The sequence below is a fragment of the Hermetia illucens genome, chromosome 1 (assembly GCF_905115235.1).
Source record: "Hermetia illucens chromosome 1, iHerIll2.2.curated.20191125, whole genome shotgun sequence".
In the NCBI taxonomy this organism is placed as follows: Eukaryota; Metazoa; Arthropoda; class Insecta; order Diptera; family Stratiomyidae; genus Hermetia; species Hermetia illucens.
Genome location: NC_051849.1, coordinates 201,272,709 through 201,341,968, shown reverse-complemented (window position 1 = coordinate 201,341,968; position 69,260 = coordinate 201,272,709). Strand labels below are relative to the sequence as shown.

General features: G+C 43.8%; 4 protein-coding genes across 4 annotated transcripts; 3 read left to right on the top strand and 1 right to left on the bottom strand.

The window, feature by feature from the left end:
* The first annotated feature begins 25,142 nt into the window (after window positions 1-25,142).
* Window positions 25,143-26,396, top strand: LOC119661774 (general transcription factor IIH subunit 5). The gene is made up of 2 exons (XM_038071248.1): window positions 25,143-25,301; window positions 26,182-26,396. Exons 1-2 carry the CDS (start codon window positions 25,267-25,269, stop codon window positions 26,366-26,368), a joined length of 222 nt encoding a protein of 73 aa, XP_037927176.1. The 5' UTR covers window positions 25,143-25,266; the 3' UTR covers window positions 26,369-26,396.
* LOC119661772 (meiotic nuclear division protein 1 homolog) lies at window positions 25,196-27,004 on the bottom strand. Its single transcript, XM_038071246.1, has 4 exons — window positions 26,867-27,004; window positions 25,835-26,077; window positions 25,531-25,783; window positions 25,196-25,472 (listed from the first exon to the last, which is right to left on the bottom strand). The coding sequence occupies exons 2-4, from the start codon at window positions 26,059-26,061 to the stop codon at window positions 25,329-25,331; spliced, it is 624 nt and encodes a 207-aa protein (XP_037927174.1). The 5' UTR covers window positions 26,062-26,077; window positions 26,867-27,004; the 3' UTR covers window positions 25,196-25,328.
* Window positions 26,404-27,079, top strand: LOC119661773 (zinc finger HIT domain-containing protein 1). Its single transcript, XM_038071247.1, has one exon. The coding sequence runs from the start codon at window positions 26,435-26,437 to the stop codon at window positions 26,897-26,899; it is 465 nt and encodes a 154-aa protein (XP_037927175.1). The 5' UTR covers window positions 26,404-26,434; the 3' UTR covers window positions 26,900-27,079.
* Window positions 27,080-34,668: 7,589 nt separating this feature from the next.
* Window positions 34,669-52,555, top strand: LOC119648529 (probable aconitate hydratase, mitochondrial). Its single transcript, XM_038050299.1, has 5 exons — window positions 34,669-34,902; window positions 43,290-44,749; window positions 51,169-51,340; window positions 51,401-51,904; window positions 51,972-52,555. Exons 1-5 carry the CDS (start codon window positions 34,870-34,872, stop codon window positions 52,164-52,166), a joined length of 2,364 nt encoding a protein of 787 aa, XP_037906227.1. The 5' UTR covers window positions 34,669-34,869; the 3' UTR covers window positions 52,167-52,555.
* The last annotated feature ends 16,705 nt before the right edge of the window (window positions 52,556-69,260 follow it).

Here is a 69,260-nt window from a genome sequence, read left to right as displayed (position 1 = left end):
ACTTTACCCCCCTTAGAATCGCAAGAAACTTTCGCATATTGTCCCGAAGGAAAATCTTTCTTCTCGTTTTTATTCGAGAGGTAGACTCCGGCTCCAGAACCCTCTTCTGTTTTCGAGTCATCGGTGTAGAAGACTTCTGTATATCCCGCCACGTATTTCTCTGGGACTTTCCAATTCTCTCTACGCTTCAGGGTGACTTCATATCTTCTAACAAACCGATGTATGGGGGCACGAGAACCGGAAAGCATTATAAGAACTGGATTCAGTACTCGCAATAACTCTTCCAATGTTCTGTGCCCCCTGCATCCGTTGTTTCCCCCATAGATCGAATCGAATTAGTCTATGAGACGCTCTAATTGCAGTGCTTTGAATAAATATATCCAGGGGCTGCTTGAGCAATACACTTAGAGCTGGGCCGGATGTCGTCGGTATACAGAGCAGACCCATAGGACTTTCCACGCTGGCAAGCATGTTAGTTTTCATTAAGTGGGTGCGACCTAAGTGCGTTCCCACGAATGTGACGCCCAACCAGTCTCCTCAAACCTTTCAGCAAGAATGAAGTCAACCTGATCTGTCTGGATTTTTTGGATTAGAATAGTCGTCTTTCCTAGACCCGTATGAAGACTACCTTTACCATCTACCAAGAGAAAAGCATATAGCTTTAAAAAAACAATCGCTCTAAGTGCTCCATACCCTCCTTAAGCATTGCTGGATAGATGTCATCCATGTCAGGTGCTTTGCAATGTTCAAAGGACAGCTCTCATCTTTTCATAGGTAACAATCGCTTTCGCAATGTTCCAGTTCCCCTTGCAGCACTTGTGCATTGAACGGCTTGCAAAAACCGTCAACTCTCCCCCTACCATTTATCTCACCCGTTCTCCAGATTCCAGTCTGGAGCTCGTGAAATTCCCATCGGGTTTTCTAAGAAAGTCCAACTTGGCTAAATCATCCCTCTTCACAGCACTCCAGTGTGCAGTTCAAATATTCCAATTCAACTTCCACCGCCAAAGGAGTCCTTAGTCGTCTAGGGAACTGTACTCAGAATTGAAGGCATTTCCAACATCAAGCGTTATGAGGAGCACTATCCATCGAGATCAGCGGCTGTGTGCCTCGGAACGATGAACCGCATCTACGACCTCCATAATAGCATCTACTGTATATCCCCCTGTTCTGAACCCGAACTGCCTTGGAGATAAGTCCCCGGCAACGCAGATCGCTTCAGCGAGTCTACTCCTGATGAGCTTCTCGAGCACTTTCCCGGCCGTGTCAAGCATACACAGCAGTCATTATGCAGACAGGAGCTCCGGGTCTCCTTTACCCTTGCTGATCAGCCCGAGTCTGGCCACTTTCCAGCGACAAGGAAAAATACCCTCCATCAAGCAAGCGTTGAACGCCTCAAGCAGCATTTCTGGCCGTAGGCGGAACACGAGTTTGTAAACTTCCGTCGAGATGCCATCAGGACCTGGTGCCTTTTTGTTTTTCATAGTAAGAACCGCTTTTCCGAGTTTTCTCATTGTGAAAAGGGGGCAATCCTCAAAGCTTTCCGCACTATTGACATCAACCCGTACAGGATGTCTGGGGAACAATGCCTTTACAATGCGGTCCATCTGTGGTACTTAGTATGCTGGGCCTCCGCAGAGCCCCGATTTTCCTGGTGATAAGCTTATAGCCAAGTCCCCACGGGTCCTCATTCATCTCGTTGACAAAGCTCTGCCAGCCGCGAGCTTTGCTTTTATTTATAAGGCTACGGAGTCTCCTTTTTGCTGATCTATACTGTGCCTTTATGGCACATACCTCCTCGTTGACGTGCAAACGTTGTGCCAAATGGTGGAGCTTATGACAGTACAGTATGCCCCTCCGGCGCATGGAAACCTCACACGCCGTTGTTATCAGGATCATCACTGAGTTTACGAGGGTGTCAGCTGTGACACTACCACCCGCCGGAGCGCTCTCCAAGGCGGCCCTGCCTGCTCCAAAAACTTCGACGAACTTCCCGATGTTCAGCCTCGCGACATTCCACAGATAGAGGGAGCGTCGCGTTGGATGCTCGCCGGAAAGTAGCGTCGACCCCTTCGAACGCGATATACTGGTGATCACTTGCCGAGAAGTCTTCTAGGACTCGCCACCCGTCTACCGATGATCCCAGAGATTCCGACACAAAAGCGATATAAGGAATGCTTCCTTCACAGCCTGGGCGCCGAAACCTTGGCGTGGATCCGATGTTTAAAAGCACGAGCCCGGTTCTCGCTGCCATTTCTAGAATCCGTTTTCCTCTGGAGTCTGACTGAGGCATGCCCCATTTAAGGGTACTGGCATTAAAATCACCGCCTACCAGGATTCGTCCCTCCGTGCTCGAAACGGCATCCTCCAGGACATCAAGCCGGCGGCGAAAGTGCGGCATTGTCTCGTTCGGCGTCAGGTAAACGCTAAAAAAAGGTTATCCCTAAACACCGGATCCTGACAAACCCATTCCCTCGGTTTTGGGCAAGAACACAAAATCGAACGCCGTCCCAAACCCATATGGCAGCGGTGCCCGATAAGTCGAGATGCCATGAGGACGGATGCTCGTGTCGGTATTATTTTTGTGAGGCAGTCAAGATCTCGGATTTCTAGAGAACACATAGGCTCTAGGCTGGAATCAAGAGCCTTATCCCCCAATAACCCCTTGACCGCTTCGCAGAACGTACTCTTGTTAGTCGTCTTTGGGTCAAGTTCAACGAGAACTCCGCCACTCTTCTTTTTCCGTATGGAAGACACCTCTGCTCCGTTATCTTCGGGTTTCACCCTGTAGCAGATTTCCGTGGGCTTAATGAGCAGAGCCGACGGTCTAGTTCTTCTTCGTTTCCTCGTCTTTTCTGCTCCTGACTTTTGGTTGGCAGCCTCCTTGTCTTTGGACAAACGTGTCTCAGGCACCTCGTTCTCTTCTCATCTTTGCCCCAGGTCACTTTGCAGTGGGCTATCTGTGATCCGTTTGACGCAAGCAGCATTTTTAGGGGAAGTACGGCTGTTTCTGCTCTCCAATCGCCTTCCGCTACTCTCAACGTTCGCCTATAGAAGGAGATGCGATCCAATAGCTCCTCAAGTTCCATAAGCCCATTTTTGACGCCTTTCCTGACGTTCCCATGGAGGAACGGTGCCGACCGCATACGCTTCGCCAATGCTGCGCACTTCCTGATGAGCCTTTCCTCTTCGGATCTAGCTAGGACGGTCGACTGCACTGGCACTCGGTTTGTGTCCGACTCCATCTGCTCAAGACTTGCGATTATGACTGAGCTTTCTTTCGGAACAGGGGCACTGCAAGGTATTTGAATTGCCATCTCCGCACGGTCAGTCGCGCCACTTGATAAGGCTTCCTCTTTATTTGGGTGCCCCGGTGTCACATCGGGTATGTCAGCCCCTGCCTCTTTCGCTGATCACTGCGGTGAACGACGAATTTTGATGCTGCGCTGAAATGCACTCAGCTTTTCCCCGATTTTCTTTTCATTAATTTATGTATATTCAACATGGAAAACTAACCAGCGCATCGTGTGCAAGGGAGCGAGCCGAAATAGTCAGGAGCAGGTGTACCCTCGGGGACACAGGTCCTACCGCTTGTCCCTGAGGCCTGACCTTCCAACCGAAGGGGCTAGAATCACCATCCGTTAATAATTATTCGATCTTTTACCTTACCTGAAAACTTCACCAAATTTAATTCGAAAAGGAAAAAATATTAAGGCTAATTCCATGTCCAACAAGTCACAAAGAGCGTAAAGTGAAGGCTATTATGTTTCGCAATAATCCTACGCTATCCAATTGATTTAAGGAAATTACTTGATTCCGTTAAATTGGCAAAATGCACCTTTTAATTGTATCAATGTGCAGAGCATAATTCATTGGAAATGTAATGAATAAATCAATTTCGAGTATAATACGTAAACCTTTATGGCTTACGACCATGTTCAATTCATTTCAGTGAATATATAAATTATCCTTTTTCACGGGTCCCATTCCCTGCAAGAATTTATTTTGTAATAAATCCAATTTATATCGTAAACAAAATGGCATGCATATCATATTTGAATTGGCTGAGCCTGTTTTACTGCAGCTTATCAGAGCTTTTTTGGGGGTGGTTGAACAATGGAATAGTCTGCAACGATTTGGTTGGGATGATTGATATATGAAACCCTATCAAAAATATTTAATCAATTAATGGCGAGGTATTGAGTCCACTTTATCAATATCATCCATTTGAAGGGAATAAAATGATGTTTTTATTGTATATTGTATCCTTTGAAAACATTGCTTTATTGGGTAGCACTTTCTCTTCCTTTTCATGCGAAAAATATACAAAGCTAATGGAGACTAACTGCAACCGAAAGGAGTTTATTCTTGGGAGGCATTCAAGGAGGGAAAATAAAAATTTCTGAGAAATGAGTTATGATTTAACTGGACCCCAAACTCAATCACGAGATAGATAAGAAGTTCCACGAATTCTGTCTATCGCCTTAAAAGATGCTTCACATTTTTTCTCAAGATAGGGATGAATGCTTTTCTGTTCTTAACTGCGAAATTAGGCTTGAAAATTCAATGTAGATATGATGCCTGAAATAAAGCGAAATTAAGTCTTCTTCCCTTTTTCAGTAATGTTTTATAAATGTGCACATTATCCAGGTAAACCGCAAAAATTCTCTGCCATATTTTATCATCAGCACGGAGTATAGTCAATTTTTATTTAGCCATTTTCGGCCCAAACTGGAGCTTTTTTCAGGTTAATTTGAATCAAATAAATAAATAACATTAATTAAATTATCAGAATTCTTATAAGTGACCTTAGTTACATCCTTATAAGTGACCTTAGTTACATCAAGGATATGTGTGAATTCTGCTCGAGGAGAGTACCTTCCCTCTGACGTGTATATCCTAATCCAGGTTTGTTAACTAACTCCTGCTGTCATTTTAGTCCTCAACTCCTTACAATCATTGTTAGACCTGCGAACTTGTCTTCATATTCAGGCAGTTTCCATTACTTTCATGTTAGTTATCTCTTCCAAAAGCTCGTCTTCTACGATACTCCACATTAGCGGTGATAGTACTCCACCCTGTGGGCAACTTTGAATTGAGACCATGAGTATAAAATTGGGCTCTGCTGCCACACTGTTTTTAACTCCCTTGTGATATGTTCGAAAGTTCTTAGCACATACAGAACTGTTCTTTTGGTACCTATTGAATCGCGTAGCATAGTTGTCAACTGAAAAGGGACAATTTCTGGTGATTTTCCTACGATGTATGCCTGCTAGCTTGGATGTAAGGAATTCTCTACTGTCAAGAAAATTGGTTTGGAAGATTTGGGACGAAAAGGATTCTTTTTGTAATTCCTGTATCCACTGTGTCCGGTTAAGAACTGAGTCAGGTCGTAACTCTTCTCACCGTGGTTCCGCATATTCCACATACTTATGTCTGAGATAAGCCTGTGTGTCCACCGGCCAATCTCCGCCTAGTCTCATGCAGCCAATGACCACATATGCTCACTTTGCTTGTTTAGGCTCGTCTCCTGATTTTCATAAAGACGACTTGCCTCATCGGTTAGAATATCTACCGGGATTATCCCTGCAATCACCAATGCCGCCTCTTAACATGTTGTCCGGTAGGCGCAACATGTTCGGAGAGCGCTTAATCGATATGCAGCTTGAAGCTGCCTGCGATTTTCTCTGATGACTCGCGATAAAAGTAATCTTCTACATTTGGAACCATCCTTTCTGCACAATAAGCTTCAAGTGGGGTTTAAAACTCAGCTTGGAGTCGAATGTTACTCCCAGGTATTTCAGCGATGACTGAGAGCTAACCATATGCCCCCCGATGCAAATTTCAAGAGTTTTCTGTTTCCGCCGGTTTCTAAAGAGCACCAACTCCGTCTTGTGTTTGACAAGCTCTAGCCCATGGTCTTGAAGCCAAACCTTGATCGTCCGTGTAATCTCGTTCGTATATATCTTTACTTCGTCGGGGTGATTGGATGTTATGACCATTCTAATATCATCTATCAAGTCGACTACAACGGCTTGCGTAGCTAAGTTCCATAGCATACGACCCAAGACAGACCCATGCGGAACTCCGACCGTTCTTACAGACATCTTCAACCGTCCGAATCATAAAGTACCCCCCACTGTCGGAAGTAGTCGAAGATTATATTTAATATATATTTTAGCGTTTGTGCCGCGATGACCGCTTCGATGATATCGTTTCATCCGGAAAAATTGAACACGCTCTTGATGTCACGATTCACCAGTGCACAGTATTTCCCTCCATCGTAGGATTTTCTGGATAGCTCAAAAACCAGTTTGATAGCATCAACCACTGACCGAGCCTTCCGGAAGCCAAACTGCCTATTTGATAAATAACCGCCACTACCAATTAATGGATATAGCTGGTTATAAATTACCCGCTCGAGAACCTTGCCTATTGTATTCAGAGGACATATAGGTCTATAGGATGTTAGTTCACCTATCGGCTTACCGGTCTTCAGGATCAATAAAACCTATTGTATTTTCCACTCTGCGGGGAAGGACCCTTCTTCTTGGCAGTCTGTCAATATCCGTGCGAACATACTTGGTGTCATTCTCATTTTGGGGGGATTGGATCAATGCCGAGGGCTGCAGTATTGCGGACCCTTTTCAGATACTTTCTTTTCAAAAGATTGTTTCCGGATGTTGGGGGAACAATATCGAAACTGTCTCCCACATTGATCGAGAGCACATAATAGGAGGGGACCTTTTTCCCTTTATTGCCGACATAACCGACTTGTAGGCTCCCCCCTATGGATCGGAGTCTACCTCATCATAGAGTCGTTTGAAGCCTGCTGCAACTTTTTGCGGGCCTGTTTATATTCGAGGTACCTTTGTTCATACTCTGGCGTATTTCTTCGGCGTTGACACCGCCTTCTGACCTTCAAACGTTTCGTACGACACTTCGCTATTTTAGCGTTCCACCAGTAGTTAGGGCTGCGCTTACGAAAGTGTGCATGTCTTTGGCATGGAAGCGTCACATGCTCGGTATATCTTTTGAAACAGTTGCGTTGCTTTTTCTATGGTCGTTCCGGTAAACTGCAGTACCTCCAGAAATGTATCCTTATCAAGTGCTCTTTATAGGTTGGTAATTCTGGTTTGTTCAGATGGGGATTTATTGTTCTGGGTCCCTTATCAATAGTAGCCTGGTGGTCGCTATGCGTGTATTCTTCGCTAACATGCTAGTGTAGACGCTTGACCAGCGAATAACTTACGAAAGTAAGATCTTCAACGGAGTCGAGCTCTTCTAAAAGTGTTTACGCTTCCGATGTTAGCCAGGGTGGCGTTTAGGTAGGAAAAAACCTCAAGTAGGATTCTCTCGCTTTTATTTGTTTCCATTCATTGGTTTGGGTGTAAATTTTTTTCATCAAATTTAGTCATGTGGAGTATCAAATGAAAGATCTCGGTTAGAATTAGCCGTTCTTAGTTTTGACATTTGTTGGAAAAGTGGGGAGTGCGAGAGTTCAAAAGTGATCATTCCTTTAACGGACCCATCCTCAGAAACTACCCAAATGAAAAAAATCTAATCAAGAGACAGCCACCAGAATATCGTATGGGTGTCTAGGCCCCGAAATACCCTGCATACCGATATGTGTTCAAATAAAGTTAATAATACTATAATTTTTAGTAATTGGCTGCAAACCCGCCTTAAGTTCACACTACCACCATTTTGTAGCAATTTAGGCTATGACATAAAGCGTGATCCTACGAAGTTTGGTGAAAATCTCACTATTACTAACTACGTTATAATGGGTGAAAATTGCCGCTTCGTTACAAATTCAAGACTTTGAATGTTAATATCACCATAGAGTGGATATTTTCAAATAATATATGCATATATTACGGACTACGTACTGATGGGACAAAGTCACACAAATGTCTTCATAAAAGAAATCCACAAAACCTTTCATACATGAAGCCTCCAGCTTCAGGTTTCCCGACTTGTTCTGCCTTTGAAGTCGCTTCTAAACTCCACGGAGATCGTAATAGACCTCTTTGAGCGTGCAGCGTTGCCCGGTATACAACATTCTTCCGGTCTATTGCTAGCTTACATTCATCGTGGGAACTTCTTTTGCGGCTGCGGCCAAATATGTTTGTGGCAGTACCAATGCTTCATCTCCCGCACCCGTACTAGCTGCGATTATTGCGACATCCACTTCCCCTTTATAAGTTTTACGGAGGACTTTGTTGTGGATGACTTCAGTATTCACTCTCCCTTGATTGTCTGATGGGATTCTAGACGGTGTTATAATTTGAGCCCCTACCACTGCGCCAACGCGATAGTGATCCGGGTCCACGTTGCCCCCTCCTCTCTGTATCATCTGACATTCGTCAACGGTGAGAAGTTGCGGCGTTCAATCAACATGTTGTTAATTTGGTTAAAAGTGGTCCAGTCTGGAGAGGCACATATTTGTTTATATAGCGCTTTCCGCGGAAACCAAATATTTCCAACAACCGCGAGATGGTTGAGGAGGTACAGCGCCAGCCTCTTAATCTCACTGCTCTGGGTTCGAATCCCAGTCGTCATGCATGTTTGTTTATCAGTTTATCACTTGCATAGTGCCAAGTACGATTATAGTGAAACTGAAGCACAATCTGACTGTATGGATGCCATATACTCCACTAAGGAGTGAACAGGAAATACTGATTTCGTGCGATACTGCTAACTGAACAATCCGCAGCGTTATCATTGGTATTTTTATGTTAGCTATGGGAGCCGAGCCTGATTACGGGCCCCGTCCCTACCTAATTGTTTAAATCTACAAGTATGATTTTGATATCATACCTGGGTCCGAAGGTTCATGCTACTGCCTGGTAGGAGGTATGCTTCTCCGTTAATGAGGCTTACATTTCGAAATTTCCCTCGGAAGCATGCACAGCTTACCACTTATATTTTCAAACCCGATAACCGCAGGTTTCATTTTTGGTTGACTAGGGAATATATAGGGTTGTCAGTCCTATCCAACTGCCAACTTAAAGAAGCAACTGGTACGAATTGTCCGGTTTTTAAGCGTGGAAGACTCACCTATCTCCATGTGCAGTTTTCCATTAAAAAAGAACTCCCGGCGATAACCACGTGCAGGTGAAAATAGGGTTTGGTAGTAGGGCTGTTGGTGTTGGTTCAGCATACGTTTCCCAGGTTTTATGCTTCATCGTGGGAACCAACCTGTTCTATTCGTTCGCCAAAAAATGATCCAAATGCTTAAAAAAGTGGTAGTCGGTTGGCGAAAGATCTGATGAGTGGTAGATGAGGCAGAGTCCCTTACTTCAATTCGTTCAACTTTGGAACCGTTGTTCTGGATACATGAGGTTGTGTATTGTCGTGAAGGAGTATCACACTATCTCTGTTGACTAATCTCGTCCGTTGAATACTCAATTTTTTTCAATTGAGCACAGTATTTCTGTGCATTTATCGTTTCTCCAGGTGCAAAAAAAGAATAGTGGATAACTCCAGTTGTAGACCACCAAACAGTCACCATTACCGTCTTCAGATGGAGCCTCGGTTTCGGCATATGCTTCGGTGGCTCATCAGCATCTAGCCATTGTGCTGATCAGCGACGATTGTCGTATAATATCCAATTTTCATCACATGTCACTATTCTGTGCAAAAAGGGATCGCTTTTGTTGCGGGAGAGTAAAGAACTGCAAAATTTTCATTCGAAGTGCCATGTTTTGCTCCGTAAGGACATGCCGAACCCATTTGTCGAGCTTTTTCGGGAAACTGTCGAATAGTGTATGCCCAGTTTCTCTGCAATGTCTCTCACAGATTGACGTGTTTCGGATTCGACTAGTAAACGCAGCTCGTCGTTGTCAATCGATGGTCCTGGATGTCCACGTGGCTCCGTTTGAAGGTTTACGTCACCTGACCGGAATTTTTCGAACCACCGCGGTGAGATTCGTTCGCTTATCGTATCAGCTCCAAATGCGCTGTTAATGTTCCTGGTCGCCTCCGTTGCTTTATGACCGAGTTTGAACTCATACAGAAAAGGTATACGTTTTTGGCTCTTTTTCATCGTTTTTTAAGGTTTTGTGTAAAACAAAACCTTATTAAAATCGATTCAATGTCTGTCTGTCTGTCGGTCTGTCTGTCACACGCACTTTTTTCCAAAACGGCTAAACCGTTCCGAACGAAATTTGGTGAACAGATCGGAACTATGAAATCCCACATATACAACGAGTGGCATAAATTTAGGTGGAGTTTAAAGGGGACTCCCCATACATGCAAAGGGGGTAGGATAGCAAATGAAAGGTCTCGATTAGTACTTTCCGAAACTGGCATAAGTTTTGGCGTGAATTGCAAATTTCGTAAGTAAGGAGTCAAAATGTACGCACTTAAAGTGAGACAGGACTCATTTTTGGAAACTACCCATCCCAAAAATCCGAAAAAAATCAGGGTGGTGCGCTTAGATGAAATCTAGACCTCAAAATATGTTCCAGTTCGATATCTGCTTAAATAAACTTACTGATAGTATATTACTAACTTTTAGAAATTTACTCGAAAACCCCCCTTAAATTCATGCTAGGACTTCCGAATTTTGTACCAGCGTAGAGGACAATATTCCTTATATACGTGCTAAATTTCATAGAAATCTGACTATTAACGCCAAAGCTATAGCAGTTCAAAGTTAGCAATTTTGCGGGAATTAACTGGTTCGAAAGCCATCCAAATAAGATGCTGACGCCATAGCTAACGGGATTAATTGACATTCGCGTGCATTTATGAAGAATCTACTTATCTGCAGCCCTTTTTAAGGTTTTGTATAAAACACTTATGTGAAATCAAATCTTCGAGAGATGTCCCATTCCGATATCTGCCCAAATAAATTTACTAATAATATATTATCAACTTTTAGAAATTGACTAAAAAACTGCCCTTAAGTTATTTTATCAAATGCCTGATTAGGATGCAATCGCGAGGCCTTTAAATCCCCATCCAGCGTATCAAGCCACCGTTGTTTTGGCCGGCTTTTTGGTTGCTTACCATTAACTTCGATGTTCAGACCACTATAGGTAAGTGAATTCTCGTTGGCGTGAATTACGTGACCACAGCATCGAAAACGCCTCTCTCGCAGTTTTTCCACGATCGGTGCAAACCCATATAGATGGCGGATATTCTCATTTCAGACATGATCAAAACGTGTCACGCACCAGTGAAATGCAACATCTTCGTCGCCATTACCGCAAGACGCCGTTCATTGTCTTTTATAGTCGGTCAACACTCAAAACTATAGAGAGCGGCAGACGGACGACATTGGGGTAAATTTTAGATTTGGGACGTGCGCTGATACGTCGATCACAAAGAACACCAGTTGTGGAATGCAACTTCATCCAGGTTGCGTTAATACGTAAAGCAATTTCATTACGCAGTTCTCCATTGGCTGATAGCATTGACTCGAGATATTTAAATCCCTGAGTTCTGGTAATGGGAGTAACCTGCCCAGAACTGAGCGTTTTAAATATCTTGGATCAATGCTATCAGCCAATGGAGAACTCCGTTATGCTCCACACATAGGGAAACACAAAACCTTTTATACTTGAAGCGTCAAGCTTCCGGTTTCCCGACTTGTTCCTTTTTAAAATCGGTTTACTGTCTGTCTGTCACACGCATTTGTCTCGGAGACGGTTACAGCGATTGACACCAAATTTGGTAGAAACGTGGGAACTGTGAACGCTCACGCATACAGTGAATTACATCCTTTTACGTCGAATTTAAGGGGGGGGGGGTCCCCATACATGCAAAAGAGGAGTGTAAATTTTTTTTCATCAAATATAGTCATGTGGGGTATCAAATGAAAGGTCTCGGTTAGTACTAGCCAGTCTTAATTTTGACAGTTGTTGAAAAGGTGGGGAGTGCGGGAAGTCGAAAGTGATCATTCCTTTAACGGACCCATTCTCAGAAACTACCCAATCGAAAAATCTTATAAAAATCAAGAGGCTGCCACTATATGGTGCCTAGGCTCTGAAATACCCTACATAATGATATGTGTTCAAATAAAGTTGAAAATAGTATGTTACTATAATTTTTAATAATTGACTGCAAAACCCCCCTTAAGTTAACCCTAGCACGAAATTTTACAGCAATATGGGCTATGACATAAAGCATGATCCTATCAAGTTTGGAGAAAATCCCACCATTACTAACAGTCATAATAGGTGAAAATTCGCTTGTCAATATCACCAGAGAGTGGATACTCTCACATAATATATGCGTATGTTACGGTCTACGTACTAATGGGATAAATGCATACTCAAATGTCTTTGAAAAAGAAATATACAAAACCTTTCATACTTGAAGCGTCCAGCAGCATTCTTGCGGTCCATTTCTATCTTACATTTATTGCGACTTCTTTTGCGGCTGGGACCTAATATGTTTGCGGCCGTATAAATGATAAAGCTCTTCAGGTGGTTATGAAAATCATTTGTTGATGCTTCATCTCCAGGACAACTGTTAGCTGCGATTATTGCGGCATGCATTTCGCCCTTATAGGTGTTACGGAGGGCTTTATTGTGGATGGCTTCAGTATTCACTCTCACCTGATTGTCTGAGGGGATTCTAGGCAGTGTTATAGTTCGAGCCCAGAGCGCGAGGCCAACAAAATAGTGGTCCGAATCTATATTGCCCCCCCCCCCCTATATGTATGTTCTGACATTCATCAAGGCTGAGAGGTGACAACGTTCAATCAACACATGGTCAATTTGGTTGAAAGTGGTTCCGTTTGGAGCGGCCAGAGTATGTTTGTGGAGTGATTTCCGGGTAAACCAAGAATTTCTAACAACCGTGCGATAGTTGAGGAGATTGAGCGTTAGCCTCTTAATCTCGCTGCTCTGGGTTCGAATCCCAGCTGTCATGAGTATCTGTGTTCGTCCTGTGTTTGCACAGTAAGGAGTGAACGGGAAATACTGACTTCGTGCGATACTGCTAACTGAATAAACACCACCGTTATCATTTGTGTTTTTATTGTAGGCTATGGGAGGCGAATGCAGGCCTCGTCCCTACTTAGTTTTTAAAATCTCGAAGTAAGATATTGAAATCATACCTGGCTTCGAGGGTTCATGCTACTGCCTCGTATGGGGTATGCTCTCTGTGAGGGCGCAAACATTAATGAGGCTTACATTTCGAAATTTCCCTGGCCAACACAGAATGCATAGCTGACCACTTACATTTTCAAACCCGATAACAGCAAGTTTCATTTTTGGCTGACTAGGGAATCTACTCCGAGCGCATGTGACCACTATAATATATATATGGTGTAATGGCTTTTCTCCAAGAAACCGGTCCCTGTCCAACGCATCTTTTGTAATGCCATTACATAAGCCCTATATTGGGGCTGAGTATCGGCTAGCTATTAGGACGCATTTGGTCTGTACAGAGAGGGCACGCTTCAGGAGAAATCGTTCATTCATTTTCCTTGCCCGGACTGTCGTTGTAAAACTCATCAGCTCCAAGCTCCTTTGGCTTCGTAACTTTGGTTTTACGTATAGGCTTGTCAGCCCTACCCAACCCCCGAGTTGAAGGACCAGTTGGTACAATTTATCCCATTTTTAGGCGCGGGAGACTCGCCTTCATCCTTCCTTGCCGTTTTTCATTAAGAAGAACTTCCAGCGATTATTACATGGGGATGGAGATAGGGTTTGGTAGCAAAGATGTTGGTGGTTTCGTCAGCAGGTGTTTCACAGGTTTTATGCTTCATTGTGGAAACCAATCCACGTTTCGCCTTAGGACCTATTCTATTCTTTCGCCGCCTCGATACCGATACTGATGACGTGAAGTGGAGTGGATAATTTGGCTCAATGAACGTTGTCATTCTATTATTAAATATCTAGATCTGTCTAGCTACTCTTGAGTATTGCTCCACAAGGAATTTTCGAACAGTTCACCACTGTTGTTAAGCGAGCATACATTTCTCGAAAAGGGTTCCATTTATCCTGTAAGCATAGGTTTTTCATAAAAGATATTATAACTTCTTATTGAATTGTAGATTGATTAAGGCATGACCTTCTGTGAAAATTCAAAGAGTCACTCAAAAAGTTTGTTGATTTTACGCCAGATCGTCTGTGAATATGAATTTTCAATATTTGATTTTAGTACCAGTAATTAATTGGGTTGTTTGTGCTCCTTGGAACAAAGTTTGGGTCACTCCTCAGTTACGACTAAGAAGGGAAATTTTTTAATCTTCCAAGAAAGGTTGCTGCATATTTCATATTTTCGAGACCAATTATTTGCATTTCTACTAAAATTCACCCTAAATATGGACACACCTCTCCTACTGCTTGATGTTCCATTGAGAATGCACTTTTTATCGAATAAATTGACTCCAAAAAAATCTTATTTCATGCTTCAAGAGGTAAATTGAAAATCTACATAAATTCGTCTGAATTCATTGTTTGATATAAAATGTCTATCATTTGGATGGATTGAATCGCTTGAAAAATAAAACTGCCAAGATAAATTTGGATTCAGTGCCGCTGGCTCATAAAAACCCCAACTCGACTACAGAAACTGAATCTTTCATGAATAATAAAATATTTAAATTATTAGGAAAAATAAAAAAAATAAATTATTGTAAATGTTAAATTAAATTAGGTAAATTTTATTTACAATAGTAAATTCACTTTTTAAAGTTATGAATAAGAATAAAATTATTTAGAGAATAACGAACCTAATAAGGCTAAGCTACGAGTCTACACATATATTCAGTAAAATATACACAAAAATATAAATCGTTTACAAAGGAGGAGATCGCTATGTGTAATCCAAGGACATTACGCATAAGAGGTAAAACGGCACATATTGTGTCACCATTATTAACATGAACTAGTTTCCCTGGTTTTTTACCTGGCGCACGTCTTTTGTGTTCTACGCAACGTAAGATTGTTAAGTATTCGCACAAAGTAAAACAGTAACTTTCTCAGATAAAATGCTTACAAGCAGTCGTACTTTACCGGAGGACAATTTCTAACCTTGGAGCGATTCCGCAGCATCAGCCACGGAGCTGCGGGACCCTAAGGGATGAATCATGACCCAACCTCCCAGGACCAACACAAAGATCTTTTTAGTTCGGAATAGATAAACTCGAAATGCGTTTTATAAAGCCACGTGACGTTCTCAAAGAAAGTGACGAAATAGCACATATCATTAAGTAAGATGAATATTTTACACATATGTGGGCGGGAGTGGGCGCTGCATCACCAACAATAATTCCTCGTTTCGAGAATGTTACGTTGAATTAATTTGGAATTTATTCTTAATCAAATTGTGGAACGAATTAAATAGAAAATATTAAATCTCTCTAATCACGAGTAAATTATTGTGCAAAAAAATGCGAAAAAAAGGGGAAAAGCAATACGAAATATTTACAATAGATTTATGTTTCCAAAATTACTTCGAATGGGAAATTCTCTGAGCTGAAACACGTACGTGGAAATGCCGAGGAGAATCGACACAAACGTGGAATATTTATGGGGATTTCTAATGTTAAATTTAAATAAACTAAGACATAATGTGGAAAAATGTAAGATTTAAGAGAACATTTTCGAAAAGACTATTTACATATGTTGTTGTTGTTTTTTTTCTGTTCGGCTCTTTGTTTTCATTGCAAAACATCTTCAAAAGATTTTTGTGTAAGATAAGTCAAATTTAAGTGAGAATAAACCCTTTAAAATCAACGGGAAATACAAATAAAATAAATGAAGGGAATAAATATTATAAATAGAAACTAAATGTTTCGATATTTTGTTTTTCTACGGCAATAATGTGAACGAATATTGTTTAAGAATAAAGACTTTAAAGTGATAACTCTGAATTGCATCTTTTATTTACTTTCTTTTCCTTACATGTATCATGGGGACCGGGGCTAAGTAGAATGAGCCCTTAGTGAAACTCCGCAATTAACTCACGACATCCCACACTACCAGGTGAACTGAAAAGTTCGTAGGCTATAACACACAGATGGCGCTACTAGTATTAAATTTATAGGGATCCACTACCAACTGCATGACATTATAGATATGCGTGGCCAACTTCCCTTCATTGTTGCGATACACCAGTGACTTGATCATCAACGCTTGGCGCGAGCGGACGTGTTGTACAACGAATCATCATCATCAACGGCGCAACAACCGGTATCCGGTCTAGGCCTGCCTTAATAAGGAACTCCAGACATCCCGGTTTTGCGCCGAGGTCCACCAATTCGATATCCCTAAAAGCTGTCTGGCGTCCTGACCCACGCCATCGCTCCATCTGAGGCAGGGTCTGCCTCGTCTTCTTTTCCTACCATAGATATTGCCCTTATAGACTTTCCGGGTGGGATCATCTTCATCCATACGGATTAAGTGACCCGCCCACCGTAACCTATTGAGCCGGATTTTATCCACAACCGGACGGTCATGGTATCGCTCATAGATTTCGTCATTGTGTAGGCTACGGAATCGTCCATCCTCATGTAGGGGGCCAAAAATTCTTCGGAGGATTCTTCTCTCGAACGCGGCCAAGAGTTCGCAATTTTTCTTGCTAAGAACCCAAGTTTCCGAGGAATACATGAGGACTGGCAAGATCATAGTCTTGTACAGTAAGAGCTTTGACCCTATGGTGAGACGTTTCGAGCGGAACAGTCTTTGTAAGCTGAAGTAGGCTCTGTTGGCTGACAACAACCGTGTGCGGATTTCATCATCGTAGTTGTTATCGGTTGTGATTTTCGACCCTAGATAGGAGAAATTGTCAACGGTCTCAAAGTTGTATTCCCCTATCCTTATTCTTGTTCGTGTTTGTGTTTGACCAGTGCGGTTTGATGTTGTTGGTTGATTCGTCTTCGGTGCTGACGTTGCCACCATGTATTTTGTCTTGCCTTCATTGATGTGCAGCCCAAGATATCGCCCCGATCGCCGCCTGCTCGATCTGGATGAAGGCAGTTTGAACGTCTCGGGTGGTTCTTCCCATGATGTCGATATCGTCAGCATAGGCCAGTAGTTGGGTGGACTTGAAGAGGATCGTACCTCTTGCATTCACCTCAGCATCACGGATCACCTTCTCGAGGGCCAGGTTAAAGAGGACGCATGATAGCGCATCCCCTTGTCGTAGACCGTTGTTGATGTCGAATGGTCTTGAGAGTGATCCTGCTGCTTTTATCTGGCCTCGCACATTGGTCAGGGTCAGCCTAGTCAGTCTTATTAATTTCGTCGGGATACCGAATTCCCTCATGGCCGTGTACAGTTTTACCCTGGCTATGCTATCATAGGCGGCTTTAAAGTCGATGAACAGATGGTGCAACTGTTGTCCATATTCCAACAGTTTTTCCATCGCCTGCCGCAGAGAGAAAATCTGATCTGTTGCTGATTTGCCTGGAGTGAAGCCTCTTTGGTATGGGCCAATGATGTTCTGGGCGTATGGGGCTATCCGGCCTAGCAAGATAGTGGAGAATATCTTATAGATGGTACTCAGCAACGTGATACCTCTATAATTCCTGCACTGTGTGATATCTCCCTTTTTATGTATGAGACAGATTATGCCTCGCTGCCAATCGTCAGGCATTGATTCGCTGTCCCATACCTTGAGCACAAGTTGATGAACCATTTTTTGTAACTGGTCGCCTCCATATTTAACCAATTCGGCTGTAATTCCATCGGCTCCTGGCGACTTATGATTTTTTAGCCGATGAATTGCACGGACTGTTTCTCCTAAACTTGGTGGTGGCAGTATTTGTCCGTCGTCTTCAGTTGGCGGGACCTCCAACTCGCCGATGTTCTGGTTGTTCAGTAGCTCATCAAAGTACTCAACCCATCGCTCTAATATGCCCATTCTGTCGGAAATCAGATTTCCCTCTTTGTCTCGGCAGGATGAGCATCGAGGTGTATAAGGCTTCATCCTGCTGACTTGTTGGTAAAACTTCCGCGCCTGGTGCGGTTGCTCCCTGTACTTTTCTAGTTCACAGACTTGTTGGTTCTCCCAGGCTTCCTTTTTCCGTCTGTGAAGTCGCTTCTCCGCTCGACGGAGTTCGTGATAAGTCTCTGCGCGTGCCCGTGTTCTTTGAGAATGCAACATTACTCGGTATGCGGCATTCTTCCGTTCCGTTGCTAGCTTACATTCATCGTCAAACCAGCCGTTCCGACTCCTTTTGCGGCTGGGGCCAAGTATATTTGTGGCCGTATCCATGATAACGTTCTTCAGGTGGTTGTGAAGATCATTAGTTGTTGCTTCATCTCCAGGTCCTCTATTGACTGCGGTTATTGCGGCATCCATTTCCCTCTTATAGGTGTCGCGGAGGGTTGTGTTGTGGATGGCTTCAGTGTTCACTCTCACCTGATTGTCAGAGGGGATTCTAGGTGGTATTGTTATTCGAGCTCGGAGCACCATGCCAACGAGATAGTGATCCGAGTCTATATTGGCCCCCCTATATGTTCCGACATTCATCAAGGCTGAGAGGTGGCGGCGTTCGATCAACACGTGGTCAATTTGGTTGAAAGTGGTCCCGTCTGGAGAGGCCCACGTATGTTTGTGGACCGCTTTCCGCGCAAACCAGGTACTTCCAACAACCATTTCGTGTGACCCTGCTAATTGAATAGTCCGCAGTCCGTTATCATTTGTTTTTTCGTGTAAGCTATGGGAGCCAACGTATCGCCTGAATACGGGCTCCTTCCCTACTTGGCTGTTAAAATCCCCAAGTATGATTTTGATATCATATCTGGGACAGGCTTCGAGGGTTCTTTCTACTGCCTCGTAGAAGGTATCCTTCTCCGACTCTGCAGTCTCCTCTGTAGGGGCGTGAACGTTTATGAGGCTTATATTTCTAAACTTGCCTCGCAAGCGCAGAGTGCATAGCCGTTCGCTTATACTTTCAAAGCCGATAACAGCAGGTTTCATTTTTTGGCTGACTAAGAAACCTACTCCGAGCACATGGTTTACTGGATGGCCGCTATAATATATGGTGTAGTGGCTCTTCTCCAGGAAACCGGTCCCTGTCATCGCATCTCTTGCAACGCAGTTACATCAGCCCTATATTGGGACAGGGTATCGGCTAGCTGCTTATCAGCTTCATCTCTGTACAGGGAGCGCACGTTCCATGAGAAAATGCGCAAATCGTTGTTCCTTTGTCGTTGCCGGGTCCGTCGTTTTAACATCTGTCCTATCCGAGGCTCCTGTTGTGGCTTCGTAACGGTTGTTTTCCGTGTAGGGTTGTCAGCCCTACCCAACCCCCAACCTGGAGGACCAGTTGGTACAATTTGTCCCGTTTTTAGGCGCGGGAGACTCGCCTTCATCCTTCTCCGTCTGCAGCTTTTCGTCAAGAAAGAGCTCCCAGCGGTCACCACGTGGAGGTGGAGATAGGGTTTGGTAGTAGAGCTGTTGGTGTTGGTTCAGCAGGCATTTCCCAGGTTTTATGCTCCATCGTGGGTACCAATCCACGTTTCGCCCCGGGACCTATACTGCCCTTTGACACCACAACTACAACGAATAATAATAATAATAATCGTTGGCGCAACAATACATATTGGATCAGGGCCTTGAAGTGTGTTAGAGCACTTCATTCAAGACCGTAACGATACACTGTAAAATTAGAGTACCCTGTAAGAGGCAATGTGGTCAGCATTGTGCTAGCCAGAGTTTATCACCCTGATTTGACTCAGGTACTCACTCACAACTGAGTCGACTTGTATCCGACGTCAAATCACGATACAAATCCCACTGCCATCAGTGAAATTTGAACCGCGACCTTCCGTACCATCTATCGATCAAGTCAACCTCCACCACACATCCTACATATTGCCAAGGCATCCTTTTTTTGTTTTTTTTTTTTTGAGGAGATGGTAATCTTCAAAAGACAGTGGTCTGGACACACCAGTGTGTGGGATTTTTACCCACTAAAATCACTCCGGCTCCCTCCCTGCCCGGCGGAACCACCCTAAGGACCGGTTCAGCGCGTGACCACATTTTTCTCCTCTCCTCTGCCTTTCGCAATTTATTTTAGCTAGATGCGACAATGCAGTCGACCGCATCCACATTCTCTTTTGTGCTATCATTTTCGCCATCAGATTTCCTGGTACCAGCATCTCTCCCAGAGTCTCCTCTAGATTCCTCCTTTCTGCCACAAATCTCAGACAGTGCAAGAATACATGCTCTGGGACTCCATCACAATTCGGACAATCGGGTGAGGTCTCTTGTGCAGGTATTGGCAACATCCTCCGTGCCCTGTGAGAAACTGGGTAAGATTGTAATTAATCTCACCGTGTCGTCTCTCCAACCATTCCTTGATGGCAGGAATAAGCCTGTGTGTCCACCGACCCTTCCTCAAGCGTTCCCACCGCCCTTGCCATCTATTTATAGATCTCTCCCTCTCAGCGTTCTTCGTCTTCGATAAGGGAGAGATTGGCTTCGCATTGTATATATTCGCCATCTCATCTGCCAAGATGTCAATCGGCATCATTCCAGAGATGATGAATGCCGCATCATCTGAAACGAGTCCTGAAGGCAAAGCATACCCTTAGGACTGTCCTCCTGTAGACTGCACTCAGTTTGCTAGTGTTAACTGACATCCGCAACGCCTCCCTCCAAACTGGGGCCGCAAAGAGCATGGTTGAGGTGACCACTCTGGTGTCCGGATAGCTGAGTGGTTAGAGCACAAGGCTGTCGTACGGAAGGTCGCGGTTCAAATCTCACTGGTGACAGTGGAATTTGTATCGTGATTTGACGTCGGATACCAGTCGACTCAGCTGTGAATGAGTACCTGAGTCAAATCAGGGTAATAATCTCGGGCGAGCGCAATGCTGACCACATTGCCTCCTACAGTGTACTGTAGTGTACCGATACGGTCTTGAATGAAGTGCTCTAACACACTTCAAGGCCCTGATCCAATATGGATTGTTGCGCCAACGATTATTAGTATTATAATGCACGTGTTGCCTATAGCTGAGCTTCCTGTCTATCACCACCCCCAAGTATTTGATGATCGGCTTGGAAGTGATGATATGATTCCCGATTCTAATACAGGCGTAATTTCTCTTCCGGTGCTTAGCGATGAAGACCGCTTCTGTTAGAACAGAGCTCTCTAGCCAACTTTAAACAGCACTAATTGCCTCGGTTGAGTATAACTCAGCATCTTCGATATGCTTTGCGACAACGACCAGCGTTATGTCGTCAGCGTAACCCACCACTGTGGCCTCCCCCGGAAGGGAAGATTAATTACATCGTTGTACATGATGTTTCACAGTAGTAGGCTCAATATGGAGCTCTGCCGGACACACGCGAAAACAACATTCTCCTGGGGTCCGTCATCAGTGTCATACCAGGGCCTCCTTTCAGTTAAATAACGATCGACGATAGCAACGAGATAATCCAATACCAATCTTCGCTAGGGAATTGCATTAGATTCCAATTGGCCGAATTGAATGCATTTTTCACATCCAGGGCAACTACCACGCAATATTTGCTGGTACTACCCTTTCCGTGGATTACATCTTCGGCCAAACCAGTAACCAATTTGATGGCATCAATGATTGATCTGGCTTTACGGAACCCATACTGTCGATCTGAAAGGCCGCCTTGACTCCCAACAACCGGGAGTAATCTATTATAGATTACCCTCTCTAACGTTTTCTCCACAATGTCCAAAAGACATATGGGTCGGTGTGAGGGTCGTTCACCTGCAGGTTCACCAGGCTTAGGCAGAAGTATCAACTTCTGCTGCTTCCATGCCGCTGGAAATATTTTCTCGGACATGTACGCTTCAAACAACTCAGCAAACATGTCCTGTCTGGATTTCACAGCAAGCTTAAGGACCTTTTTCGGTACTCCGTCCAGGCCCGGCACTTTATTGTCTACTATTCTACCGCAGATCTCCAACAGCTCGTCTCTGCCGTCACATTCAGAGGTGGTTGGAATGTGTCGGTGCTCTCCTCTTGCTGGGTGAATAACCGCTGGATGAATTTCAGCAAGAGGGTGGGACACGTGATCTGCGGGGATGAACGGCCTCTGAATCGTCCCATCACGATTCTATAAGCACTCCCACACGAGTTTACCTCCGCTTTTGAGTAGAGCTCCTTAAACATTTCCTCTTGGTTCGCTGGATGGCAAGCTTGAGGGTATTGCGGGCTGCTTTATAGACGCGCTCTTTCTGCCCAGGATCAACTCTACCTACCGCCCTCTGAGCCGCTCTTCTGACTCGGTGGCAGGCTGATCGAAGGCCGGTCAGTTCATCATCCCACCAGTAGTTTGGTCTTTTACTGAGGAATGAACACCTCCTAGGCATGGACGCGTCAAAAACTTTGGCGATGCATTGAGCCACATGAACGGTTCTTTCCGTAGAGGCGCATGCTTTATCAGGTTGCCTGAAATCTTTTCCAATCTCGGGCATGATAGCTCTTTAGCCTGTGGCTCGACACATGTCTCAAAGAAGATTGCCTGGTGATCGCTGTGGGTGTAGCGTTCGCTGACGCACCAAGTCATACCAGACGCCGGCGCAGGGCTGACAAAGGTCAGGTCTATAACCGAGCCTAACCCCCCTTTCTGAAAGGTGTTTCAGCACCTTCGTTAACCAAAAATGTGTCATCTGCGCAAAAGTTTCTAATAAACTGCCCCCCCCCCCTGGCATTTGATTCTCTGCTACCCCACTCTAGGGCCCAAGCATTGAAATCACCAGTAATAACCTTTGGACTTCGTCCCCTTCCGTCGAGAACAAGATTATCAAGCATTTCCAGCAGTACATTGTATGGCCTGTTGACCGCAAGCCCATATCGCCGCTTCACCAGTCGAATCTGTGACCCATATGCCACCGTGACGGTTTCTATACGGTTCACTTATAATATCAATTTCCATCTCAGATTCGAACGTGGTCTGCTCAAATAAATCCTGAGTGACCCTGCAATGATTCAGCTTCATTTGAATAAACCTCATTTTCTCATTGCAGTGAGCGCCTTCCTAAATTCCGGACATTTCCCACTTCCGGCAATATGCCGGTTATCCTGTCCCTCCTTTACTACGCACAATAGGCATTTGAGGATAGGATCGATCAATGCTGCTGATGCATGCCTTCGCGAAGTACCCAAACATGACGCATTTAAAGCACCTCTTTATTGAAGTTTGTTCTCTTAAACGAATGATAACGCAGTGCTTCGGAGCCTCAAGAGCAACTTCAAATATAAACTTGGAGAGTTTCCCTTTTTCGGTCCAACCTCCGAAATAGTCTGCGAGACCTCTGAAGGGGGACCTAGGCTATGTATTTCGGCCACTTTTCGCATCCAGGCATTCGGACAACGAATGTTAACTCCTGGGCCAGACAGTGCATCACGTGCAGGAAGTGTAAAGTCACCAAGCACGTACAGAAAGAGGTAGGCTCATTTCCTTCGTCTACAAAGCGTTTTGACACTATCCATATCGACATTATTGGCCCATTGCGGGATTTGCATGGCTTCAAGTATTGCCTACAACGATCGATAGGTTCACACGGTGGTCTGAAGCAATACCTCTGGCCGACATTTCTGCACAATCGTGCGCCGAGGCCCTTTGCCGTGAATGGATTCCACGCTTCGGAGTTCCCACCGAAGTCATTACTGACTAGGGAATGCAGTTCGAGTCTACCCTGTTCTCGGAGTTGAGCAAACTCCTCGGCTTCAAACACCACCGGACCACTGCGTACTACCCGCAATCCAAAGAGATGTTGGAACGCTGGCATAGGACACTGAAGGCCACTATAATGCACACCATGATTCCTCGTGGTCCCAAGTTGTCTTTTGTTTTACTTGGCCTACATGCCGCCAGTTCTGCCAAGTTGGTATGCGGGGAGAACTTGAGACTCCCCAGCAATTCTGTGTTCTATACCCGGTCGGTCCTTTCCACCGCTGGATTTTTGCGTTTGCTCCGGAACACCGTGGCAAGATTTAAATCACCCCCGCCATCCAGTCATTCTTCGACTAGGGCTGACACCCCCGGAGACCTGGATATCTGCACACACGTCGGCGGCAGGCTCAAGAACGTCTCCGTGTCGAGGTGAAAGCCTTTTGCCTTCGGAGCTGAGGTTTCCGGGAGAAGGGGTGCACGGCCCGTGAGATTTGATCTGCGCCCCTGTATCCTCCGGAAGCCATAGCAAGGTATCCATAACTAGGAGCCATAACAGAGGAGAGAGAAGCGCTTCCTGTAAGCTACCCCTAAGACACCCTGCCTCATGACTCAGACTTTTGTGCGAACAATATGTGAATCTTTCTCCACTCTAGCATGTGAAAGACCCAATCTTATCTATATAAACAGCAAATCGATTCCATGCTGTCTTGCCGTGTTACAAATCGCTACAAATGAGGCATAATTGAAGGTTGAAGGCGCCTCCGATATCCATAAATGTGCTTATGGCGAACTTTTTATCGGACATCGTCCTTTCAATTTTTGCCGTTAGCTCATGGTGTGCTGTCTCCGTGGATTTACAGCTGTCAACAATTAGTTCACGTACTTGCGTTGAGAAAACTGAAACATTTTTCGTTTGCCCAGATTGTAATTCCGCTAATGAGAACGACTAATAAAGTTTCCATTATTTTCCCAACTATTCTTCGTTTTCAACTAAATCAAATTATCATAATATCAAAAGCCTCTAGCTAGCCTTTAAATTCAATAAATTTACATAAGTTCCGAAAATGTGTTTTCCATTGAGAATTTGCACTATTTCGGTGTTTCGTTGTGATGCGGCAACTTACAAGCCAAATTTTGAAAATGACCAGCTTTTTCCTCGTGAGACCAATCGACTTGGTACCTACTGCAAAATTGTAGCAGAGTCTTCCCTCTTTTCAACGGTAATCTTAACTCTGCTGCTTTTCTATTTTTCTCTAAGTTAGGCCTTAGAAGAGAAGTGCGGTGATTTACAAACCTTTCCTCTACATTATGCTAATTCCAAATTATTTAAAAAAATTAAATTTCCTGGCAACATTGCGTATATTTAAGGTTTGAGTTTTGGATAAATTAATGTGGATTCTAACTTTAGAACTAAAATTTTGCCATCTATGAGCAAGTCCTTAATCCATTTGGGCAGGACAAACGTAGAGCCCATGTAGCGGGAACCACAACCATATTCCACAGAGTCCAAGACGACAGAGAAAGAGGGAAATTTGACTTCCAACTTCAAGCCATGGCAGCACCGCAAGTAGAAACGTCAAAACCAACTGTCAAGGATAGAGGAACATCCTGGTTGTTTCCATAAAACATATTTTATTATAAAACGTGAAAAAATAGTTTCTTCATAATAAACGGAAGGATGCCAACATGGTAAATGTTATGAAAGGAGTTCTTGTTGAATGGTACGTACTCAAGACCTTTTGTTTGCGCTAGCTGTCGTCTACATAGTCGAAATCCTCTGGAATCTGGAAATTCTTATTCAAATCCTTTTCTTCCACGCAGAACTTCTTTTTGCACCAAGTTTTTATCGAAAATATGTTATCAGTCCATCGGTTTGCAGCTTCCAGGACTTCCTACAAACACATGGAGGATAAATCTGACTCAAATTGTCTTTGGTACAATTTAGATTACCTTAGTTTCGTCAATTTTCCGTTTAATTGATTGCGGATCGTGCTCCTTGTACTTGGATAGCTCCTTCTCCAGTTGTTCCTCCCGCTTTTTCAATTCTGCAATATTCCTTGCAAGTTCCATGCACGCTTCACTGTCGGTGTCCTTGCTGCGTTCATTTTCGAGCCATTCTTCCAAGGCTTTCAGTTTCTTGTCGGCATCGCAATTTTTCTTCTCTAAATCCTCAATTTTACATTTCAACTCCTTCCGGGCTTTGCTGAAAGTGAAATTCTCATGTCAAAAGTTCGGATAACTTGTGGCTTCTTACCCAGGAAATGACCAGAAGTACACCATTGTGCCGACTTTTTCTGACTCCACCAGACCATCGTCCACAAGCTCCTGGACGATTCCCTTCACTGATTGCATCGTGATACCTTTCGCCTGTGGACCTAATTTCTCGAGGTCTTTTAGTTGGAAAACATCTTTCGATTCGTGGAAGATTTCGAGCATTTTTATTCGTTTCTCATCTAGAGAAAGCCCTTTACGTTTCGACATGTCAGTAGATTGTTAGCTGTTGAGAAAGAGACAACCACAAAACGTATTAATTTAAAAAAATATCCAATCCAAAATGTTACTGATCACAGAATGCCTTTAATCTAATCGAGATCTTTCCAGCGACCCTGCAATGAAACAATTTCTCCTCCATCTCGACGAGACCTTAGCCCTGGGACGCAAGTTTATCATTCAAGACCTAGACGAATCGCATTTATTCATATCAACTGACATTGTGGACACACTACAAGCGAAAGTGGACGATTTGATGGACAAAATCAACTTCTCATTCCAAGAGAAAGAAGGCTAAACATTTTTCGACTCCGCTATCAACTATTCCAGCTTCAACCCCCTCAACTCCCTGCAACAATACAACATGACTTCCCGCGAATCACACCGAATAAAGGATGCCGAAAAGAAGCGTGTCCTGGACGAGGCGGCCCGTCAACGACGCGCACGGAAAGCACTCGAGGCTCTGGAGCAAGACAACTTCCACGATGACCCCCACGCCGACTTAGTTATGTCGAAAAAAGTTCCTAAATTTCATGACAACCTCGAATCAGGAAGGACACGTAAAACAAAGAGAAAAGGCGCCGAGTATTATAGAGCTAAGTACAGGAAGAATTTCATACAATTACTGGAGGAGGACAAGGCGCACCGACCCGATCCACCGAACTACTGCAGTGCTCAGGCGCCTCCATCTAGACTTCCCCAGCGGCATTTCTGCGCAGTTTGCGGGAGCTGTTCCAACTACACTTGCACGGCATGCGGAACTCGGTACTGTTCTGTGAAATGTCTTGGGACTCACCAGGATACCAGATGTCTGAAGTGGACGGCGTAGATCCTTCAATATCGTAGCCGGCGTAGATCCTTCAATATCGTAGCCGGCAATTAATAACAAAAGCATTGAAATGTCAGTGCGGGACGTCAACATATTTTGTACAGATAAATTCCCACTATTTTGGGTTGAATGTTTGTTAGGTTAGGTTTGCTATAATAAATTGAATTTAAACCAATTGGACATCTGAGTGTTGTTATTTAATGAATAAGCCTTATCAATACATTATAATCATCAACTTCGCAACAACCGGTATCCGGTCTAGGCCTGCCTTAATAAGGAACTGCAGGCATCCCGGTTTTGCGCCGAGGTCCACCAATTCGATACGCCATCGTTCCATCTCAAACAAGATCTTCCTCGTCTTCTTTTTCTACCATAGATATTGCCCTGATAGTCTTCCCGAATTGGATCATCCTAATCCATACGGATTAAGTGACTCGTCCACCGTAACCTATTGAGCCGGATTTATCCGCAACCTAACTGTCATGATATCGTTCACAGATTTCGTCCATCCTCATGTAGGGAGTCAAAAATTCTCCAAAAGATTCTTCTCTCGAATGCGGCCAGAAGTTCGCAATTTCTTTTGCTAAAAACCTAAGTCTCCGAAGAATACATGAGAACTGGTAGACCTTTCCAGCGTTTTCGTTTGACGTTCGTTGTTGTGTGATCCGATGTTGTTCGTTTCTGGTGCTGACGTTGCCGCCATGTACTTCGTCTTGCCTTTATTAATATCCAGCTCAAAATCTCACGCCACCTGCTCAATTTGGATAAAGGTATATATCTCGGGTTGTTCTTCTCATAATGTCAATATCATCAGCATAGGCCTCCCGCATTTACATTTGGATCGCGAATCACTTCCTCCAGGGGCCAGGTTAAAGAGGACGCATGGTAGGGTATCTCCTTGTCTTAGACCGGTATTGATTGCGAATGGTCTCGAGAGAGATCCTGCTGCTTTTATCTGGCCTCGCACATTGGTCAGGGTCAGCCTAATCAGTCTTATCAATTTCGTCGCGATACCAACTTCTCTCATGGCCGTGTATAGTTTTACCCTGGCTATGCTGTCATAGGCGACTTTAAAGTCGATGAAAAAATGATGCAACTGATGTCCATATTCCAACAGTTTTCCATCGCTTGCCGCACAGAGAAAATCTGATCTGTTGCTGATTTGCCTGGAGTGAAGCCTCTTTGGTATAGGCCAATGATGTTCTGGGCGTATGGAACTAACTGACTTAGCAAGATAGCGAAGAATATCTTATAGATGGTACTCAGCAACGTGATACCTCTATAATTGCTGCACTGTGTGATATCTCCCTTTTTAAGTGTGAGACAAATAATGCCCTTTTGCAAGTCGTCAGGCATTGTTTCGCTGTCCCACACCTTTTTTTTTTTGGGGGGGGGGGGGGGGGGATCTAGGTGAATGCATTTACGCACACAGTGTTGGTTGGACTCCCAATTCGGTACGTCGTCGGACTACCAACTAAACACCTCCCCATCGTCAGAGAGCTAGCCTGGAACCGTTTGTCACATTACTTGGGGCCAGTCCCCGAACTCCCCCGCCTTGCGGAGCCTTCAAATCAGGGAATTCCTTTCACCAACGGGAGGGGAGAGGAGGAAGGGAACTGTCGGTCGAGTTCTATCTTCTTAGCAACGAGAAGGGCCCGAACGTAATGGGCAACACGGTTCCAGCTGTCAGCAGTCCTCAGCATCTCTTCCACAATGTTGTCTGGAGAGAGATCCCCTGTGTTTAAATAGAGCTGCTGACGAACCCCATCCCAGCTTCCTCAAGAAAAAAAAGTGTGTTGGGCATCGTCCACAACTCCATTGCAAAACACACAATCCGGAAAACGCGCCTTTCCAATCTTGTGCAGGTAAGACTGAAAATTTCCATGCCCACTTAAAAATTGGGTAAGGAAATAGTCAGTCTCACCATGCTTCCGATTCAGCCACGCACCTAAGTTGCCGATGAGCCGCGCAGTCCATCTGCCTCTAGTTTCATTTTGCCAAGAGAGCTGCCACTCGTCTAGAGTGTGTTGCCGTTCTTCGCGAGCAATCACCTCCCTTGGTTCATCTCCCTTGCACTTGTATATGGCCTGACGCTCCCTAGCAAGAAGGGCAACGGGGATAACTCCCGCGATCACCATCACGGCCGGTTCAGAGACTGTGCGGTACACAGACGCCACCCGTAAAGCCCCCCGTCTCTGTACTTGCGCGAGGCGTCTACGATATACTTCCTTGTTAAGAGCGCCAACCCATACCTGTGCGCCATAGAGCAGGGCAGACTGCGTTGAGCTCATCAGGAGACGTCGCCTACTAGACGTTGGGCCCCCAATGTTTGCCATTAGCCTACTTAACGCCGAAAGTCCAGCCGCAGCCTTCTTCGCTGCTGCTTGGATTTGCTCAGAAAAGCTCATCTTTGAGTCAAGAGTCAACCCGAGGTACTTTACCGCTGATTTTGACTCGATTATCGACTCGCCGAACGATATGGAACGCAGGGTCGGAATTCTCTTCTTAGTCAGGATGACTACTTCGGTTTTTTCCAGTGCAAGGTTGAAACCATGAGTAGTCATCCATCCGCTTACCCGTCGCATCAATATGCCGAGTCTGCTTTGCGCCTGTTCGACAGTGCGTCCAGCAATAAGCGCTGCAACATCATCTGCGTAGCCGACCAGGCGCGACTCTTCTGGCATGTCGAGTTTAAGCAGACTGTCATAGGTAGCGTTCCAGAGGTCCGGCCCTAGGATGGATCCCTGTGCTACCCCCGACGTGACCTCCATCCACCTTTGACCCTCTAGTGTTTCATAGAGCAGGGAGCGGTTCCTCAGATAGTCCCTCAAAATCCGTAAGAGATAGTTCGGCACGTTGAAGGTATTGTCTAGTGTGCCTAGAATGTCTTTCCATCTTACGGAATTGAAGGCGTTTCTGACGTCAAGCGTTACGAGGAGCACCACCCGTCGAGTTCGGCGGCTATGTATCTCTGCTCGTCGAACGGCGTCCACGACCTGCATGACAGCATCAATTGTCGATCTCCCTGCCCTAAAACCAAACTGCCGGGGAGTTAAATCTCCGGCAGCGCGTATCGCTTCAGCGAGTCTACTTCTGATGAGCTTTTCGAGCACTTTCCCAGCAGTATCAAGCATACATAGTGGGCGGTATGAAGACGGTAGTTCGGGATCGCCTTTCCCTTTAGGGATCAGAGCAAGCCTTGCAATTTTCCAACGAGCAGGGAAAATGCCCTCTTTCAGGCAAGCGTTGAATGCGTCGAGCAGTAGGTCTGGCCGGTGTTGGAATACCAGTTTGTACACCTCTACTGGAATACCATCGGGTCCTGGCGCCTTCTTGTTTTTCATAGAGAGGACTGCCTGTTCCAACTCTTTTACAGAGAAAAGTGGACAATCCTCTGCGCTCCCCGCGCCGACGTCACCATCCCATACGGGGTGTGCAGGGAAGAGTGCCCTCACAATGCGGTCCATCTGCTCGGCCTTAAGTGAACAGGGTTTCCGCAGAGCCCCGATTTTTCGGGTTACAAGTTTGTAACCGAGTCCCCACGGATCCCCATTCACCTCGTCTATCAGATCTTGCCAGCAGCGAGCTTTACTCTTGTTTATTGCGCTGCGGAGTCTCCTTTTGGCTGATTTGTACTCCATCATTATGGTGCATGCCTCCTCCCGGTCGCCTAGACGTTGTGTTAAGCGGCGGAGCCTGTGACACTCCTTCCGGAGCTCTGCGATTTCCACTGTCCACCAATACATAGAAGGTTTGCCGCGCCTCGATGTCTTCCTGGGCATGGAGGCTCCGCAGACCGTCGTTATCAGGTTCATAACTGAATTTACGACAGTGTCAGCAGCGGCGCCACCGCCCCCAAGAGTACCCTTCAGCGTGGCCCCACCTGTTCTCAGACTTTCGACAAACTTCCCGGTGTTCACTTTCGCGACGTTCCATACACAGAAAGATCGCTGGGGTGGCGCACACCGAGAGTTTGTGTCCACCACTTCGAAAGCAATGTATTGGTGGTCACTTGCCGAAAAGTCTTCCAGAACTCGCCACCCGTCCACCAGCGACACCAGTGATTCCGATGCGAAGGTTACGTCTGGAATGCTTCCTTCGCAGCCCGGGCGCCGGAACGTTGGGGTGGATCCGGTGTTGCCCCACACCTTAAGCATCAATTGATGAACCACTTGGTGTAATTGGTCGCCTCCATTCCACCAATTCGGCTATAATTCCGTCGGTTCCTGGCGACTTATGGTTTTTAAGCGGATGAATTGCACGGACTGTTTCTTCAATAGTGGGTGGTGACAGCATTTGTCCGTCGTCTTCAGTTGGCGGGACCTCCAACTCGCCGATGTTCTGGTTGTTCAGTAGCTCATCAAAGTACTCAACCCATCGCTCCAATATGCCCATTTTGTCGGAAATCAGATTTCCCTCTTTGTCTCGACAGGATGAGCATTGAGGTGCGTAAGGCTTCATCCTGCTGACTTGTTGGCAAAACTTCCACGCCTAGTGCAATTGCTCCCTGTACTTTTCGAGTTCACAGACCTGTTGGTTCCCCCAGGCTTCGTTTTTCTGTCTGTGAAGTCGCTTCTCCGCTCGCCGGAGTTCGTGATAAGTACCTGCGTTGAGAATGCAACATTACTCGGTATGCAGCATTCTTCCGTTTCATTGCTAGCTTACATTCATCGTCAAACTAGTCGCTCCGAATCTTTTTGCGGCTGGGGCAAGTATGTTTGTGACGGTATTTATGATAACGTTTTTAAGGTAATTGTGAATATCATTTGTTGGTGCTTCATCTCCAGGATCTCTCTTGACTGCGATTATTACGGCATCCATTTCCCTCTTATAAGTGCTGCGGGGGGCTGTGTTGTGGATGGCTTCTGTACTCACCCTCACCTGATTGTCAGAGGGGATTCTGGGCAGTGTTGTTATTCGAGTTCGGAGAACTACGCCAACAAGACAGCAATCCGAGTATATATTGGCCCCCTCTATGTTCTGATATTCATCAAGGTTGAGAGGTGGCGGCGTTCGATCAACACGTGGGCAATTTGGTTGAGAGTGGTCCCGTCTGGAGAGACCCACGTTTGTGGATCGCTTTCCGCGCAAACCAGGTACTTCCAACAACCATTTCGACTGACACTGACACTGCTAATTGAATAATCCGCAGTCCGTTATCATTTGCGTTTCGATATAAGATATGGTAGCCTCTGTTTACCTTACTTTTGGAGATTGTCACCTTAGAGATTTGTCGAAATGACTGGTTCTAGTTTTGTAGAAATACAGCATTTTCAATAATCGTTAACCGTTTCTGCGGCTCATAAGCGTACTGAAGTTAAATAATATACATGTTTTTACAAGCTGAATGCACATATGTATTTCATAGCAGTTAATATCGAACGCAATAACGTTCTATTGTTTCTTGCAAACATCTAAACAGTAACAATTGGCACAAAATCAAATTAGAAAAGAACTTTGAAAAGTTAACGAAAAAGTTAACTTTTCATAGTTTCCTGTGATGGCCAAAGACTAGTTAACTTTTCCGTAACTACTGCGAATCTCAACTTTTGTGAGTCTGTACTGTAATAAGAAATTTGCAGATACGTTCTCTTTTTCTGCACACAATGTGTATCAGAGTTGAGTGTCTAAAAAAATGCTGAGCCCGATGGATCCAATATATGTATTTCGTCTTCCCTTTTACTCTCCTCATCGAGATCATCAAAGACCTGTCCAGCAAAATCAATGGAGCTATCCGGCCCGAACTGAATGCATCTTACAAGAAACTCTTCAAAACCCTCAAACCTGGCCTGCAAATTTTCTCAATAATTAATCGATTGGCTGAATGAAAACGATTTTATCGTAACGTCATCTACTACCCGATAAAAATAGATAACCGCTAGTTTTACTCCTCTGAGGAAACAATATCCGTTTATGTAGAGTAGTTCAGCCACTTGTTCAGAGTAAAATCAACAGCGGACCTCATCTAGAACTCGGTCGTCCCCACTACTGTCAACGATAAAAGGTTGAGTTTGAAAGGGTCTTACCTTTGCCCCTGTTTACCCAACTGCCAGGCTGACATAGTCAGAATAGGCCCGTTCGCCTCCTTCATTACCAAGAAGAAGTCGAACTTGCAATCACCCGATCCAACAATAAAAAATCTTTGGGCCGCGACGGCATCTCTAATTTTGTCCTGTGGAAGTGTGTGCCTATCATCAGTAAACGTCTCGCTATCCTCTTCAACAACTGCTTTAACAGCGGATACTTTCCGGTATCATGGAAATCAGCCCACCTTATACCTATCGCTAACAAGGGGTGCTCGGGCGGTCTCAAAGACACAAGCTCCAATTGTTCCTTTCCCTTATTCAGAATCCCCGGAGACTTCATCTCTAACAGAACCAGCTATATGCGCTTCGATGGACTTCGCTCCATCAACATCTCGGTAAATTCACGAGTCCCTCAGGGATCTATTCTAGGCCCCAAACTTTTTAACATCTTCCTCTACGATATTCACCCCCCTTCCGCAAACTTATCCCCAACGGCAACTCAGGCGTCCAATCCTGACCTATGGTTTCCCAGCATGGGGTACCATGTCATCTAACGTAGCAGAAACCCTCCAACGCTTCGAAAGGACGACACTCAGGAAATGCACGGCCAAATACAAAAGGCCAAATCTAAAATTTCATAGAAATTCTCTCCTGTATGACCTGACTGTCCCACCCTAACCTACCGATAAAAAATGTCGCTAAGTGCAGTGCCTCGTTACGCGAGCAGAGGTACTACGTGTCAGGGCTGGCTCTCCTCTTGGACAGTAATTCTCCCATCTACCATCACGCCTCCCTTTCGTTCTTCATCCCCTATCATATTTAATTATTTTTCTTGACCCAGTCTAAATTAAGTCGATCGACATTAATTAGCCTTTACAATATGTGATATCTACAATCATTAACTTCCCCCCTAAATTAAGGTCCCTCTTCTACTAATTAGGCTCCATAATACATGCCCCGCAATCTCACAATTCTCTTCATTCCTCCCGCCTTGGCCACTGTCCTTGCGCAGGTCCAAATCGAGTAAAAGGTAGCCCTTTCTCAGTTTGCCATCATTATCGAGAAAGGGCTGCGCTTTACTCCAAATCAGTCACTCAATCCTGTCCACCGGTGCCTAAAAACTCCATTTTCTCGTTTTTCAGTACGGAGTACTATTTTGTGTTGTTTTGTGTTATCTGTTTGTTTAGTTGTAAGTTATAAATTATTCTTAGGTTAATCACATGCTATACCAAATGAGCATTGACTTTGGCCTTTCCACTTTATACCATGTAACCGACTAGGCCGGATATTTCCGTAGGTTAGCGTTACATACTCACGCTTGAGCTTTTAAGTTATTATTTTTTTGTACCGTATTTCTTGTATTTCTTTTCTTCCCTCAATAAATAAATCTGAATCTGATTTTTAAATGATTATTGTAATATGTGTTTCGGGCATCATTAAAGAAGGACGCGGTGCGATTTACCCTTAACAGAATAGGCGTTTCGAAACGTCAATTTCAGTTTAATTTATTTATGACATTAATGAATGGGTTCAGATTTTTGAATATTTAGTAAAATATTATTATCTAAAAAAACCTTTTGAAAATCTTTAGAAGTGAATTGCTGCTAATTTTTAAATTTCAGTTCTAAATTGAAATTACGAGACTTGGCAGCCCGATTTGCAATCAATCGCTTCAAATACTGGATAATAGATGTCGCGTCTTTGCATTAGATAGGGCCCACCATCGTCGGTTGGGGTTGATTGTGTAACACTAACGAAGATTCAGAAACCCAAAAATCTTCCAGCTGAGAAGGCTGAAGATTCGATCGCTCCGTCAGTTTTTTTCTGAGTCGAGTTACCGTCGTAAGTGTCATTTCCAGTGATAACAGCATCCGTTACGAGCCTCCTCGAGTGTGGAATAAAGTGGATTCGAAGGAATAACCAAGGAAAAGCAATTTACCCAGGATGGCGGCTTCCATGAGATTGCTCCACGGCCAGGTAACGTATCCACACTATGTCAAGATTTGCGAGCATTTTGGAGCGAATAAACGGTCCAGGCAAAGTGCATGCTACTTTCCGGCCGGCCGGAGTAGTGAAAGGTGGTAAGCTTCGGTATTTTCCAATAAGATAAGTGGTAACCTCAAATCGGCTGTTATCTAACACTCGCCGAAGATATGTGTACTCTTGACATCTGCGCCTCGGATATGGTGCAGCCAAGTGAGTTTTTTCCGTTCGGCGAAAGAATTCTTTTCGGGCTAAAAATAACCCAGAATTCGAAAGTGTCGGTGTATGCAATTGGGCGAACTGTACCTCTGAGTTCAGACCGATGTCAAGGTTGGTCTGAGGGGGCCCTTGTTTTCTATTTTGCGCCAGGGAAGGAACACAGAACCGGCAAAATGGTAGCCGATCTGTACGGTTGACTCTGCATGCAGCGCGGGTGACAGTCGAGAACCAGATCACGAGTGCCACGCAGTTGACGTGCTTGTTTCGTCGAAATGTGTCTGGGTCTCGTTATCAGCTTCACACTATGCAAAGGATTAATTAGTGCTTTACGTAACAAAAGCGACTGTGGGAAAATTGGTCGCTAGCAGAGCAAATCGCAGAAGCGATGCATCAGTAAGATCGCGATTACTCTCTTTGAAATATATTGCATTCTGGAATTAGTTTATGTTATGAAGAAGTGGCAATTTGGATTCCAGGAAGAGAGGGGATTTCCTCGCAAATAAACATTTCCAATTAAGAGTTTGTTGGTTATTTTCCATTTTCATAGCCAATCTTGAAGGGGGTCGACATAAAAAAACTGGGAATTGCATTGCTTGTAAGCAAGAACCTTAGCTACTAAAGGTCGTTTAATGCCTAATAAAAATTTAGATAGATTTTCTATCTGACACCTGTTTGCATAGTGGACCGCTCCTAAGCTTGTATAGTTGGTTTACGATGTAAAAAAAAAACAAAAGCTGAAGCAGCGGAATACGAAAAATAACAAGGATCTCAATACTTTTTCTTCTGATTTTCATTAATAAACAAAGCGTTGTTGTCGCCGAGCTAGTTTCCATTTTGAATTGAACGAGTCGAACTTCGTACCGACTCAAAACCAATGAATGATAACTTATTTGCTTAATTAAATTTTCTTTTTTGTAGTCATCACATGGTATGCGATCCAACGTAGTTTTGAAATAGTAGTTGTTGCAGATCTTGCAGAATTGTTCTTTTCACTGCTGTCTTAACCGTCGACCAAGTTGCAATGATTCAAGTTGGTGGTGAATTTGGTCTTAGATCTGTAAGTTCGTCCGTCGTATCCAAGAATAACGGATTTATGATCTCTAAAAGTAAATAAACGTTTACTCTATCAAAAAAAAATTACCTTGATGTTGGAATGAATCCGCGATTCTTTGATAATGTCGACTCCAAATGAAGTCATTTGGAAACATCTGTTGTATTTTTGCACCATCTATTCATTGACTTTAAAGCCGCCTATGATAGCATAGCCAGGGTAAAACTGTACACGGCCATGAGAGAATTCGGTATCCCGACGAAATTGATAAGACTTACTTGGCTGACCCTGACCAATGTGCGAGGCCAGATAAAAGCAGTAGGATTACTGCCAAGACCATTCGACATCAACAGCGTTTGGGATGTCAACGGTCTACGACAAGGGGATGTCCTATCATGCGTCCTCTTTAACCTGGCCCTGGATAAAGTGATCCGCGATGCTGAGGTAAATGCAAGGGGTACGATCCTCTTTAAGTCCACTCAACTACTGGCCTATGCTGACGATATCGACATCATGGGAAGAACCACCGGAGACGTACAAACTGCCTTCATCCAGATCGAGCAGGCGGCGATTAGGCGAGATATTGGGCTGCACATCAAAGAAGACAAGACAAAGTATATGGTGGCAACGTCAGCACCGAAGACGAATCAACCAACATCAAACCACACTGGTCAAAAGGGAAGAATAAAGATAGGGGCATACAACTTTCAGGCCGTTGATAATTTCTCCTATCTGGGGTCGAAAATCACAACCGATAACAGCTACGATGATGAAATCTGCGCACGGTTGTTGTCAGCCAACAGGGCCTATTTCAGCTTACAAAAACTGTTCCGCTCGAAACGTCTCACCATGGGGTCAAAGCTCTTACTGTACAAGACAATGATCTTGCCAGTCCTCGTGTATTCCTCGGAGACTTGGGTTCTTAGCAAGAAGAATTGCGTTCGAGGGAAGAATCCTCCGAAGAATTTTTGGCCCCCTACATGAGGATGGACGATTTCGTAGCCTACACAATGACGAAATCTATGAGCGATACCATGATCGTCAGGTTGTGAATAAAATCCGGCTCAATAGGTTACGGTGGTCGGGTCACTTAATCCGTATGGATGAGGATGATCCAGCCCGGAAAGTCTATAAGGGCAATATCTATGGTAGAAAAAGAAGACGAGGCAGACCCTGCCTAAGTTGGAGCGATGGCGTAGGTCAGGACGCCAGACAGCTTTTAGGGATATCGAATTGGTGGATCTCTGCGCAAAACCGGGATGTCTTGAGTTCCTTATTAAGGCAGGCCTAGATCGGATACCGGTTGTTGCGCCGTTGATGATGATGTTGTATTTTTGACTATCTTACAGAAAATGCCATGTGCCAAATAATGAATGCAGTGGCTCAAGTGAGGAAGTAGTGATAGCACAATCCAGACGTTTTGTCCAGGGAATCTTATGGTCCGTACACTATCAAACAAATTGCGCAAGGGTGCGATGCGCAATGTTACGTTGTGAAATTTCACTTCCCATACATTTAGTAAAATTTCGTTCAAACATTAGTTACAAATGGTACGAGCAACATGCCATCAAGTGCTTTGGATTTATTGTGATCGCGTGATACTCTTAGCTGGTCTACAGTGGCGGTAAAAATGATAAAACATCCCATGTTTTCCAAGAAATCTTAAAATAATAAAACAATTCAAAGAAGCTGTGTATGCATCTCAAATAACGACGTAATTGCATTCTCCTGAGTAATTACCTGGGGTTTTCCCGTATAACACATCCAGTAATTAAAGAAAGTCGGATTTCAGGTAGGTAAAAAAGATAGGACACCTTATATTTAGACATTTTAGAATGAAACTCAAGTTTTTATGATATTTTAATATTTTATTGAGCCTCCTTTCTTTTTTATAATTTCTACCATTCTTTTAGGTAAACTATTAAACAATTTTCTGATATATTTCCTTCAAATTTGGCCCCACGTAGAAATAATAGCGTTTTTTAATTCGTTTACGTCTTTAAATTGCTTTGATTCAGCATAAACGATTCGGGTCAGCTGCCCCCAATAATTCTCGATTATATTTAAGTCAGAAGACCTCGCTGGAAAATCGAGGACATCAGTGTGTTGCTGCTGAAAATACTGCTTAACGACCATTGCACTATGAATCGTAGCATTATCTTGTTGGAAAATGAAAGGCTGATCCGCGATTGCTCCCAAATTGTCGCTAAATTCTTCACGTATCGTTTGCACATATCGGGAGCTGTCTATTTTTCCACTTAAAAACCGAATAGTTGACCGCCCATTGTATCCAAACTGTCTTTTGCTTAACACTCTCTCTTCCTTCCTTAAGTCATGGAAATAATAGCTGAAACCGTCGGCGCTTAAGATGCTTTGCTCGTGCGATGTTTCGGACATTTCTAATGGCAGTGTCAACGCCTGCCTTGCCCGCGATTTGTCGTGCGGTTAGCGTAGAATTGGATGCTAATCTAATAATCCTCCGTTCAGACCGAGGACTTACCGCTCTTGGTCGCTCTGTAGAAATTTTCTTCTCATTATTTTCGGGATCCCGAATAACACTACGGGCAGCACATTTGCTGCGCTTCATAATCCGAACAATTTCCGCTATAGGCTTACCTTCGGCATGTAATGTTTGTATACTTTTTGATTCCGCGTAGTCAACCGCTTTCCTCTATCCATTATCAAATGTTCACACTCGAATGACCAGAGAATGATTTTTCCTTGCTGTCTTTTACTTACCTGAAATTCGAATTTCTTCCATTATTCCATGTTTTCAGGGAATCCCTCAGCTAATTACTCAGGAGAATATAATTCGGCGCCGTTATCTCGGATGTATGCACACCTTGGAATTGTTTTATTATTTTAAGATTTTATGGAAAACATGGGGTGTCTTATCATTTTTACCTGCACTAAATTCAATAATTCCATTCCAATACCTTCGGAAATATTTTTCAAAGGATATCTTCGCATATATACTTGCCAGAATAACTCTGTACACTTGAAGGTTCAATTTTAAAGTTAATTAAAAAAAAATAATTTTGTTTACTTATCTAGTACCACCGATTTTTAGGAATGTTTACTTTTGGTATGTTTTCCGCTTCAGCGGAAAAATGTAGCCGGGTAAGGCTTTGCTACTAGAAAAAGTATTCGTACATATTCACGCATGATTTGACTCGGTGATAGTTTGTTCCGAATTGCAAATCCTGATGGGTCCTAAGACAAAAGAAATTGGTGGTGATGAGCGAGGATTGATCCTAAAATTACGCAGTGAAGGAAACTACGTAACATTTCGAAAACGATTGGCAGAAACCACTCTTCCATACAGTAAGTTATTAAAAACTTTCAATCCACCGGTTCTATTTTGTCCAAGTCACGGACAGTCCGTCTATTTAAGTTGACCGAACGGGAGAAGTGATTAATTTTGTTCAATCCAAAAATTACGGCTTCTAAAATTAGCGAGGATATAAGGGAATCCTTCAGCAAAGACATTCATGAAGATACCATACGAAAAATATTGAAAAAAGCCGATTATGATTGCCGTGGACCGCGTAGAAAGCCATACATAGCCGACATAAACCGAAGTAAAAAATGGAATTCGCTATTGAATACATAATAAATCGGGAAACCGGAAGCTTGGCGCTTCAGGTATAAAAGGTTTTGTGTTTCTCTATGTGGGGAGCGTAATGCAGTTTTCCATTGGCTGATAGGGTTGACTCGCGACATTTAAATCGTTCAGTTCTCAATGGCAGTAACCTGTCCAGAACTGAGCGATTTGCTTAATGTTCACTTTCACATTTTTAAGGTTTTGTGTAAAACAGAAGTTTATTAAAATCAATTCACTGTCTGTCTTTCTGTCACACTTTTCTCCAAAACGGCTATATCGATCGGAACGAAATTTGGTGGACGTATGGGAACCATCAAATCCCACGCAAACAGTGAATGAAGTAAATTTGCGTGCAGTTTAAAGGGTGGCTCCTCATACATGTAAAGGGGGATTTAAAATTTTTTTTCATCGAATATAGTTGGGGTAGCAATGAAAGGTCTTAATTAGTACTTTCCGAATTTGATATTAGTTTTGACGTGAATTAGTGGGCGAGTACGGAGTCAAAATGTACACACTTAAAGTGAGACAGGACCCATTTTCGGAAATCATCCAAAAATCCGAAAAAATAGGGTGTTCCGCTTAGATGAAATCTAGGCCTCAAAATATGCGCCATTCTGATATCTGCTAAAATAAACTTAGTAATAGTATATTACCGTCCTTTAAGTTCATCCTAGGAATACACATTATGGAAAGTAAGTAATTCAAACTTAGCAATTTCGCGCGAATTTACTGCTTCTAAAGCCATGCAAATAACATGCTGGTGTCATAACTAACGAGAATAATTGACATTCGAGTGAAATATTAAAATTCATTCCTGAAGAACCAACTTCTCCCCAGGCTTTTTAAGGTTTTGTGTGAAACAAGACCTTATTAGAATTAAAAATTTTGTTTTACACATTTCGGCTAACTTAGGTCGAAATTTCTAGGCAGTATTTTCTTTCGAATAGAGTTCGCACCCATGAGGGGTTTACGAATTAATATAAGAGAGCGAACAACATCTAGTAACCACGCTGCTCCCAGGGCGGAGGCGAGGCAGTGTCGGATGAGTCGGTTGAATACAAATTAATTGCGTCTTGGTCCAATGGTTGGATTGGTGCCATACAATTGTGTGGCAAAAAATATAATAGTGGGGCCATGGGATTTGGATGAGATGAGACGTCGTCAAGCAACAATCGAGCTGCATAAAACAACAGATTGTTTTTTAATTAGGGACAACCCTAATGTATTTAATCGCAGATGTCTGTATTTCGGGAGCCAGTTGTTCTCTTCCCTAGTGCTTACAAGATTGTAACGACTGAGGACAGCCAAAAAGTTCGACACGAAAAACAAACAATAGAGCTGTTACCAATAAACCTTTTGAGCTTATGTTTGCTAGAAGCGTTAGTGCATACCATAAATGTCATGGACTTCTTACTGGTTTTCCGACCGAGAGCGTTGATTTCTTTAAAGTGAACGAGCATGTTTTCATTAAATTCTCCTATGCCCTCAGTTTCGCAATTCTCTTGTGGGGTCCATCATTCTTCGATCCTTTCATTTTATTTGACTGATAGTATATTTATTAACTCCGCTTGCGTTTTCCCACTTAGTCAAATTCCAATTTGATTAATTATAGCAACTTTATCTTTTATCTATATGGAAATTTCCAGGCACTATTACTTGTAAAACCACGCGCGAATCACATATAAAGCTAAATTGAATAACTTTGTGCAGATAAAACAAACGCATTTCTTGCGAAGTTGATGTTATCGAAAACTCACTATGAGACAATCCAGAATATATAATACAAAACTTATTTAGTTGGAATTATCGAAGGTTCAGATTATTCCAGGTTCAAATTATGGCACTGTGATTTCGATAATGATTATATATGGCTTTCATGTTCCTTGAATCAGTAGAAAGCGGCAAAGTATTTTTGACACATGCAACAAGTGAATTATGAAGGTTCGCTACACTACGAATCTTGGATTGGTCTTATACATATAAACTCTGCGAAGGATTGTTGGCCAGTCAAATAATTGGCCATTAATCTGATTATTCAATTTGGGGGCGGTGTACTGCTGATGTCATTCAAGAGTTGTGTGTGATTGATCGTATCCAAAAGCATTTGATAGGTCAAGGTCCACCAAAGTTGTTCAGAGACAAGGACACGGTTGGTTAATTCCATTGTGAATTTCATTAAGTCATCGCAGTAGTGTATCTCCTCCGGAAGAAGTGTCATATTTGCCAAGGTTAGTAAAGATTATAAATATCGGATGGAGTCTCGTTGGGGAGACCTTGATAGTAGGCGATGATAAGGTGATTGGTCGATAAGATTTGTCTAGTATTGCTTTCCTTGCCGAGCTTAAAATCGGAATGGTATTTTCTTTTTCTCAAATTTCGGGCATGATTTGAGACGACATCGAGAGGTTGAGGGTGATTGTTAGCTACTCAAGAGCTGACGTGCTCAGTTACTACTTGAGCATTGTCTTGTATTTATATCATTGTTAAATGTATTTTGCAACCCCGTTTGCTAAATTTCGTCTAAAGGTGGTGGTTCCAAGATCACGCAGTTCAGTAGGTGCGGGAAAGAAAATCGTCCTAGCATAATTTCTTTACTGAAGCGGCAATTTTGACAGATTATAACTTTGTCAGTAATAATGCTATTTGCACCAAACTTGGTAGGATCATGCTTTATGCCATAGCCTATATTGATGCATAGTGATTGTAGGATGAATTTAAAGGGGGTTTTGCAGCCTAGGCACCGTATGGTGGCACCTTCGAGTTTTTTCTCATATTTTTAGACTGGGTGGATTCTGAGAATGGCCCGCAAAAGAAATGATCACTTTTCAACCCCAGACTTCGCCATTGTGCAGTAAATGTCAAAATTGAGACCAGATTTGGAAAGTACCAATCGAGACCTTTCATTTGATACCCCACATGACTATTGGGTGAAAAATATTGTACATCCCTCTTTTGCATGTATGGAAATCCACCCTTAAATTCCACGTAGAATGATGTAACTCATTGTATGGATGAGTGTTCCCAGTTACCACCTTTCCACCGAATTCGGTGTCAATCGGTATAAGTTTCTGAGCAAAATGCGCGTGGCAGACAGACAGACAGTAAACCGATTTTAATAAGGTTTTCACACAAAACAAAACCTTAAAAAGCCTGGTTTCCAAATATTTAGGAAGTTGCGAAGATCACGCAGCAAACATATGGCCACTGAAATACTGCCTGTTTCATTTAGGTATTTTAGCAATTTTCCAATGGCCATATGTTAGCTGCGTCATCCCTGCAACCTCCTTTAATCTATTTTAAAGTTACTCTCATAAAGTGCAAGTTGGTGTATGCTTATTTGATATTTATTGTCCCTGATTCAGCTAGTAGCAAATTCACCAATCTTATTTAAACATAACGGTAAATTTCCACAGCAATTGTGAAATCTTAATAAATAATTACACATTCTCCTCTTACACATAATCTTATCATCAGCCAATATTTACTAACTTGTCCGTATTATTCCAGGTCCGTAATGCCGGCCGATATGCAGTTGACCTTCAAAATCGTCATTTCCATGCATCCTGTGTGGTTGCATCCAAGGTGGCCATGTCGAAATTCGACAAGGACGCTGTGCTTCCATACGAAAAACTTGTTGCCAATTTGGAAATTGTAAAGAAACGCCTTGGTCGTCCATTGACCCTTTCCGAAAAGGTTTTGTACTCACATCTTGATGAACCCCATGAACAAGATATTTCCCGTGGAACTTCATATTTGAGACTTCGTCCTGATCGCGTTGCCATGCAAGATGCCACCGCACAAATGGCTTTACTTCAATTCATCTCGTCCGGCTTGAAAAAAGTTGCTGTACCATCAACTGTACATTGCGATCACTTGATCGAAGCTCAAATTGGTGGCGAGAAAGATTTGAAAAGGGCTAAGAACTTGAACGAGGAAGTGTACAAATTTTTGGCATCAGCTTGCGCTAAATACGGTCTTGGATTCTGGAAACCAGGAAGCGGTATCATCCATCAAATTTTGCTTGAGAATTATGCCTTCCCCGGACTTTTGATGATTGGTACTGACTCGCACACTCCAAATGGAGGCGGTTTGGGATGTCTGTGCATTGGTGTCGGTGGTGCTGATGCTGTTGATGTAATGGCCAATATCCCATGGGAATTGAAGTGCCCCAAAGTTATTGGGGTTCATTTGACTGGCAAGATTAGCGGCTGGACTTCTCCAAAAGATATTATTTTGAAAGTTGCTGATATTCTCACCGTCAAAGGAGGTACTGGAGCTATCATCGAGTACCATGGAGAGGGCGTAAACTCAATTTCATGCACGGGTATGGCTACCATTTGCAACATGGGAGCTGAAATTGGTGCCACCACTTCAATCTTCCCTTACAACAGCCGCATGTCTGATTACTTGAAATCCACCAGGCGAGATGACATTGCAGCAGAAGCCAACAAATACAAAGACAAACTTTTCACTGCTGATGCCAAATGTGAATATGACCAAATCATTGAAATCGACTTGAACAAACTAGAACCCCATGTGAACGGTCCATTCACTCCCGATTTGGCCCATCCCATTAGTAAATTAGGCGCAAATGCAAAGAAGAATGGTTACCCTATCGACATCAAGGTTGGCCTTATTGGATCATGCACCAATTCCTCTTATGAAGATATGGGTCGCTGCGCAAGTATTGCAAAGGATGCCATGTCGCATGGAATTAAGTCGAAAATTCCATTCAACGTTACCCCCGGATCAGAACAAGTTCGTGCAACTATTGAACGTGACGGCATTGCTGAAACATTCAGGAATTTCGGAGCCACGGTATTGGCAAATGCTTGTGGTCCATGCATTGGTCAATGGGATCGTAAGGATGTGAAAAAGGGAGAGAAGAACACCATTGTTACCTCTTACAATCGTAACTTTACTGGAAGAAATGATGCTAATCCTGCTACTCATGCCTTCGTTACCAGGTAAGTTAGCCGCTTAAGTAATAAATTTATTGTGAAATTGTAATGACTTCATATATTACCCGGAATAATTTAAATTTTCGACTATTCATAATTTCAATTACGTAAAAATAATTTTCCACGATATAAATTTAAAACAACCTTAGATTGCGCGTTAAGTAAACAAAATTCACTCATTTTCGCGTAGTACATATGTTTAGTCTTTGTGTTGTTATATTTACATTTCCCTCGTGATGTGTTACGAAATTAAACAACCAATGCAATATCAGTTATCGCAAGTTAAATTGGTGTTCTCACTTGAGGGTCACTGATTATGAGTGGGTAATGTCCGTTTCTATAATTTATAATGTTTGAATAGCTCAGTAGTAAGTGGTATGGTTACGTTAGCGACGCATGGCTGAAATAGATAAAGACCTACCCAAACAACGTTGCTTCTTCCAAATATAAAAAAAAATATTTCTAATTTTCAATGGAAGTCGCCGTTATTTTTTTTCAAATTGTACAACTTTTGTTTAGCGAAATCAACAAGTTAGAGATAATATTCGCTCCACAAATTTATACGTCCACCCTATTGGAATTGTTATTGTTTTATTATCAATGAAATATTTTATTGGAGGTACTAGGGACAATTTCGTAATTGGTAAAACCCTTATTTTGGGTTAATTGCCTGGAACAGGTGGTAATTTATTGAACGAATCAACTGGTGAAGCATCCTAAGCAATTGTAGTTGAAATGAATGAAATTTTAAGTTTGTCGTTTGGTTTTGAAGATAATAGCCGTGTACACATGTATCGTTTTCCGCATATGAAGTTTCATGTACTAAATTTCCTTTCTCTAAGTTGCGACGCTGATTTATGCTGCATCCCTAATTATTTATTTCCTGAAGTAAGTTTTTCTACGGTGCTCTGAGGATCCCAATCTCCTCTTCTTCAGTGGATTTTCAGGAAGTTCCTTTCATGACCGTTTGAGTGATATCTGTAGGACATGGACGGCTTGTTGTTTACTAGAGGAAAGATATACTATGACGCAAAACTAGAATTCAGTTCTATTTATTTGAAATTTTGTATTTAAAACTAAATGACTGCAAATTAGTTTAATACACATTACTGTTATCACTTTTTGAGTGACTAGAGTCATCATGAGAAAGTTTGCAAATGTCATTGTTCTCATCCCGGTTTCATATTAGTCCGTCATCTGTTTCTGCGGCCATTGAATGCAGCGGCGGAGGTGAATTCATAATGGCGCCTAGGTTCGCGCCTCCGAAGTGCCGCCACTCATCCAACAAAGACTGTACATATATTTTCAATAACATTAGATTCCGACAACAATGCTAGGCAAACTAAAAAAGGAAGCCGAGCAGCTTGAAACCAACGGTCAATAGCATTGGATAAACAGATGATGTTATTATACTGCTGCAAGGCAATACTCTGTTCCCCTAGAAATGGAAGCGAGCAATCAGCAATAAGGTTTTGGTATGTCTATTTGTCCATTCGAGTCAATGGTGAAAGCTAGTCGAACTTTGCCGTGTATAATAAAAGCGAACACAACCCAACTAGATTCTACCTCCGAAATTGAAATCAGTTATGCACATTTAAAAATTTTGTACGTGATTTGTTACGAGCAAATTCTAATTTATGAGCTTTGTGTTGATCAGTTAACGCAACATTTTATATATATTGTTGCCATTTAACCCTTGGTGGGGTAGAGCGCGTCAACAACTACGGGACATCGTTCGCGGTTACCTCAAAATTCATTTCAGCTCACCCCACGATTTCCTGAGACGTCTGCACTCCTTCCTTACTGCTTTGCGCCGAGTGCCCTTAGGGTGACCCACCCGTCGGTAATCTTTCGAGTGTGGATTCCATTGCATAATGTAGGTAACAATGTAATTGTTGCCACTCCTTAATGTATGACCTATTCACTGCCACTTCCATCATCCGATCACATTGCGTCTGGGTGACAGGCCTGTGCGCCGATCAAGTTCTTCGTTTGAAATAGTATCAGCCCAGCATACTTCGATGATACGTACAAAGACTTGAAGCTTCAGGATGATAGTGGCGGTCACTTTCCATGTACTACTCCCATATAGCAACCCAGAAAGAACACTAGCACAGAACAGTTGAATTTGACCTTAGTGTTGAGATGACTGCATTTCTAGATTTTAGACAAGGCAGTGAAAGCGGATCTAGCGCTGTTAATGCTTCGGGTAACATCCAGTTCGTTGCCACCGATGGCAGAAGCCACGTTTCGTAGGTATATAAATTGATCGACCCCTTCGATGTTCTGCTCATTAATGCAGATAGGGAGAGTCTGATGGTTCGTCAGATTGAAAACGTTGGTTTTATTGATATTTATTTTCAGAACAACTCTACTTGTCTCTCTTTCCAAATCCAGGGCCAATATTTTATATCTTTCAATAATCCTACTTTGGCCAATCGTTTATTTGATAATTTTAAGTGAAATCAATGCGGGTACCAAATTCGCATTGATTTCGTTACTGGAAGCTGTCAAATTTGATCCCGCATTTACAATGCGACGTTGAAAAAGTGTACTTAGTTTTCAAGGTCAATCTGGATGGTGCTGTCCTCGTAATTTTGGTTAACGTTGGTTTGGTGGAGAAGCCGCAGCTCCAAACGCTCAGGGATTTTGTTAAGCCCAATGTACTGTCTTTTAAATTTGTCTATTCAATGGTATTCCGCCAGCGTCGTTTGCAGGCTTTTGCGATTATGAGGGGATTCCAGAGGCAAAGAATGGGCAGATTCTTCATTGAAGAATACTTTATCGAGTTATCGTCGCCAGGAATCTGATTAGGAGAGGCAATTACATTTGAAATAAGAGCCGCATCGCCTTTTTTCTTACATTGGTTATATGCATTCTTTCTCAAACATTCTCGTTTCCTGGGAGGAATTCGCATTTCTCCATCCGGCTGCACGAATTCTTGCAATTTTACTCTTGAGAACAGGCCTGACAATGGGTGGCTGGATCCCAAATGCTGGCTCTGTTCCCACCATTGTGGATTCAGTCATTTCGAATGTTTCGTTCAGTCTCCCAAGTTTCAGCAGGAACTGGTGACAATTTCACACCAACTGGCTATATGTTGTTGCTATTTAGTGCTGATAACGCTGCCCAGCTGACGGAGTAGATTCGAATGGTGTGACCCCGCCATTTCTTCTGCTGCCAACGAAATGACATACCTCTGCCTGAAATATTGTTGTCATTTTTCCGAGAGGTCGAACCAGTTGTATAATTGGGTTTTTCGAGGATATCCCTGAACCCGGATCATCCTCCATGACCCGTCGGTGAACAGTATTAAATCTGTAATCCCAAAATACTTGGAGCCATTTATGAACCATCTTTCTCTTATGGTGATTACAATGGAAAGATTTTTCAAAGCCAATCTAAAAACTTCCAGAGTCACATATGATTGGTCGCCTTTCCACGCGCCAATGTTATCTGTGTGGATTAGAATCGATTTAGAATAGCTTCGAGTGCTGCACCAGCGTAGTACTCATTGTTCCGGCAAAACTTAGGCAACCGGGCTTTTGAATCTGCGCCAGCAAGTTCCTGTTGTTAGTAAAGTTCAGTCCCGGTCAGCAGGTCGTTGTGGTGAAAGTCCCCTAATAAGGTGTGCACAAATGCTTACGCAAAAACCTTTGTACCCTCTAGAAGAATAGAGGAGCGAGTTCCCTTTCCTATGAGCAGCCCCTAAGACATCCTGCCTGAATAGATTTCCGTCTGACCAATATGCAGATTTTTCTCTACTCCAGCATGTGAAGTATTTAACTGATTAATAGTGGATTCATATCACCTTTTCTTGCCACGTCACAAATCGCTGCGAATGAGGGTTAATTAAAGATACCATTGATGTCCATGAATGCGCCTAAATCGTTTTCCTTTTCGGATATCACCTTCTCCATTTTTGTCGTGAGCTCATGGAGGGATGTTTCCGTGGATTTGTATTTATGTCAGGCATGTTTCTTACAGTAAAGTGGTCTCCCAGAGATCTATGTATCTCTTACGAACTGATCTCCTAACCTTCCCGGTCCTGTGAGTAGACTGACTGGTTGAAAACTTTTTGCGTCCGCGTATGGATTCTCTGGTTTAGGGATAAATATAATCTTTACATCGTGCCAACAGGTAATTCCAAGTCCAGCCTTTTGGTTGAGAGCTTTATGCGGTTGTCGGCCCTGAGCTGAAATTTTGGATGCTGCTTGGGAAGTGCACTTCAACCATATGGTTTGCTATTTCTTCATGGCTTTCTGTTTACCTCCACTTTGTAAATGTAGGTTTTTCAGTTGCTGGCTACGTTCTTTCACAAGAACCCGCTTCAACTTTGAGGTCGCTTCTAGCGAATTTAGTCTTTTTGCATAAACGTCTATATGATGCTTTTTAGCTTTAGCTTTAGGGCTCTCTTAGTCTCTTTGTGCCGATTGTACCCAACAGCTTAATATGGTTTCACAGCTCGGTTGAGAATTGTCCTTGCCATTCTCCTGTGCTTCATCAAATCCGAGTTCCACCATGGTGTGTCCCTTCTTTGGTGTATTGAGTGGCTGGCCAGCTCTCTTCCAAAGCTTCTCCCATACTATTTGTGATCATTTAGCTTGTCTTTCCAATCCCGGCAATGGATTTCATGCATCTCTCAGGGGGCTCAGTTCTTTTTTGTGCGTCGCTTCATCCGTCTACCGCGAGTTCTGTAATGAAACGACCGACTCCAATCTGACCGTATTTAAGAATGTGGGTTCATTACTTAAGTCGATTTGAAATTCCCGCCAGATACTATATTCTGATAGTCTCGATCTTCTTGCGTCGATGTTAGAGCTTTCCCAACAGATATGCCGGACTGTTAGTTTTGCATCCTGCTCTAGCGAATATTCCATTGTGAACTTCGTTTTCATCTCCTTGTCTCTCTGATCATTTTTTATGGTTAATTTGGCTGCTGCGGTGCCGCCAAGACCTACGTCATTAACAGATAGCCAAGGAAGTCTTTTGAAATCATCATGAAGGAGCGGAGTTTAGTATTTTGATCGGCATATAATCGATTAGCATGTCGGAAGACCAAGTCCCTGATTCCCCCTATTGATTCGACGACGAATTGCGCTTCCCCTCCACTGCCTTAGAAACTGACATTTGTAACGTGATGGTTGCAATTCCGTAGTAGAGGTGGCAGCTCGTTTCCCGGACTTAATATCCGATTCAGGAACGTTGATAGTAAGGAAAGTTCTCGGCCTATCGGCCCTTCCACTTGCTTTACTATCGCAGCCAAGTTGTTCCACAGCTGCAAGGCAATTACGCTTCTTCTCTGGAAGACTGGGAAGGCATTTGTTGAAGGATGGTATTTTAGAGACCGTCTTCAGGCTTAGTCGGGCACCCTCGAACATATCGTTGAGGGAGTAGCAGTACTGCGAATTTTAGCCATAACATTTTACGGTATACATTTCCCGATTAAAAGCAAAGGTTGGTGCCTGATGATAATACACTCATTACAGCTAGGAGAAGTTTCGTTCTAAGCTGTTGGCACCGCTTACAATCGCCTGCGTGCAACACGGTCTGAATCTGAATAAAACAATTTCTGGTGACCGACCACAATGGAACAGGCACTATCACTGTCAGTGGCAGCGATCTGCCGAGAACTGAGCGAATATCAGCCAATGTGAACTGCGTGTAACTGGGTGAAGTAGAGTTCTACAACAGGCGTTCATTATGATCGGCGCATCAACGATCGTCTCAAATCAAAAATTTATCGTAGTGTCATGTTGACCGACTATCAAAGACAATGAACAGCGCCTCGCAGTAATCGAGACAAAGATGTTGCTTTGGATCAGTGACGCAACACACCATGACGGCATCGGAAATAAGGACATACTTGATCAATATGGGGTTGCCCCGATCGTAGAGAAATTGAGCGGGGATTTCTAAAACGTAAATGTTCAAATAAAGCTTCTCCAAATTTTAGTCTTAATCCATGAAAGAATTAAATGAGAGAAACAAAATCCATAAATTTTAATTCACTTTATCTGAACATTTACGTTTTAGAAATAAAAACAAAAATTAAAACATATTTTAAACGTAAGCGAGGCTGACTTGGTAAGAATTCAATTGTATTCACCGCCGCGGTTGGGGACAGAAGAGACCGACTTATTTCCATGCGGTCCTTACTGTCCCAACCCACGGCATTTTTCCGCCGCTGATTCTCCACTCCCCGGGTGCGTTCCGAAAATGAGCGAGTGGAGAGTTTCGAACCATCTACCCGTCCGCATCCGCAACATTCGAAATAAATTTCGAATGCTGCAGATCCTGCCGCGCCACACTTGAGTAAAGTATTTCAATAAATACGTTGGATGTATTATTTTGTGGTGTGGTGTATTTTAGTATTTAAGAAAAAATATGGTTTTTATTAAATTCTGGTTTCTTTTTTACTTTAGCCCGGAATTGGTTACGGCACTTTCAATTGCCGGTCGTTTGGACTTCAATCCATTAACCGATTCATTGACTGGTAAAGACGGAAAACAATTCAAATTGAAGGCTCCATTCGGCGATGAATTGCCATCGAAAGGATTCGATCCTGGCATGGACACATATGATGCACCCCCATCAGTAAGTCTATATATTCGATTTGGTTATATGATGAGTTATTTATGATTAAAATGTTTGCAGGACGGTAGCAAGGTGAAAGTAGATGTTGATCCTAAAAGCCAACGTTTGCAACTTTTGGAACCATTCGACGTTTGGGATGGCAAAGACCATACAGATATGACCATCCTCATCAAAGTCAAGGGAAAATGCACCACAGATCACATTTCAGCTGCTGGTCCATGGTTGAAATATCGTGGCCATTTGGATAATATTTCCAACAATATGTTCATTGGTGCAACGAACGCAGAAAACAATGAAATGAATAAAATCCGAAACGCTACGACTGGTGAATGGGGTGCTGTACCCGATGTTGCTAGGGATTATAAAGCCAAAGGTATTAAATGGGTGGCGATCGGCGATGAAAACTACGGTGAAGGCTCATCTCGCGAACATGCCGCTTTGGAACCACGTCATTTGGGCGGCCGAGCTATCATCGTTAAATCCTTCGCACGTATCCACGAAACGAACTTGAAGAAACAAGGTCTACTGCCACTTACTTTCGCTAACCCCGGGGATTACGATAAGGTAATATCTTGATTTTAATTTGTGTGTTTAAGGGACTAATATAACGGGTGTGATATGTATATTGCAGATCCAACCTTCCGATAAAATCTCCCTTCTCGGCTTGAAAAACATCGCCCCAGGAAAGCCAGTCGATTGCGAAATCAAACATGCGGACGGCAAAGTCGACAAGATTAAGTTGAATCACACAATGAACGAACAACAGATTTCATGGTTCAAGGCTGGCAGTGCTCTTAATCGTATGAAGCAAATTGCAGCCCAATAAAATCATCGAGTAACCTTCTGGTATTAATATTATACTCTGCATTAGGGCCACCATAGAATCAAAGATTTCTCATTTGGTAACATGTACTACGTCTGAATAACTTAATGTTGAGAATCAGATCATGAGATGTTGTTACGCATATGAAATACATAATTGTAAATAGTTTTAATATTTGTCTTAAAATACACAATTTCTTTGAAAGAAAAATCACTTTTTTAAGGATGTAAAGTTCAACTGATATTACTCTTTCGAATGAAGACTTGATAGATGTTGTTTGCCTTGGTCCTTTTAAAAATACTTTTCGGATGAATTTCAAGTCGATTCAAATATACTTAGTGGAATGATATAGTCACGAGAGTCAAAAGAAGACAATAAATTATTATTTGAAATTGGGTGCTTTTACATTTCTCATGCAAAATAGATAAAAACCGCAAACTACGTATTTCCTGGGAGATTTTGAAATTTTGATTTCCTCTTATCTAGGGGATATATTCGAAATAAAGCTCCCTGTTTTACGAACAGCTAGATGAATAACTCACATTTAACTTTCCAAGAAGAGCCCCTTAGTTATTGCTTAACTTTCAGGTACCTTTTTAAACCGCTAGTAACTCGCACGAGTTATTGAGGGAGTGTTTCTCAAGGATAATGGCGTCTACACTACATTAAAATAGCATCTTCACTCCACTTCGACATTTTATCAAATAGCTGTACTGTAAACGCCTACAATAGCACACAACCACTCATAAGTGTAACTTCAATCATGTAATCGGTGTCATGTCGGGCTGATAAGTCATGCAGTCGAGTATAGTGTGGAAAAGTGTTGGTGCGAGAGCCAACTCGTTCCAATGGGAAAGGTTGTTTTCTATTCACTCGACTGACATGGACACTTGACACACAGAGTGGACACTAAAAGTGAGTATTCGGTTTTAGTGACTCTTACGAGTTACTAGCGTTGTGCAAAGTCGCCTTTACGCAGCCTTGGGTTTCAATACTTACCTCAATCGTCTGTAACGGTTGACCAATATATTGTTGTTCAGGTAGCCACGAGTTTCCAAAATGTCGAGGCTTCTATTGTAGTAGGTATCTATTTGGTATATTTTTTACGCAAAGTGAACTTTGGTATTGTACCGAACGGTTTGTTAGTCAATTCATTCGATCTTTTTGTACAAAAATCTTATTCTGTCATCGTTTAAAGTTGATCTTATTTTTAACTTCTTTCAACCTCGCAATGGTGGTAATTTTCTTCTTTAGCCAGCCTTCCAGCCTAGCAAGATAGCAGAGAATATCTTATAAATGGTAATCAGAAACGTGATACCTCTATAATTGCTGCACTGTGTGATATCTCCCTTTTTATGTATGAGACAGATAATGCCCCGTTACCCATCGCCAGGCATTGATTCGCTGTCCCATACCTTGAGAACAAGTTGATGAACCACTTGGTGTAGCTGGTCGCCTCCATATTTGGCTAATTTGGCTGTAATTCCATCGGCTCCTGGCGACTTATGATTTTTTAGCCGATGTATTGCACGGACTGTTTCTTCTATACTTGGTGGTGGCAGTATTTGTCCGTCGTCTTTAGTTGGCGGGATCTTCAACTCGCCTATGTTCTGGTTGTTCAGTAGCTCATCAAAGTACTCAACCCATCGCTCCAATATGCCCATTTTGTCGGAAATCAGATTTCCCTCTTTGCCTCGGCAGGATGAACATCGAGGTGTGTAAGGCTTCATCCAGGTGCAGTTGCTCCCTGTACCTTTCGAGTTCACAGACCTGTTGGTTCTCCCAGGCTTCCTTTTTCGGTCTGTGAAGTCGCTTCTTCGTTCGCCAGAGTTCCTGATAAATCTCCGCGCATGCCTGCGTCTTTGCAGAATGCAACATTACTCAGTATGCAGCATTCTACCGTAGCGTTGCTAGCTAATTGTCGAACCAACCGTTTCGACTCCTTTGCGGCTGGGGCCAAGTCTGTTTGTGGCCGTATTTATGATAACGTTCGTCAGGTTATTGCGAAGAGCATTTGTTGATGCTTAATCTCCAGGATCTCTGTTGACTGCGGTTATTGCGGCATCAATTTCCCTCTTATAGGTGTTGCGGAAGGCTGTGTTCTGGATGGCTTCAGTGTTAATTCTCACCTGATTGTCAGAGGGGATTCTGGGTGGTGTTGTTGCTCCATGCCATCGAGCCAGTGATCCGAGTCTATATTGGCTCCCCTATATGTTCTGACATTCATCAAGGCTGAGAGGTGGCGGCGTTTGATCAACTGTTAGAACCCTCAAGTATGATTTTGGTATCATACCTGGGGCAGGCTTCGAGGGTTCGTTCTACTGTCTCGTAGAAGGTCTTCAACTCTGCAGTCTCCTCTGTAGGGGCGTGAGCATTAATGAGGCTTATATATCTAAATTTACCTCACAAGCGCAGAGTGCGTAGCCGTTCGCTTACCTGCTGTTATCGGCTTTTCAAAGCCGATAACAGCAGGTTTCATTTTTTGGCTGACCAAGAAACCTACTCCAAGCACATGGATCACTAGATGGCCACTATAATATATGGTGTAGTGACTGTTCTTCAGGAAACCGGTCCAGGATGTATTGGGACAAGGTATCGGCTAGCTGCTGGCTCCGTGTAGGGTTGTGAGCCCTACCCAACCCCCAACCTCGAGGACCAGTTGGTACAATTTGTCCCGACTCGGCTTCATCCTTCTCCGCTTGCAGCTTTTCGTTAAGGAAGCCGTCATCACGTGGAGGTAGAGGTAGGGTTTGGTAGTAGTTGGTTCAGCGGGCATTTCCAAGGGGGGGGGGGGGGGTAACAATCCACGTTTTGCCCTGGGACCTATACTACCCTTTGACCACCCCCATGGCATGCGATGCTATGGCTTAAATTTAACGCCATCAATGAAAGTGACACAACGAATTATTCCGAATTATTATAACAATAGGAATATGGAAAATGCTAGAAATTTAATTATTATGCGGTTCGCTACACTAGTACTTCTAAAGGCGTATAGTATTTGAGTATTAACATAGTATGCCGGTCCCAAGCCCAGGTAAAGGAGGAGGGTTTGAGGCAACGTACTCTGTACTATCCTCAGTCAAACAAAAATAAAATGCTGAGATCAGGGAAAGAGATAAATAGAGTATAGTTGGAGTTATTCTACTATGCTAAATCCTACCTGATCTCTCTTGGTCACAGGCCTCGCGACAGGTCGACCAAGAAAATGCATAGAATGTCGTTACAAACATGATGATCGGATTGAGTCACAAGCCTCGGAGAAATGCTAGGGCGTCCACCTCAGTCGACGCGGCAGGACGGGCCCCGGTCCTGTCGAGAAATGGGCAAGGGTTCTTGACGCATGGACGGCGTCAGGACGTAAGCAAGTTAGTCCGCACACAACGAACAAAACAAATACGTGTCTGCACGCTAAATGTTGGTACCCTAACTGGAAAGACCGAGGAACTCGCAAGAGCCCTTCGGAGAAGGTGCATTGACATCTGCGCTCTGCAAGAAACCCGATGGTCTGGTGCCAAAAGCTGTAACATTGAACGCTAACGCGGTAAAAATGGCTACAAACTTCTCTATTTTGGTAACCCACACACTCAATATGGTGTTGGCATTGCCATCTCAAAGGGTTTCCGTGATGCCATTAACGAAGTCGAACGATTTGATGATCGGCTGATGAAGCTCACCATTATATCAGCTGATCGCACTATTCACTTCTTCACCGCGTATGCGCCACAGACAGGTCGTCCTGATGCCGAGAAAGATGCCTTATGGCAACTTCTTGATGAAAAGACTTGTCACGTGCCTGCTGACGATTACATAATCATTGCCGGCGACCTTAATGGTCATGTGGGTGAAAAGGCAGACGGTAACAGGTGCCATGGGGGAAAGGGGTTCGGAGCGCGCAATGAAGGTGGCGAGCGTATAATCGATTTTGCGGACACCCATGACCTTGTACTTATGAATACATGGTTCATCCAGCGATTGTCTCATCTTCCCACATTTTATAAAGGGGACAATAAAACGCAAATCGACTATATTCTCATAAGACGCCAACATTTTACTGGCACTGGTCCGCCGCGCATTAAATGGTGATTTGGTGAGAAGAAAGAAGAAACGGTCTCACTCATACGATTGCCAACCATTACGAATGTGAAAGAAGCATGGAACCAAATGAAAGACACGATCCACAAAGCGGCCTCTGCAACCCTCGGGGTCACCAAGCCGGGTAATAATAATAATAATAACTCCGCCGAAGCCGGTCCCAAGCCCGGTTGTGAAAGGAGGAGGGATGGATAGCTTCAGTCTGAATGGCTGTACGCCACCGCAGCGTCTCAGGGGGTAGGTGAGGAAAGTGCAGGAACTTTGCAGTCTTGCAGATTACTCGCTAAGGAAGCTATCCACACACCTGGCAGCTAGGGATAAAATGCACCACCAAAAATGAGAAGAAGGAGAAATTTAAGGTCCGGTACGGATAACCGGCGGGAGTCGTCTGACTTGGTGACTGGGTCGGGCTCTCGTAATGGACAGCACGGCGTCGAAACCGCTAGTCGTGGGGCGGTTCGACGTCTAGGCGCCACGACGACCAGGAGCACAGCTCCGCCTGCTGCAGCTGTTTTGCCACAACCTGTGGCGACCACTTCAGCAGGTTCGCGTAGGAAGCGGATGAAATGGACTGAAGAAATGAACCTCTTCATCATCCGCTCCTACTACGAAATAACGGCGGGGGCGGGTACAACATCTTACCGTCCCTTGTTGCACCAGAGATTCGTCGAGCGTTTCCCGCAATTCGCGCACGTGACTGTGCAGCGAGTTGCAGACCAGTACCGCTTTATTACTCGCAGCGACACAATCCCGGCCACCATCAGGGAACGTGTTCGACTTGAAGTCATCGGGGAAACTGGTGACCGAGAGTCGATGGGGGCAGAGGCGGCGGCATCAACAACATCACGCCGCACTGCAGGCAACAGGTTCAGTACTCGCCGAAGCACTCTTCTCCACCGTCCAGCTGAGGTTTCCGCTGAGGTTCGGGACGAATTCCAAAGAGCGTGTATGGAATTCTCGGATATGGATCCTTTGCATAGACCAGGCATTCCCAGGCTCTATGCATCTCCAGCAACTCCGGGAATTCTATCTCAAATCAATGATGAGATTGCGTCTCGACTGTGTGCTGATATGTCGCTGCTGCAACTACAATCACTTGTGTATTGTGGTGCAGTTGCGGCTATCAGATTGCACGGTCAGAAGATTCGCTTTCGTGTTATTGGTTTGAGTGACAAAAGAGATCCACCATGGAAAATTCGTCCGGAACGTCGGCGGGACTCACTAAGGCAGGACATTGCTAGACTGATTCAGATCAGCACTGGCAATGCCAGCCGATGGGTGAGAAACAAAGTGCAGAGGGTTTACCGGAACTATGCCATCCCCTGTGAGACACCCGTTGTTGAAATTCTGGACACACTAAAACAGAAACTTTCTGTCATATGCAGTCGGTTACGGCGGTATGGCGAAAGTTATTCCAGACGTGTCCAGAATGCAACATACGCGAGGAACCAGCGGAGCTTTTTCAGATCTCTCAACGAATCCCAACAGAGCGCCCAGACAATACAGTTCTCGGTGACGGAAGCGAAAGAGTATTGGGGTGGACTTTGGGGGTTACCTGCCCAGCATGCTGAGCATGCTGAGTGGATCACCGCCGAAGGCACCCGCCATGTCAATACACCTGGCATGAATTTCGCGGATGTTACCGAAGAGGAAGTTCGACGAGCCATAAACAGCTCGAAGAACTGGAGGGGCCCAGGTCTGGATCGGGTGCAGAATTTCTGGTATAAGAAATTTACCAGCGTACACAGTCGGTTGGCACGCAGTATAAATGAGGTCATGAGTCGGCCGGAGGAATTTCCACCTTTCCTCACTGCGGGGATTACCTACCTTATCCCTAAGAAGGACACGGTGCAGGACCCCGCAGACACAAGACCGATCACTTGCTTACCAACCCTCTACAAATTCATCACGTCCATTATTAGTGGAAGGATCAATGCGCACCTCGAGACCAATAACATTCTGTCCGAGGAGCAGAAGGGCTGCCGAGTTGGGTCAAGGGGTTGCAAAGAGCAACTCATTATCAACTCGGTAGTTGTAGGACAAGCAACTAGAGGCCAAAGAAACCTCTTCAGTTGCTATATCGATTATGCCAAGGCTTTTGATAGCGTTCCGCATGCGGCTGTCTGTAAGGCAGACTGTGGACTGACTCCACTTAACTTGAAGGATCGATCTTTCAATCCTCTGAGTGGGGTGAAGTCGGACCAAGAGCGGATCGAGGAATGGAAGTCGAAGGCAATGCATGGTAAACACGTGAATTGTCTTTGGCAGCCATTTGTCGATTTGCATCTGTCGAACAGATGGCTGTGTGCTGGGGAGCTCTTTGCTGAGACGGAGGGGTTCATGTGTGCCATTCAGGATGGCGTGGTCGCCACCCGAGCTTATAAAAAGCTCATCATGAAAGAACGGGTGAAGAACGACCAGTGCAGAATGTGTGGTTCGGCGTTAGAGACGTTGGACCATCTCATTTCTGGCTGTACTGTTATGGCACCGGTGCAGTACATCACCAGGCATAATGCTGTATGTAAGGTTATCCATCAAAACCTTGCATACAAGCATGGGCTGATCACGGGGACATGTCCGGTTTACCGATACGAGCCGCAAGCAGTACTTGATAGTTCTGCTTACAGCATGTATTGGGACCGGCAAGTTCTGACTGATCGCCATACCGCACACAACAAGCCTGACGTACTGTTAGTTGACAAGACAGGTCGCTCCGCGTATATTATTGATGTTGCTATCCCCCATAATAGCAACATTGAACGGAAATACGTGGAGAAGAAGGTGAACTATGAGCCATTGGCTCGGGAAATCAAAGAAATTTGGCGTCTCGAGCGGGTGGTTGTAGTTCCCATAATATTGTCAGCTACAGGTATTGTACCTAAATCCCTCACGGCTTCCCTTGATGTCCTGGGACTTTCGCACAGTCTGGTTCAAACCATGCAGAAGTACACCATTCTGCATACGTGCTCGATGTTGCGGGGAGTACTGGACGGATTCTCCCACTGACCTACCACCGGCCACCGCCACCAGTGCCCCTTTAGTTTTTAAGTAGGTAGGATCGTCCGAGCCTAAATGCTTGGCACTTAGTGCTAGTATTAGGTAAAATCCGGCATCTACCGAGATTGTGATAACTCGGAAAAATAATAATCGTTGGCACAACAATCCATGTTGGATCAGGGCCTTGAAGTGTGTTAGAGCACTTCATTCAAGACCGTAACGGTACACTAGGAGGCAATGTGGTCAGCATTGCGCTCGCCCGAGATTATTACCCTGATTTGACTCAGGTACTCATTCACAGCTGAGTCGACTGGTGTCCGATGTCAAATCACGATACAAATTCCACTGCCACCAGTGAGATTTGAACCGCGACCTTCCGTACGACAGCCTCGCGCTCTAACCACTCAGCTATCCGGACAGGTAAGCGGGTAAGCGGTACATCAACCGAGATACTTGGCTTTGGAATGATGATGTTAAAATGAAGATCCGTGAAAAGAAACGCCTCTACCACAAATTTCTCGACGATAAAACGCCTGCTAATTGGCAAATTTATAAGAATGCCAACCGGGAAACAAAGAAAGCGGTCGCTGTCACCTGAGCGAACCATTTCAAAAATATGATATTTACGATAAACTGGACACTCGGGTTGGCGAGAGAGATCTGTATCGACTTGCTAAAAGCCGTGATGAACGCACACAGGATATCGAACACTTCTGTTGTGTTAATGACAAGAACAGTACTTTGCTTATCAACCGTCGAGCTGCAACGGATAGATGGCGAGAATACTTCGAGCAGATTTCAACTGAAGAATTTGCTCATCCTCCACTTCCACAATCATTGCCGACATTTGGAGCAGTTCCACCAGTCAGCGCAACTGAAGTCGAGGTGGCAATAAAACAAATGAAATCGGGGAAAGCCACAGGACCTGACGACATCGCATTTAAGCTCTGGAAAGCGAAGAGCTGGGACCCAACACTGTGGCTCAGTGAATTTTTTAACCGGGTTATTCAGGAAGGAAGAATACCATCTGACTGGGAAGAAAGTACCACTGTTCCAATATGGAAAAAGAAAGGTAGTCCAGCAGAATGTTCAAATTACCGTCCGATCCGGTTACTTTCCCATACCATGAAGATTTTTGAACGCATTCTTGACAACCGTATTCGCGAAATCGTTGAAATAACCGTGAATCACGCCGGATTTGTCAAGAACTGCGGAACTACTGACGCAATACACGCTGCGTGGTTACTCATGGAGAAACACCGTGAGAAGCATCGCCCTTTTTACATTGCCTTTCTGGATCTAGAGAAAGCGTTTGACCGTGTACCACACGAACTCATCTGGTATGCTTTACGACAACACTTCGTGCCAGAAGAACTCGTGCGCTGGGTTCAATTGTTCTACCACGATCCGAAAAGTAAACTTCGAAGTATGACGGGTGTATCAAAACCGCTTCGTGTCTCTGTTGGTGTTCATCAAGGAAGTGCCCTATCACCACTCCTCTTTGTCTTTGTTATGGACACCGTCACACGGGATATCCAACGTCCAGCGCCCTACACACTGCTTTATGTAGATGATGTTTTCCTAGCATCTGATAGCAAAAATGATCTCGAGCAACTTGTTCAAAAATGGAATGATCGCCTCATGTAACACGGTCTCAGATTGAATTTAAACAAAACTGAATTTTTGACGACCGATCCCCATGGAATGATCGCTTCATGCAACACGATCTCAGATTGAATTTAAACAAAACTGAATTTTTGACGACCGATCCCCATGAAACAGGCACAATCACTGTCAGCGGCAGTGATCTGCCCAGAACTGAGCGATTTAAATACCTCGGGTCAACGCTATCAGCCAATGGAGAGCTGCGTTATGAAATTGCTTCACGTATTAACGCAACCTGGATGAAGTGGCGTTCCACAACTGGTGTCCTTTGTGATCGACGTATCAACGAACGTCTCAAATCTAAAATTTACCGCAATGTCGTCCGTCCAGTCGCTCTCTATGGTCCTGAGTGTTGGCCGGCCATAAAAGACAATGAACGGCGTCTTGCGGTAATGGAGACGAAGATGCTACGTTGGACTAGTGGCGTCACACGTTTAGATCACATCCGAAATGAGGATATCCGCGATCGTTATGGGGTTGCACCGATCGTGGAAAAGTTGCGAGAGAGGCGTCTTCGATGGTATGGTCACGCAATTCGTGGAAACGAGAATTCACTTGCCAAGATTGGTCTGAACGTCGAAGTCGATGGTAAATGACCAAAAGGCAGACCTAAGCAACGGTGGCTTGATACGCTGGATGGGGATTTGAAAGCCTCGAGATTGCATTCGATACAGCCAAATGGCGAAGCCGATCACGACGAGCCGACCCCGCTTGTGAACGGGACAAAGGCTGAAGAAAAAGAAGGGGAGTGATTTTGAACTAAATTCGCCACTTTCCTGCTTCATAGTGCAAATTTTAACAATGCCTAACTTCAGTACCTTTGTAACATATCTGAATATTTTTAAGAAAACGAAAAACTTTTTTTTAGTACGGCCAGTGAGTACTCCGAGTGTAACCTTATAGATTTCAGTGAATGAGGCAATATTTAACTAAACAGTATATACTCTAAAAACTCATTGAAAGACGCCCCTTAATTTCACCTTCAGGATCAGAAAATAAAACAAAGAAGATAATGGACACTATTAAAAAAATTGGTGAAAATCTTTTCACTATTAACAAAGTTAAAGTAAGTAGAAGTCCAAAGTTTCTTTCTTCGGAAAAGCACAATCCTTACTATACAGTGGCGACCAGTGTCTGGTAGAAAAATTGTCTATTTAATGGTTTTTGTTAGTAATCTGCCGAGGGTTTCGCGAAAATGAAGAACCCAATGTCAGAAAATGTCTTTTTACCGCCTCGGATATTCACTATCATGGTATTAACATATTTTCCATTGAATTTCGGTGTCCTATTCACCTACTTTCAGATCTATTTCTCCGAAAAGCAATGAAATCTCCATCTGATACCTAAATTTTCCACAAACAATCTCGAAAAGGCCCATGTCCTGTTTTCATAATTCACACGGATCGAAAACATAAACTGTAAAGTGACGCCACAAACAATATCTAATTGATCTAGCTGTTATTTACATAAACAAAAGGAGCATCTTCAATCAGATTTCCCAATCGCGATGAAAACAAAACTACATAGTTGGCATGGGATGGTCCATAGAGCCACATGGAAATATCTTTGCATCTCTTCAGTACGGAAGACATTCATCCGATACATGCATCTTAAAGTCTGTACCGTCTGCCTTGAAACATGCCGCAGTGGCCACCTGGCACTCGAAGTAATCAGTGTCAGATTAAGAAAATAAATCGACTGTGCGATGGCTAAACTCCAGCAAGGCTCCATAAAAAGATCAAAGTGGCGGCCCCAAGTAATGACATCTTCCGTTTCATCGATGCAATTCCCATTTCCCATCCGTTCTTCAAATGATTCCAATCTGTGGTAAACATGCAAAGGGAGCCAACACATCCCGGAAGCGGGGATTTTCTTGGCGACTGGAGGTATATGGGGTTCAATTGGGCCGTCTTTGATTTCGATGCTAGCTGGGATGGATCCATTTATAGGTGGCATTTTCGTATTACAGAATATATAGATTATTATGCTTTGGAGGAGATTATACCTAAAATATTAAAAGCTTAATTTCTAGCGTAGTGAACAGAGATGACAAAAAACAACAAGACAGACCAAAAGATTGGAATTTTTGGATCTGAGAAGTTTGCACGCTCTATTTAAGCTTTATATGAACACGTTTTTGCTAATATTGATGAGATTTACCCCAAAAATTTCATATGTAACTTTGTCAACTTATGTAAGAGAGTCACAATGATATCTTTAAGATTTTCGCTTGGATAATTTCTGAGAACAAAGGGGGGTATACATTTTTTTCCACCAAATATGATCATGTAAGGTATCAAATAAAAAATCAGTACTTTCCGAAGCTGGCCTAATTTGATACAAAAGAGGGAAGGCGTGGACTGGAGAGTAGTCATATCTTTGGCGGACCCGTTTTTAAAAAGTACTCAACCAAAAAATCACGAAGTTGCCATTATATTGTGTCTAGGCTTCAAGATACCCAATTTACCGATATTTATTTAAATAAGGTCAATAACAACTATATTTACTATTACTATATTTTTTAGAAAATGATTGTATACGCCGCTTAATCTATCTTAGAATCATTACGTTTTATAGTAATGTAGCCTATAATATAAAGTACGGTACCACCAAGTTTGGTGGGAACCGTACTATTGCCAACAAAGTTCAGTTTTTATGTTGTTTTTTAATTCGATTAAGTATTTCGTTATCTGCAACGATGTACAATCACGGCCAGCGGCAGTGACCTGTCTAGAACTAAGCGATTTAAATACCTGGGGCGCTATGAAATTACTTCACGCATTAACGTAACCTGAATGGAGGGGCGTTCCACAACTAGTGTTCTTTGTGATCAATGTATCGACGAACGTTTGAAATCTAAAATTTACCGCAAGGCCGTCCATCCTGTCGCTCTCTATGGTTCTGAGTATTTGCAGAAGATAGAAGAAAATGAACGGCGTCTTGCGGTAATGAGACGAAGATGTTGCGATGGACTAATGGCGTGAAACGTTTTGATTACATCCGAAATGAGGATATCCGCAATCAATATGGGGTTGCACCGATCGTGGAAAAACTGCGAGAGAGGCGTCTTCACCTGCTAAGATTGGTCTGAACATCGAAGTCGATCGTCAGCGACCAAAAGGCTGGCCGAAAGAACGGTGGTTTGGTATACTGGATGGGAATTTAAAAGCCTCGAGATTGCATCCAAATCAGGCATTTGATAGGGTCAAATGGCGAAACCGATCGTGACGAGCCGACCCCGCTTGTGAACCGGATAAAGGCTGAAGAAAAAAAGGATATTTAGATCTCGATGTAAGCTACTGTTTTTGGTGAACCAGGGTGCATTTGCTGTTATTCGAGGGATATCTGACTGCTTTTGCTGTTGGAGTTTTATGTCGATGTTAATTGCACTCCATAAATGATTTATGTGCCTAGATCAATAACCACTTGTATGAAAGTACCTTGTTGATCATTGGTAAGTTGATTTGGTTTGTAGATATTTACATTAAGTGAGTTCTTTTAGCTTTGATGTGTCTTTTCAAAGGAAGATGATGATTGAGATACTGGTGGCACTTAACGAAATGGGTGGGCAGATTTTTGGTTCAGAATTTTCCATGTCATTTTCTAGTACTGCTCAAGTTTCTTGGAAATAAAATTTCAATGATCTGAAGGCATCTTCAGGATTGCTGTGCGAACTAAGGGTTGCACAGACATTTTCAGGGTTGAGACATTTAAAAGTAGATTGTTGTTAACTGGCAGGTGACTTTTGTGTTTTAATCGGAACGATCGGCTTAGGAGGATGACTCATACATGTTTGCATTTAGAAATTTTCTATCCCTGTATAATAGCTCTTTGCGTCATACTCTGTTGAAAGTCTGAGCAATGTCGAACAACATTTTTAGTCCTTGAGTGGATAGATGATAAGTTGATAGATAAGTATGAGCATTTCAGAAGTTGCGCTCTGTTTTCGATTGGTTTGGTTATAAAAACGTTTTCCAAGTGAGTCGCAAATTGCAGTACCTTCTTTAGCACCATTTCGGGTTCAGTTTTCGTTTCCTGGGCGCAAGGGTGGTGAATGTCGTTTCAGCTTTTCCAGATTCCTACAAGCTTTCCAAAGAGAATAGCCAGCATCCGCTTCCATAAGTGAGCACTATCGGTTATCGGCTTGTTTGACTTATGTTCTGGAGTATATAAGGAGCAAAGTTGGTTTACTTTCTCCTCTGTCCTGCATTAAACTCACAAAAGACGACAACACCGACCGGGTCATTGCATCGTTCAAGGTTATTACCCACACGAAGTTGATGTCCTCAGCAACCCTTCTTTCTGGCCTGAAGGTGTATTCATAAAGCCGTATAAGCGCCCCAATTCGCGGGTAAATTTCAGGGCAACCCGCCTGCCTCGCCGAGCTATATAACTGGATCCATGTTCACTGTCCGTATGTTTTATCAGAACGTCAGGGGTTTAAGAACCAAGCTGGGGGCCTTCAATTTATCCGCGCTGGCTCATCAACACCATGCCATCTGTATTTCCGAAACCTGGCTAGACGATGCCATATTATACTCCGAGCTCCCCGAAGGGTACTCCACTTTCCGTTGTGACAGGGACCGGGATGCTTTTCGTAACTCCACTGGCGGTGGAGTCCTAATTGCTATAAAAGATTCACTCCCCGCTGAACTCGTCTTCTCCTCCTCTGGCTTTCCTTTTGATTGTGTTGCTCTTCGTGTCTCCCCGCCCAACTTCCTCCCGTTCATTGTTTCTTGTGTTTATGTCCCCTGTGCTAGCCTTTCTCACCTGTATGAAGAATTGTTTGACAGTTTGTCTGAACTCCTTACCGTCAGATTCCCTTCCTTCCCTTTCTTCCTTTGTGGAGATTTCAACCTCCCCATGCTCAACTGGCCTAATCATCCTAGTCTTCCAATTCCTTCCAACAACCTCTCCCACTCTTCCCTCCCACTTTCTTCCTTTATGTATACTTGCTCTGCCCTGCATTTCAATACCACCAAAAACTCCTTGGGCCGCACTCTCGATCTCTTCCTTTCCAACCTCCCTGAGCGCCACCTCTCTTTATTTCCTGGCACATCCCCGTATGTAAAAACCGACGCTCATCATCCCGCGGTTGAATTTGAAGCGGAGCTCCCTCGTTCAAAACCCAAAACCAAGCGTAAACCCACTAAGTTCAACTTCCGCAAAGCCAATTTTGTCGGTCTGAACTCAGCTTTAGCGTCTTTCAACTGGGTTCATATATTAAGTAATTCATCGTGTGATCAAGCTCTTAACACCTTCTACAATATCCTCTCTGATCTCCTCTCCTGTTATGTCCCTTCTTCCCCTCCCTGCCTACGTTCTTTCCCAACTTGGTTCACAACGGAACTTCATATTAACATGCGCTTGAAACATACACTGAGGAAGAAGTTTCGGGCTTCTAAAAATGACGCCGACCTTGCTCAATTTAAAGCTATACGATCTACTGTGAAGTCAATGGTCAGAAAGGCGCGTAAAAGGTACCTATTGAGCGTCGAAGCCGCCCTTGCCCGCGGTAACTTAAAACTCTTTTGGTCTCACGCTCGCAACTCTCGTAATCCAACTCATTCTGTCCCTTCTTCTATCCGCTTCGCTGACTCCACTGCCAACTCCCCACAACAATCCTGCGACCTTCTCTGCACCTACTTCTCTTCAGTGTTTTCTCCCTCGAGCCCTTCACCCTCTACACCTTTCATAACCACAGACTCCTCCGAATCACTAGCCATTCCTCTCCTTACGCCTTCCTTGGTTGAGTTCCTCATTGGTAACCTTCACCCCAATGTCGGACCTGGCCCCGATGGGCTTCCTAATCTCTTCCTCCTTAACTGTAGAAAACACATTTCCCTCCCCCTGTGTATAATCTACAACAAAGGTCTAGACGAATGCTACTTTCCCCGTCTCTGGAAAGAGGCCCTTATCATTCCTATCCTCAAGAGCGGAGACCCTTCCCTTGCTGTGAACTACTGCCCCATTTCCCTTCTCTCCTCTTGCTCCAAAATTCTAGAAAGATACGTCAACGACTGGTTGACCGCGCACTTCGGTCACCTCATTGTCAAAGAGCAGCATGGTTTCGTGAAACATAGATCAACGGCGTTAAATCTGCTGGTCTTTACCAACTTTGTTGCTAAACGCTTGAATTCACGACAGGAGGTACATGCTGTTTATACTGATTTCTCCAAAGCCTTTGACACCGTTGACCATAACATTCTCCTCTCTAAACTTTCTTCGCTAGAGTTCCCTCCCTCAGTCATCTCCTGGCTTTCCTCCTATCTCTCATACCGTTCCTGCAAAGTTTCTTTTCATGGTCACTCATCTCGTTCCTTCTCTCCTTCCTCTGGTATTCCCCAAGGCTCTATACTTGGCCCGCTACTCTTCCTGTTTTTTATCAATGACCTCGCCTCCATCCTCACCTGTCCGTATTTGCTTTACGCAGACGACCTTAAATTGTTTGCCTCTGTTTCTTCTCCATTGGACTGTGCTCTCTTACAATCCAACCTTGATAATTTAGCCCGTTGGTGTTCGGTCAACAAGCTAACACTGAATGTCAACAAATGCCACTGGATGCGCTATTCCCTGAAACCCTCCACATCATCCTTTCCCTATTCTCTCAGTGGTCAACCCCTTTCACTACTGACCTCCTTCAAAGACCTGGGTGTAATATTCGACGATAAACTTCGTTTCAAGTCCCACTTCGTTGACATCATCAATAGAGCTTCCAAAATGTCTGGTTTTATCCTACGTTCCTCGTTCGACTTTACCTCAATCCAGCCCTCTTTAACACTCTTCAATTCCCTTGTCAAAAACATCCTTCAATACTGCTCTGTAGTCTGGTCCCCCTACCGCATCCGTGACGGCCGCGCTCTTGAAGCTGTACAACGCAAATTCACCCGGACCCTCTTTTACAAAAAGAACCTTCCACGGGTTGATTATCCGTCACGACTCCGCACCCTCAATCTCCCCTCCCTACAGCAACGCCGTATTTTCCTTGATATGTGTACTCTTTTCAAACTCTGCAATGGTCTGATGGACTGCTCCGCCAACTCGGATATTACTCCCCGTATCGCCTCGTCTCATGACACACGTAATGCGGACATTTTTGATGTGCCCTTCGCCGAGCTCGAGATTTACTTTCACTCTCCGATCCCGAGGTTTTGCCGGTCCTACAATGCCCTACAGCTTGGTTCATTTGACTCTATGTCCCTCTCTAGCTTTAAGCGCAAAATATGTCATTTACTTGCTCCTCCCTCTGAGGACAATATGTAATAAGAAATTTGCTTTTTGTGTATTGTCCTCATTAAATAAATAAATAAATAAATAATTAAAGGCTGATCGAACATCTGTATTATAAAAGGAGGTTGATCTGATGAGAGCGAGTATAGTTTTCTCATTCTGGCTAGATTCCTGTTCCCCAGGGTGCATCCCTTGATGACTTAACTGTCTTAGCTGGACAGCTGGCTTCATATGCGTCAATGACAACTTTATTTAGGTCTTCCATCACTGTTTCCAGTTCCAATTCACACCTGATATTACCACCGCGTTGTAGCCATATTCTTGCACAAGTGTCTTGGATAGGAGTCCCAATCCATTGTTCCTGGGACTCCTTACAATTCTTTTTATTTCGAAGTTACAACCAATGTCGAAGCTGATTATTATGTGATTCGACATCCTTCAATTTTTGTCGAGCCCGTTCATCAGCGTATTCCCTAGAGTTATGACTCCTCTTGCTAGTATTGAATCTTGATCTACGTTAAATATTTCAAACTTATCGTTAAGAATAAATTCATCATCTGTTCCATGAGCTGCTTTCCCAGGCTTTGTGGCCACCTTTCTCTCACCGAGCTTTACTAGTCTAGCGACTACCTCTGGTGGGTTCCGGATGTACTTCCCCACCTTCCAGTGAAACTTGGGCAGCCACAAGGTCTTCAGTCCAGAACTCTGAAAGATATATATATATATATATATATATATTCCTGGCGTACCAGGTTTATCCTCACCTGAGTTGCAAACGCAGAGCTGCATGCGACCAGGCGCGTGTCATGGGTTGCGGATAATGACATGACCCACCGGGTCAGCTACGAATATCGCAAGTTAATCTTGTAAATAAGTAGCCGCGGACAAGCAGAACGTTTCCCTTTGTGTTCGTCCTCCCTTACCGATTCTTCCCGTTCAGGGGGAGTAAACCTCCTTAACAAATCCGTAATCCGGGGTGAAGGGATCGACGCGCCTATCGGATGAATTGCAGTGACGTTACACTGTATTTCAGCGGCTCCCCTCCAAATACCTTCCCTACCTTTGGAGGTAACCATGGGGCATTGCAACATTGGGGCTCTGTTGCAGGGC

Coding starts and splice junctions, on each gene's coding strand:
- LOC119661774 (XM_038071248.1), top strand. CDS start 25,267: ATGGTAAATGTTATGAAAGGAGTTCTTGTTGAATG. Junction 25,302..26,181: donor AAAGGAGTTCTTGTTGAATG/GTACGTACTCAA, acceptor AGATCTTTCCAG/CGACCCTGCAATGAAACAAT.
- LOC119648529 (XM_038050299.1), top strand. CDS start 34,870: ATGGCGGCTTCCATGAGATTGCTCCACGGCCAG. Junction 34,903..43,289: donor TGAGATTGCTCCACGGCCAG/GTAACGTATCCA, acceptor GTATTATTCCAG/GTCCGTAATGCCGGCCGATA. Junction 51,341..51,400: donor CATATGATGCACCCCCATCA/GTAAGTCTATAT, acceptor AAATGTTTGCAG/GACGGTAGCAAGGTGAAAGT.
- LOC119661773 (XM_038071247.1), top strand. CDS start 26,435: ATGACTTCCCGCGAATCACACCGAATAAAGGATGCCGAAAAGAAGCGT.
- LOC119661772 (XM_038071246.1), bottom strand. CDS start 26,061: ATGTCGAAACGTAAAGGGCTTTCTCTAGATGAGAAACGAATAAAAATG. Junction 25,784..25,834: donor TACTTCTGGTCATTTCCTGG/GTAAGAAGCCAC, acceptor TTTCACTTTCAG/CAAAGCCCGGAAGGAGTTGA. Junction 25,473..25,530: donor GGAAAATTGACGAAACTAAG/GTAATCTAAATT, acceptor ATGTGTTTGTAG/GAAGTCCTGGAAGCTGCAAA.